General features: G+C 39.7%; 1 protein-coding gene across 1 annotated transcript; it reads right to left on the bottom strand.

Annotated features, from left to right (window-relative positions):
• Nucleotides 1-20,659: 20,659 nt before the first annotated feature.
• On the bottom strand, nt 20,660-62,726 carry LOC142095262 (uncharacterized). Its single transcript, XM_075178195.1, has 7 exons — nt 62,704-62,726; nt 46,798-47,078; nt 44,712-44,822; nt 30,877-30,933; nt 29,118-29,297; nt 24,255-24,377; nt 20,660-23,397 (listed from the first exon to the last, which is right to left on the bottom strand). The coding sequence occupies exons 2-7, from the start codon at nt 47,068-47,070 to the stop codon at nt 23,251-23,253; spliced, it is 891 nt and encodes a 296-aa protein (XP_075034296.1). The 5' UTR covers nt 47,071-47,078; nt 62,704-62,726; the 3' UTR covers nt 20,660-23,250.
• Nucleotides 62,727-72,089: the final 9,363 nt, after the last annotated feature.

Below are 72,089 nucleotides of genomic sequence, written 5' to 3'. Positions count from 1 at the left end.
TACTTACATTCTGGATTTTTTACCAAGAGACAATATTGTAGACTAATATCAGCCTATAACTAAATAGCTTAAAGAAAAAAAGTGAGCTACCATTAAAAAATATTGTGGTGCTCACCCTGAGTTGTGCACTTGGGGAAAATTTTTCCTCCATTTTCGCTTTAGTTCTGTTTGATACACAGCGTGTGGACATCCTGTTGCAGGTCCCTGTAAGGGGGGCATTGCTCTGAATACTGGTACCTTGCAACATCTAATAGCTGCTGGAGGATGCAGGCTCCTGTAAGGGGGGCATTGCTCTGAATACTGGTACCATGCAGCACCTTATAGCTGCTGGAGGATGCAGGTCCCTGTAAGGAGGGCATTGCTCCGTGAGGAGGTCTGTCTTACCACCAATGCTCTGTTATCACTCGGAGTGCAACTGCCAGACCTTCAGGGAGAGCAATGTCCTTTCCTCCTGCTCCTTCTGGCAAAAATAGGGACAGAAAATAATCCTGAACTGCCTGACTATACTATAAGGACAGCAATGAAGACACAGGAAGAGGGGATGCGCATCACTCTGTGTGTGTGTCTTTCTTCCTGTCTTGACTCATGTGCAAGGGGAGATTAACCCCATAGTGTATGCTGCCATGGAGGCAGAGGGGGAAATATGTTATTTCCTGTAAAACTGGCAGACAACCAGAAATGTACAAACTGGTGGTCTGCTGGTCTGATCATGAAACCCCCCCCCCCCCCCCCCCCCCCAGATATTATAGGGTTAGTGCATCATTTAAACATAAATATAATTTGTACACAATGTAATGTAATCCACAAATAACACTAAGTCAAGGAATTTCTTAGCTTGTATTAAAAAGACAATTGAAAGAAACTTACAAATTTTGTCTGGTATATTCTGTAGTTATAGTTTTTGTTCTTGTTGTGGCCATTATTAGTGTAATAGTTGTTGTACATGAAATGCATTGTCGCTAGCTCAAAGATGGTTAGGATGAAAGCAATAAAACTGAGAATTGAGTTAAAGATGTTCAAGGAGAGGGATCCTTTCACCTGTACAGAAAAGAGGGGAAATCAACAATTAAAATACATAGTATACAATATCTCCCAAATAGTCAGGATTCAGCAGGACTGCTCTGTTACCGTATGTGGGTATTGTCCCATAGTTTTGGATACTCTACAAATATTCACTGGTTATGCTGGGGTGACACAAAGGAACTTACTACAGTTTTTCTATGCCTGTGGTATACCTAAGGATAGGGGAAGTGCAGCCGTGTGGGCACAAGCAGCAGAATCACTGACAGGATATATATTTGTGAGGATACAGAATGGTTACAGTAACATGGGGCTACAAATGTTGAAGGCATATAAAGATGGTGGGCAGGATTGTTAGGGGGTTCCCTTAGTTAGGTTCACCCCCACCCAAAAAAAACACCGCACGAGAGAGCTGCTGCGCAAGCGTCCGCGCGTGCGCAGCAGCTCCGTTTCGGCAGCACTGTACTATACAGCAGCCGCGGCGCTGTCAAAGAAGTGCTTGCGGCGGTGCTGTATACAATACAGCACCGCCGCAAGCACTTTTTTGACAGCGCCACGGCTGCTGTATAGTGCAGTGCCGCTATGTGGGGCACTTCGTGAGGGGAGGGGTTTCTGGAGACCAAGAAACCCTCCCTGCTTGCGCCCCTGAAAAGGAGTGTGGAAGAGGTGTAGCATTGTGATTTGAAATACTATAGGAGAATGGGGAGAAGGAAGAGTAGTGAGCAGAAATGCTATATCAGATATGTTGCATATGTTGCTTTATAACTCTAAAAGGAAAATCAAAATGGGAAGTAAAGAAAGTTTTTTTTATCATTACATTAGAGTAGGAGATTAGTCATGTTTAACATCATACCATACATTGGATACCTGTAAAGTTTTAATATTATCATCCATGCCACACTCATTTCAATAAGAGAAGTGCCAACAATTATTTTATGTGGATTGGCAAAGCATCAATTACATTATTTCCAATTAACAAAATATTGGTTTTTTTTTATATATATTTGTATAAATATATAATTCAGGCCACATATCATTACAACCTGCGCTCCCTTGTGTTATTAAATTGGACAGAACCAGCCTTTTGGAACTCAAGCCGAGAGGTCAGATTGCATGAGGTCTATTAGAGCTGTTGGCAGATGGGTGCACAAGCAGTTTCATAGACATGCCCCAAAATAATCCAACAAAATTTGATCTGATGTTTTTGGGATAAAGATAGTTTAACATAACGATGCTGCAAGTGTGGCCAGCCTAAGGGGCTCCCTGAGCTGCTGGGAGTATTGCTACCACATGCCCCAAAACAGTAAAAAAATTCATGGAACTATCCACATTTCCAGGGCTCAATAAAGTTGACTTAACCGTTTGGAGAGCGGACACAATAAAATTGGACGTAGATTGGGTAGATCGGTTTTGATTTAACTGGATAGTTATGTCCAGATTGATTGTGTCAGAATTTTGGGAAGTACACTGCCCCACAGTTATTCATTGATTTGCAACTTTGTAATAGAGATACTTATAATAGTAGAGTGTAGATTGAGTATTGGTTTCTAAGTAGCTTTTTTTTTTGTCTGTCAGTATTTTTGAAAATATGTGGCGAGCAGCTAAGACAGTATTTCTTTCTAATAGACTATATATATATATATATATATATATATATATATATATATATATATATATATATATATATAATGAGGTTTGTTTGTTGGCGAATATCTTCCACAGCTCTCAAGGTAAAGTTGCCAGTAAAGCTGCCATATCTTACATAGTTATTTAGTTTCGAAAAGGGAAGCTCTTAAATCACATTTTTTCAAGGTAAGAACAACTTTAAAATAACATCTACAAATAAATTTTAAGTCACAGTTGCAGTTAAATTAATTTAATTTTACTGAAATAAAATTTTATTTAGTTTAAATTTGATTTAATTTCAGGAGCTTTTGTATATTTTCTAAGTAGCACTTTTGGTCTATTTACAATATAATTTGCTAGTATATAAAAACTGCTACACATTACAAATCGGACTGGCACAACGTGGGGTGACCCTGCTTGTGTGTGTGTGTGTGTGTGTATATGTGTGTGTGTGTGTGTGTGTGTGTGTGTGTGTGTGTGTATATATGTATATATATGTATATATATGTATATATATGTGTATATATATATATAAAAAAAATTTTTTTTTTTTCTAGAATTTATTAAATAAATGACAGCTAGAATCCCATTAGAGTACCATTAGTTGCTCTGGGCAACATCTCATCTTTTCCTTTTTAGGAGTTTTTGTAAATCTACCTCCAATTGGAAGGGGCGTGATGGTGTGAAATGCATCATGACATCCCTGCCACTCAATGTTTAATGTGGTGGGATGATGTGATTGTGGGATTACCCCACCCACTTGATGAAGCAAATAGTGCCATTGATCCCTGTTCACCTTTATTCCCTGATTCGCTTCTGCATCACATGGAAATGTGGTCGGAAATGTAGGCAGGTATGCTCTAATGCTATATGGTGAACACAACTGTTACACAACTGAAAATAGGGATCACGGGTCACTATGTGGAACAAAAGCTCTGTATAATTAGGCATTTTTAAAACTGATGACTTACCAATGACAGACCATAAACATTGTACCTCTGAGGTAATATTTTGTCATTAGTTTAACTCACCAAGCAGATGCTGGGTTTACGCTGAGCTGCCATTGTCAGAGCTCCTGCAATTATGTACTGCACAAATAAAATACATAAAAAAAAACTAATTAATATCAGGCATTTTAGACATACACATATTGCCTATTTCAAACAATCCTAGGTGCCTATAAACACTGTGCCCAATCTGCATTATGGGCCTAATTTAGAGTTTGCACATTTGCACAATGAACGTATTTAAGAAAAGAATAAAATCGTACATGTGTTCATAGGGTTAAACACATCTTTAGATGCTTTCAACTCAAAAACAGTAGTACTTATGCTAGGCATGCATCAGGTGTACAAGTGTTTACTTACACCTAATGATAATGTAGAGATAAAGGGCATTATTCATGTTGTTTTACCTATATTCCTTGAAGTACCTTACCTGGTAACAAGAATTTCCAAGTTTCAACCAGTAGGTAAATATTTTATTGTAGTCAATACCCCCCCCCCCCCCCTCCTGGCCCAATGTAAAAAAACATACTGAGGTTTGCATCTGCAGTCAATATTTAATTTGCTTGGATGTGCCTGAACTATTACCCTGGGATTCTTAAATCGAGAAATAATTCTGTACCCTTAAAGAAGTGCTGTTTTACACTAAACCTTTTACACTAAATCATTTTATCTGTTATGAAAGAGATACTGTATTTATGCATTAGGAATCTTAACACAGAGACATGTAGATAAACAATATCCTATCGCATATTATACACAATGTGGGTTTTGTAGTAAAAGCATTTACTCTTCGTATGAAGTCTATGGTGGCTGCTTAAAAAAAACAACTACAATGTTCAAGTGCTATAAAAATAAAATAAGATTTAAAAATGTAAAATATATCAATAAAATGAAAAATTTAAAAATTATAGAATTACAGCAACTGTTAGATGATTTTTATCTCCATCCAGCTCTGCCAACTTTGTGTTTTTGATACACCCAGATGGAGCTGCCAGGAACCGTATCTGAGATAAGATCCAGGGCTCAGCAAGTATCTTGCACATTGAAGTCAGGTAACTACTGAAATACAGGCTGAAATGGAGCAGTCCTATTAGAGGATCAAGAGGTAACACCTCCAGGAGTTATGCCAAATAATAGGTGTAAATTTTGTACCAGAAGACACCAGAGATAATCACAGAGTGGGACCTAGAGCCTCCCATTGAGATGGGATTTGGAGGGTCTGAATATGAGGAAGAGGTGCCTGTGCTCAGGCAAAAACTGTTGGATCAAGGATTCACTAGGAGCAAAGATTCCAATGAACTGATGGCCACCTTGCTGGAGCCATCAGCTGGACTGGGCCAAATGCCACGGAAAGTGAATGAGCATGTTGCTTGCTTCCCTCACCAGGAGTGAATTTGGTGACAGTCTGAGACCCCGGCTGGGATATTGGGTTGTGCCTATATTCAATGACGCAACAATGGACACTGACACCCATCTTCAGGTGTTTGAATCCGGAGGGAGGGTTCGCGTTCCGCTGCAACTGCATTCCTAACATACAAAAGATTTTTGTACATGCTCGCAAGTTGGTCGTGTTAGGGGTGTGTCTGTTGTCAAGCGGGCACATCTGCTACTCATTAAGACTTGGACACATCTTCAACTCTGAATACGGCCTACATAAGCATACACTTGCAACCTCTTCAATCGCAAGTCACGCTTTATGCTAGCGTTCCCCTCTGAATCAGACTCAATGTGACCACACCTATATGTGCCATGTACTTCTGACTGTGCTTGTCCATTCAGACTTCTATCTACTGACCACCATGAGAAAAGCTTTTCTGTTGTCAGTATACTTTACCCTAAAGACATAAAATAGAACAAGCTGTGTTCAGGGTTTGTCTGAAAACAATGCAGTGATCATAGACATATACACTTTGCTGAGAACAAAGAATTTGCACATAAATAAAACATTTTGCTTTGATTGCCTATATTATTAATATTTCAGGTAACGTAGACTAAAATGTCTACTACATCATGCACAGCTGCTGACAAAAGGCAATTAGTGGTTAAAATCAGTGACTGGGGAAGTGGGATGGATGTTTGCATAAGGCAGCATGTACTGAGTTTTAAGGCTGACAGCACTGACATGAACTCCCAGAACATATGGTAGAGGTATTCGTCTTTAGCAGCCACCTATCCGGTAGAGCTAGTTATGCTCACAGGTACTCAGATGCCCCCAGGTCTTCAATTCAGCACAGTTGGAGCTTATGTACGGATACAGGAGATGGGAGGAGAGAACCGGAATACGGGAGACAGAGTAATTCCAGGCTACTAACCGCGATCCCGAAAACAGGCACAGGTCAGGCCTACAAGCATCCAAGCAGAATCTAGTAAACATGCAAAGATCAGGGCACCAAGCAACTGAGCAGAATCCAGTAAACAGGCAAAGGTCAGGGCAACAAGCAAATGAGCAAGATCCAGTAAACAGGCCGAGGTTACAACAGATAGCAATCAGGTTTACAGGCAGAGTATAAAGTATACAAGGACTAGGACAGCAAATGAATTAACAGAAGCTATAACTGGCAGGGAGGCTAAGCCCTCCCTGCTTTATATACATAGAAGGGCCAATCAGTTACAGGGATCAGACACATGACAATCAGTCTCAGAGGCTGTTTAATTAATACAAGAGTGTTGCCTCTCTTGCTGGGACGCGGCATTTCGTTCAGGGAGTGTCCTGACCGTTGTCTGGACAATGGCCAGGGTGAGGAGGAAGTGACGTCCTGGTTGTCATGGAGATTGCCCGGGACGTAGAGCCGCACACAACAGTGAGTTGCAACGGCTTCGTGCACCGTTGCAGCTCATAACATAGAGAAGCCAGAAAAAACTGCCCTAACATTCAAGGAAGGGGAAAACTGTACAGTTCAATATGTTATCGGTATAGGAGGAGTACCTTAAAATGTGCCCAGCTGTGACAAGCAGAATACAAAAGTAAATAATTGAGTTACAGAGATTACACATGCCAACATAAAAACTTACAAACTTTACTTACAAACACTGAGCCCCAGAAATGGATACCACTTATGATAAAGTTAGAAAATGTGGTGAAAATGAGCCCAATAGCCAGACTAATCTGCAAGACTGCTGCAGCAATTAGCACAATCTAAGGAAAAAAACCAAACAAAATATTAGTCAGATTTAAAAAAATCAATTAACTGAGCACAGATTTCTTGAGGTCTTAAAACCTTTTTATAAAAGAAAAAAAAAATACCAGGTCTGTGTTATTGTCAATTGGTGCAGGCGGCCTTTATACTGGAGTTTTAGACAATTGACTTTTTAATAGAAAGTATTTAAAAAAGGAGTTAACACCACAATCCTACCTCTCCTTACGAAAATACACATGCTTACCATGGTAGTCATGTGTCTTTTCTTTTAAGAGCTGGATGGTGGAATCCCTCCTCCTGGTACCTGATTGGTCTCCACAAAGAAAGAATGGATGTGCAAAGCACAATGTTTGGCCCACACCACCACCTCCCTCACTCACTGTGTCATGGCCCCGCTTCAGTGGCTCTTTCAAATGTCATTACATGAATGGGCTGAATCAACAGCAGTCCAGCATCATTTCAGGTAAAAAAAAAAAAACTTAAATAAAAAAACACAAACCAAACTTTAGTAAACTCTGACTGGCTGCCAGAGTTCATTAAGCAAAAGTAGACAGCGCTGTGATTGGCTGCACTGGCTGCTTTTCCTCAATGAAGACCTGAGGCTGGACACCAATAGCACAAATGTAAAAAGGGAGTACCATACAACATCTGTAATATATTCAACAACTATAATATATTCAATAAAAAACCAAATATTTTCAAAATCCATATTAGTTAACTCTAACTTCACAAGCTGATGTGGCTTAAATACATAGGGGCTCTTTAAAATTGGACGCCTCTTTTTTTTTTTTTTTTTTTTGCTCACAGAAAAAGCTTACGCATATCAAGATATGCGTGTATTGTTGACATGCGTGTGCATAACACCTGGAGGGTCAGGCAAGTGCAATAAGGGCATGCTTCCAGATCTGCAACATTACTAGATGTGGACTCATCCCAAGAAACACCTTTTAGGATGTGTCACTCTTGTGGGTGCTGGAGGACTGGTGCGACATTATGCAATGATGATAATAACTATCTGGAGGCTTCTGATTGGCTGATTACATATTGATCCCTCCAGCTGATACCACTTCATTCAAAAGCCTTACGGTTATATTAGATCAACTTGAGACAATCTAGTAGCACTGCTCAATTGACATTTCCTTTTGGAATACTGTATGAAAGAAGATTCCTATCTGTCTTTTAAAGGGATAAACAACAGATGTGGTGGTGGTGTTTGTATTTATTGAAATTTTATATGGAAGAAGCAAATTTTGCATTTATTAATATTATTTATTAATTTGTTAATGTATTAATATTATTGATACAATGTATTAATAACACAATATTCTATTTTGTGATTATAACATTTCATTATATGTGTGCAAAAGGAGTAATGGGCCTTTTGTAAGTATACCTGACACATGTCTTGTACGTGAATATCTTGTATTCCTGACATACGCCTCAGGCAAATATTATTGTTTTTGGGCTTAATGCATCTTGAGATATGTAGAACACCACATACAGGCATGAGTACACATTTCTCCATATATCTTTCCTCTGTGTATATTCTGAGAGCAAATGTGCCCAACTCTAAATTAGCCCCATAATGCAAATTATGTTGTTTCAGAAGAACTCTGTGCTCTAATTTTACATTAATACAAAAATTGGATGAATTGATTACAAAAATACATGGTTAATTTGCCTTTGCAGACACTTACCCCCAGAGCTTTTGGCTTGGCTTTCAGAAATGTTTTGTAAAAAGGAGATGATGAATCTGTATTTTGCGGTGCGATAGTAGCAAGTACCCACTGTGGGACCACAGAAAGAACATTTGACGCTTTTGTTTCAGGAGAGACACTGTATGCAGGGGGTGGGGGGCTGGCATTCTGGACAGAGGTCATTACAGATACATTCATATTGGGAACATCAGAGGAAGCATCATGCAGCAAGGACGTGCCTTCACAGACAGCATTCATGATAGAAACTGAGATAGAAAACAAACAGTAAATACAATTTTGCAAAATAAACATCTGAGCAATCACAATAAAATAAAAAAATGTATTTATGAGAGTTAAGGATTTAAGTATGTTTTTACAAAAACATTGTAGTTTCTCATTTTCAGAACTTCCTTACAGGGGGAAAAAACATCATAACGTCTTATGATTTTAAATGGAGGATAGATATCCGGAATCAATGTTACAAAACTAAACTGTCCAATTAAAGGTTTTCTCTCTGAATTGATCGGAAATTATTGCGTGCAGGTCACTGTGTCTTCACAAGAGCCCTGTGCAGCAGTCACATGTCATCTGTTGATATCTCCTGCTATATTTAGTCAGACAGCACTAGCAGCTAATTAATGGCAGTACAGCTATCTATTGTTTTCAGTATGATGAAACATAAACATAAGTCATTGAAAAAGGGGCAGAACACTAGACATCTGAGCTACATAACAATTTATTTTTGAGGAGGGGTGATAATTCAGTCCATCCTCTCCAGGCCCCCTCTCTGCTCCACTAAACTAGCACAGGAGCCTGTACTTGCGCAGTTTCAGCTTCAATGTGCTCAAGAGGATAGTGAGTGCACCGCTGTTGCAGAGGGACCAGTGGCTACGAGCCCCCGTCACCTCCGGGCCCTGTAACAACTGCATCACCTGCAACGGCAGTAGTTCTACCACTGCACTAGAGTCTAAAATAATAGCAATTAAAGAATTACTTAGTCCAAAAGTAAAACAGTACAAACTGAAAGTTTTGTGTAAAATGTCAATAACTCAATTTGATAACAATTATAGCCAGGGAAAAGAGCAGCATTTTGACTATAGGGTTTCAACGTTTACCTTTCACCAAAATATTAATATTTCTTTGTATAAATAATCCTTAATACATTTTACATACCGTGTGCCCGATTCAGGTTGTGCATAGTTCATCAACATATGTTTCAATTTGAATCTGGGTGTAAGTACGCAACACCTAAAAGTTACTTGCTGTATGTAGATACACACAACATACTGCATTATACACACAAGCATCTGCAATAGGAAGTCACTTTAAAACACTTAAAAAATGTATATTATAAAATAAATGAACAACTTTTAGCAGTATAATCATAATTAATTTTTTTTTTAACATTGAAATCCAAACTTTTAACACTAAATACAGAAATTAAGATACGTTTAATGTATATTACACATACAATGCTTTTAATAGTCTATCTTAATGCATACATATGTTCTATCATAGACAGTGACACACATACGTGTAGTTTTAAAAACAAGGCTATGCCATGTCAATCATCACCATCAGTTGGCAATCACATCTGCCCGTTAGCTGGTGCAGGTGATATGGGTGAAACCAAGTGCACTTCCAAGAAATTCAGGGCTTGAAACTTGGGACTATGCAGTCCTCGTTTTTTACTGCTGACAAAGTTAATGTTGGGGTTTTCCCTACCCACGGCTTTAACAAGTTGACATGATAGACTTTCACTTTTCACTGTCTACCGAGTGGTCGCATTCGTTAATTTACTTGGCCTATGGGCTCTATTATCTCATAAGGTCCTTGCCAATGTGCATACAACTTGCTTTCTTGAGTTGATACTAGCACGAGCGTAGGGTGACTTGGGTATCATAACCCTTTTTTTGCCCTCCCTGCGCTTCCGTCAGTTGTTTTACCAAAGGGCCGATCTGTTGTAGTCGATCGTATAATTAGAACACAAATTGTACTATATTTGGTTCTTTGAGACCCTGCTGTTCCCACCCTTCTTTGAGAATATCTAGAACTCCGCAGGGTTGTCTTCCAAACAGGAGCTCAAAGGGACTAAACCCTGTTGATGCCTGAGGCATCTCCCTTATCGCAAACATGAGATAGGGTTACAGGGTGTCCCAATCTCTTTTATCCTGAGCCACAGCTCGTCTGATCATTAGCTTTAGGGTCCTATTAAACCGCTCAACCAACCTGTTGGTTTGCGGATGATAAACCGAGGTCTGCAGTCATTGTACCCCTTGCAATTTGCATAACTCCTTCATTAAACCTGACATGAAGGGGGTTACCTGATCCGTTAGGCTCTTTTTCGGGATTCCCAGTCGAGTGTACATTAACGGTAGCTCTTTGGCAACAGTGCTTGATTTAATATTCCCTAGCGGAATTGCCTCAGGCTATCGTGTAGCATAATTAAGGACTACTAATACATATTGATGCCCTTGGGCAGACTTCTCCAAGGGACCCACTAAGTCCATGGCAATTCGCTCCAATGGAACTGGAATTATAGGAAGAGGTACCAGGGGAGCTCGATAGCCTGGTTTAGGGGTTGTCCGCTGGCACACTGGGCAGGCTTGATAGTATTTCTTGACTGCCATACGGATTCCCGGCCAGTATAACCTCAGGAGCACTCGATTTAGAGTCTTCTCCTCTCTCAGATGCCCCCGCCAAAGGTGCGCATGGGCTGATGTTAGGATCAAAGGAATGTGCACCTATGGCACCAAGAGTTGATGAACTATTTTATCCTCTACCACTGCTACCCTATATAACAGATCCCCTTTTATTATAAACAAGGTTCTCCCCTGGCTGGTGTCTCAGCCTTCCACACTCAATTCGCTTCCACCACATATTTATAGGCATTTTCCAAAGCACTATCATTAAGTTGGTCTCTTGCAAAGTCCTTTACTAACACATACCCCCTCTGCCCCCATGCTTTACTAACACATACCCCCTCTGCCCCCATGCTTTACTCACACACGTCCCCTCTGTCAACATGCTTTACACACACATGCCCCCTCTGTCAACATGCTTTATGCTTTGCTCACAGATGCCCCTCTGCCCATATGCTCACACATGCCCCCTCTGCCCATATGCTTTGCTCACACATGCCCCCTCTGTCCACATGCTTTACTCACAGATGCCCCCTCTGCCACACACGTCTCCCTCCTTATCGCATTACCTTTTCTTCTTAACTTTTTTCTACCAGTAACTTCCAACTGCGCAACAGGAAGATTTACAGCAGCCTCCTGCACTGTGTACTATGTGTCTGCAGCAGCCACGTGACCTGGTGATTTCACAATGGTGTCTGAAGATATTTTAGCTAAAGGGGATCTAGCTACTAACATTACATTAGTGTTGCATTTCTGCAGGTTCACATTTCACATGTACAGTATATCTATATCTATTTATCTATTTATCTATATATATATATATATATATATATATATATATATATATATATATATATATTAGAGATGGGTGGGTCCGGTCCCCCGAGAACCGAACCCACCCGAACTTTGGGTATCCGAATACAGAGCTGAGCAGCTCGGTACTCTCCCACCCATTCCGAATCCAAATCGAGGCCGAACGTCATCGTGACGTCGTCGGATCTCGGGGCTCGGTTCTCGCGATGCTTCAACATTATAAATACACGGCTCCACAGCAATCCATCGCCATTTGACAGAGGGAGAGAGCAGGGTGTAGTCACAGGCTGATTAGAGCAGGGACAGAGAATCCAATATTCTTCTTGCAATTGCTCTAACAAAAATCGCTAGAGAAGAGAGGAGGATAGAGGTTTATTATTTTTTGTTAATATTTGGCACTCCCCAGTGCTTTTGGGGTGTCCCCCATAATTGTGCATCAATATTTCTGGCTGTCAAAAGTCATATCTGTCAGCAGTATCTACCAACTAATTTTTAGCACTCCTCTGTGCTTTTGGGGTGTCCCCCATAATTGTGCATAAATATTTCTGGCTGTCAAAAGTCATATCTGTCAGCAGTATCTACCAACTAATTTTTAGCACTCCCCAGTGCTTTGCGCTCAGAATGGGTTCAAAGCAGTCCACATATAATCAGAATGAGCAACCAGGTTCTGTCACCAGTTCTGATGTTAGTGTTCCCAGTACGTCATTTGGCCAAGGCGATGTCAAACAACAGAGTGTTTCCAAATTAGTGCAAAAAACAAAAACCCAAAATTTTTTTACTGTATTGAAGCGAAAAAGAAGTGTAACTGAGCAAAAGTTAAGTGCCGATAAAAAAAAAATTGCAAGCATGCCATTCTACACACGCAGTGGCAAAGATAGAATGAGGCCTTCACCTTTGGCTATTAATGGCAGATCCCAAAAAGTTACCCAGCCTACAATTGGTGCACAACTACTGTTACGCGTCAAAGCCGAGCTGCAAGATAACAGTAAGGCATTAGAGGATAATGTTTGCTCTGAATCAGAAATGACACCAATCTCTGTGGAGAGTCCATCCAACAGTTGGATGTCTAATCGTGACCATTCTGTTAGTGTACCCATAAATAAGTGCCCTTTCAGCAGTTCTGCTGATGTGTGCCTGAACAGCACGATTGTAGCCGGTGATGCACAAAGTGAGGATGACACTTTGAAAATAGAAGAGGATGAGGGGGAGATTTGTGGAGGTGACGAGGGCGCTAATGAGGATGTTGATGATTATGATGGACAGATACCAAATTGCCTTTCTCAATTTCTATTTATATTCTAGATTATATAACAGCTGAATAGTTTTCTATTTTACTCCTAGTGGAGAGGGGATCTGATGCAGACAGATACCAAACTGCCTGTGTCCATTTCTTTCTATATTCGAATTTCTAGTTCTACAGTCTATGCAGGCTGCTTTTTTTTCTATTTTACTACAAGTGGATGGGAGGGGGGGTCTGATGCAGACAGATGCCAAACTGCCTTTGTCCATTTGTTTGTATATTCGAATTTCTAGTTCCACAGTCTGTGCAGGCTGCTTTTTTTAATATTCAACTACAAGTGGAGGGTGTAATATACACCCAAAGACGATGGCTACATTGCCAATAATCAAAGATGGAGGAGGTAGACAACCATGTTTGTCTGTATAATTTGCAGACAAGTATTCGAATTAAGGACGGCCTACCAGGGATAAAACTGTTTTTTTTCATAATGTATTAGCTTTAGAATTACCTCACTTATCTAAGAAACTGGTGGAGCACTAAATTAGGCTATTTTAAAGATTTGTATTTTTTTCAAAAATAGCAAAACAAAACCAAACAAAACCAAAACCAAAACACGCAAGGGCGGTTTTGCAAAACCAAAACCAAAACACGAAGGTAATCTAGATCCAAAACCGAATCCAAAACCAAAACACGGGGGTCAGTGACCATCTCTAATATATGTATTTATATATATATATATATATATATATATATATATATATATATATATATATATATATATATATATATATATATATATATATATATATATATATATATATATATATATATATATAATGGAAAAATGACTGCACCGGGAAGAATAAGTGAACATGTGTACAGGGAGGCTGAGTGAGCAGACATGGCTGCTGTTGGAAGGGGGCTGAGTGAGGGGACATGGCTTTTGTGGGAAGGGGGGGCTGAGTGAGGGGACATGGCTGTTGTGGGGGGGGCTGAGTGAGTGGACAATGCTGCTGTGGGGGGGAGTGAGTGAACATGGTTGCTGGGGGGGTAGTGAAAGTGTATGTTAAAATAGTGTGTGCTTGCTATGCTAATATAGTGTGTGTGTGTGCGTACTATGGTAATATAATATTTTAAGCAGGCGTGTGTGTGTGGCTGCAGTATTTTAAGCTGGCGTGTGTGTTTTCTAAATCTCATGTACCCATTTATTTCTAAATAGGGCATCCAACATCCACATCCCAGGATCAAGACAAGATGGAGCTGATCTAAAGAAACCAGCTGCTACAAGTAATGAAAGTGACCAAGACAGGTAGGAGAGAGCAGGACAGTCGGCCAACTGTCCAGAATCTGATGGGACAGACCTGAATTTGGGTGGCTGTTTCGCTTAGTCAGGATTTGGGCTGACTACAAGGACAGTTGGGAGCTATGTCCTGCTTCACCACATACTGCTTGTGCAGGCAGAGTTGTGTGCATCTAACAGTAGTGCACACAGTATTGCCTGTGTATTTGTCTAAAATGATAACTATATTACGTAATAGGGGCCCTGCTGTCTTAAATACCCTTGGCCCCCCGAGCCTGAATCCAGCTCTGGTTAGGACAAGGGATACAGCCTGCAGAGCAAGCCGAGGAGCTCTAAGCATCACAAGATTTGGTAATCTCGTGAGACAAAGAGCTTCCCTGCTCATACAGGAAGTTCCCACCCTGATGGATGTCAGCATCACCAGAACCATAGATAACTACAGTGGGTAATTTTATTACAATATATGTATCAATGCCCCATGTTGACCACACCCCAGCACAATTTGGTCACGCCCTTTTTGGCACACTGTTTATTTGCTACTCGTCTATGGAAGGGGCCCCAAAAGTTCTCAAATTTCACCTGCTAGTCCTGTACATACCATTTGCTGATACTGGTAAGCCCTATGCTACAAATAGAGAGTCAAGCTGCACGTAATACATTTGTATCTCATGGGACACTGTATAACAATGACCTTTGCAAAAAGTACTGTAATATTATCTGGAATAGGGGTGGGCCTGTGTAGTTTAAATGCCAGGGCTGATTTTTAGTCCCAGTCCGGCCCTGGTGTGCAGGGAGGGGGGGGGAGACAAACGGAATATGTGTGCAGGGAGGGGGGGGGGACACACGGAAAATGTGTGCAGGGAGGGGGGGGAGACAAACGCAGTATGTGTGCAGAGAGGGAGGGGAGACAAACGGAATATGTGTGCAGGGAGGGGGGGAGACAAACGGAATATATGTGCAGGGAGGTGGGGAAGACAAACGGAATATGTGTGCAGGGAGGGGGGGAGACAAACGCAGTATGTGTGCAGGGAGGGGGGGGGACAAACGGAATATGTGTGCAGGGGGGGGAGAAAAACGGAATATGTGTGCAGGGGGGGAGAGAAACGGAATATGTGTGCAGGAGGAGGGAGAGGGGCAATAAATGTCTGTGGGGGGGGGGGAAGAGGGGCAATAAATGTCTGCGGGGGGGAGAGGGGGTGATTAAACATGTCTGCGGGGGGGGGCAATGGCTGTAGGAGGGGGGAAATAAAAATGGCCAATGTGTGTGGGGGACAGTATATGACTAATGTGTGTGGGGGACAGTTTATGACTATAATGTGTGCTATTAAGTGAATGTGGGGCTGTTTGGGGAAAATGAGGTCTAATTATTAAATGCGATTATGAATTATTTAATGCCTGGGATGTTTGTGGGAAATGGTTATTTTTATTAAACATAAATGCTATTTAATTTCTTGCTGAGGTTGTTTGGAGGGGTGGAAATAGATTTATTTATTAAATTGGAATACTTTTATTTTAATGTTGGGGGTGGAGTGAGGCCTAATTTTATAACGTGGGTGCTATATTGAGTTAACACCGGTGCTGTTTGGAGTTTTCTAACTTTCATGTACCCATTTTTTTCCAAATAGGGCCCCCAACATTCCAGGATCCAGACAAGCAGCAACTGATCTAAAGACACCAGCAGCCACAAGTGGTGACAATGACAAGACAGGTAAGAGAGAGCAGGACAGTCTGCCAACTGTCCTGAATTTGGTGGGTGACTGTCCCGCTTAGTCAGGAGAAGGCTCGAGGGTATGAAGTGGCTGCCTGAATTTTAGAGCGCAGGAGGGGAGCAGAGTTGCCTGATACCAAGCGTGATATTCTGTGGAAGGTAAGTAACCCACAGAGGACAGCTGCAGAATAGCTAGAGACAATAGCGATAGTCTGAGGCTGATAGAGACAATTATGGATAGCTGCAGAGTTGTTGGAGACAGGAGCAATAATCTGTGGCAGGTATGAAGCAGAACAGCAGTGGGAGCCAAGTTTGAACACTCAAAAAACAGGCTCCTTACCTGTGGAAAAGGTGCCTTAAATATTCTGTGTAATAATTAGTCTCCCAATGAATGGTAGGATGAGGTGATAAAAGCCAGGTCTGCACATGTGCAGACATGGAAAGCAGACTGACGGCATCAAGGGGAGCCGCTGTGCTACAGAGCCAGCAGGAGGCTCAGGGAACGTGGGCAGTTAAGTGTGCCGGCCCCCTGCGTTAGGTCCGCATGTCCGACGTGTGACAAATGTATCACTCTATACAAAAACATCTTGCATTTTACAAGTTTACAACTCCTATCAGTCCACTTCTCTTTGCCTAGTACAGCTTCCATCTCTTCTATTCCATGAAATAACCTCTAACTATAGCAAATCAGTGGCCAACTCCTGTAGCAAAGCCAATGGATTCAGATTGGTTTCTGTCAGTCTCACCAGACTTCCAGGATCTGCTACTTGGCAGCAAGAAAAAGTACACCAAAGGTATTATAAGGCTAGTACTACTCACAATACGAAAATAATAGTAAATGTCTATATATATATATATATATATATATATATATATATATATATATATATATATTGTCCAATACTCTAGTAAATGGTCCCTTTAAATCAATTAGTAGAACCTTCATTTCAGCTGCTGTGTCCCAAATAGAAACAAGGAGAACTGTTGAAAACATTATAGTATCAAAATGGAGGGATAGGCGCTAGGTGAAACCATGAAAGGAAGCTACAGCACTTACAATTGTGTTAAATAAAGCAGACTTTGGGCATGTTGGCAGTCCCATTGCATTTTTTTAAGTAACCTGTCCCGCTCTTCTGGATGCAGGATAGTTGGAAGGAATCACCAGAACCAACAATAGATCAAGGGGTATATTTACTAAACTGCTGGTTTGAAAAAGTGGGGATATTGCCTATAGCAACCAATCAGATTCTAGCTTTTATTTATTTAGTACATTCTACAAAGTGACAGCTAGAATCTGATTGGTTGCTATAGGCAACATCCCCACTTTTTCACTTAATTCAAACACCAACACCTTATACTGACAGAGCCCTGCTGGAACAGAGAAAGCTGTTTTTTTTCTTTTGCGCTATCAATTAATGATACTAGCCAATATCCTTTTGTCAGATCAAGTGTGGTGAGATATCTGGCTGTTTCTAGTCTTTCTATCGGCTCATCCATTTAAAGTTGATCTAGGACATACCCTGCTCCATCTATTAATCTGTCCCCACATTTAAAATTTACCTCCCCCTCCAATGGAACATGGTTTTACCAATGTGCAAAGTTACTCCTTTTTTTCCTTAATGACTCAAGCCCCCTTAATCTAACAATTATCCTCTATCCAAATGCCCTCCATAAAAATTATATATGTATATGTGTGTGTATATATATATATATATATATATATATATATATATATATATATATATATAATATATATTATACAAAAACAGCCGTAGATCCTCTGCACTTACCATGTACAGACTGGGGTGCAAAGGGGGGGTTGTCCACATTGTACAGACAAAAAACAGGGATACTATCCAAACACATAATTAATCCTGGCGTGAGTTGGTCAGCTTAACATATATTGCGATATGCCGAACTAACATTCCTTGTTTTTAATATAGAAAAGTATTTAATGCAGCATTAATAATGTGTTTGGAGAAAAAAAATCACAGCACCCCTTTGTATTTTTAACTCTACAGCAATAGCAATGCAAAAATACATTTTTAATATCTTCTAACTATATTCTAGCCGAACATTATTTCCCCATTTCTTTCTCGTGCGATGTAGCAAGAGGCCAATTTCTCAAATGGGGACTTTTAATACATTTATATTTGGTCTTGCATGAAAAAATCTCTTTTATTCCTCAACAAGATGTGTAAACGTTTCTCTAAAATTCTTTTAAAGGACTTTGCTGAACTATTATGATACACGTTGAAGTTTAACATTTTGCTTTAGTTTTTTTCATCCGGTTTCTTTTTATAGAATAGTTCCTATTAATTTCACCAGTGTGTCCTATAGCTTGTTCTACAACATCGGTCTCATATTTGTTTTTCCATATAGGTCATCAGTTCTTAATCATTTGAATTGCCCTCTTGCAATATAATTATACCATTTCTCACTGCGGTTACTAGTTGTTGGAATATAACAGCTGTATTTTTTATAATGGTTACTGGTTGCTGAAATATAACAGTTATATATAATATGATAGATTGATACTTAGCTGCCTTTCAAACGTTTATCAGTTTTATGATGTTCACTAGTATCCTGCTATTATACTATGTTAAGATCTGCTGCAAGGAGATTTCAGTCTCCAGTAAATATTAAGTGTGATTGTCATATGATTGTGTGTTTGTAGGTAGATCCACCTCCATGGTTCTCAGATGGGTCACCACCAGTTTCTCTAATCCAGCGCAGAACTTCCCAATGTGTCTGCGGCCTCGCGCTGACAGCCGTTGCATTTTTCAGTATTTATGACTTGGAAGTTGGTCAAGGTAAGATTGTTAGAAGAAATATTGTTTTTGTATGATATCTGTCATCTTACATAGTTGACTTCTTGCCATGCGTGTGAAATTCACTTTTAATGGCGTCTATGCAGGCCAAAGGTAGCATGGGTTTCGGCTAAGGTGCAGGTGTAATAGAAACGGATCTGCTATGTAAAATGTCCCAGAGAATAATCTTAGCAGTTTGTTAACCTGCAGATAAGGTAGTTGATGGGACACTTTCCTCTGATTAGAGGAGGATGTTTTCAGATTAAGTTTAGCATTTTAGGAGACAAAGTAAAAAGTGTCCATACTCAATGCTACGTCCACTGGAAGACTCTACGTTAAATTAATTAACATCAAAAGGACATCGTTCAATTGGTCTGAACTGGTGATTGATTATATTGATAATAGACTAGTATTTGATAGTAGACATAGAAGGAGAAACAGTGATGATAAATGTATACATCAGTGTAATATAACATTCTCCAAACAATATGCTGCTCACTCCCCTAGTGCTACTATATAAGACAACAGTTGGGCGTTGCAAATCCCTCTGCACTTTAAGGGTTTTAAAGAGCTAATTTCACAAAACCATTAAGCTCTGCTTTCAAACCCACTTAAATGTAAAAATTCTGTATGAGTGTGCTGCACACTCTTAGTGTTACCATATACACATTGGCAGCATGGTGGCTAAGTGGTTAGCACTTCTGCCTCACACCACTGGGGTCATGAGTTCAATTCCCAACCATGGCCTTATCTGTGTGGAGTTTGTATGATCTCCCCGTTTTTGCGTGGGTTTCCTCCGGGTGCTCTGGTTTCCTCCCCCACTCCAAAAACATACTGGTAGGTTAATTGGCTGCTATCAAATTGACCCTAGTCTCTGTCTCTCTCTGTCTGTGTGTGTGTGTGTGTGTGTGTGTGTGTATTTAGACTGTAAGCTCCAATGGGGCAGGGACTGATGTGAATGAGTTCTCTGCACAGCGCTGCGGAATTAGTGGTGCTATAAAAATAAATGATGATGATAAACAAAATGTTTCTTATCTTGTCCTGTCTGTGTCATTTTCTTAAGCTGCCATCTTACTATATATTTACCTATATCTGGCTGCTGTTTCTGTCTGTTTCATTAGTGTCCATTGCCATCTCCTAACACTAGGAAATGCTTTGCCCACCTGTACTGTTTCCGAAAAGCTGCCACCCTACTACCCATTTAGGAATGCTCTTCCTTCCTGTTTTTATTTGAATTTAGTATAATTTTTTAACAGCAGAGACATAACAATGCATTGAAGATGGATATTAGAGGCAAAAGAAAATAAAGAAAAATTAAACTCGAGGACAATGCATGTAATGGACAGAGCAAGCTTGTTTTCTATTGACAACACATTTAATATCAGGAGTAGGTAACACTCTCAGCCGTGAGTAGTAGCAAGATTTCCAAAACTGTGTTTTATTCATTTGGATTCTTGCCTGGGTGTGGATTATGTTCATACTGGGAAAGGGCAATGGGCTGAAGATAGTCCAGTAAGTGCTGATCTTGTGTGGGGGATGTTGCTTGTTATGACGGACACACTCCCAAATAGCCTGTAGGTACCCCGGTATTGTGTCATATGTAAACAGAACACAAAACATATACATACATTTAATTTCTGAAAATGATTTTCTAACACATTTGGGACTATTTAAGAGCTTTATTAGCAATAACTGATTTAATGATAATAATAATAATAAACACAATTAGTGACAATGAGCTACAAGTAGAGGTGAGAAAATCTGTCATGATTCAAGTTGTGGGATGATTCATGATATTAGTCAATTAATAGATGTTATATTCATAGGTGCATTTTGCTGTTAAATTTCACTTCAAGAGTATAGAAAGTATTTTATTAACAGGCAAACACACAGTGGGTGTTGCCAGTTGCCCAGAACCACCCCCCCCTTTCCCGCCAGGACTGTTGTCAGGTTGGTCCTCTTCCTTGGGACCAGCCACAGATCTAAAGATCTGTTCTGATTCGTTCTGATCTCCGTCTGTGGTATGTGTCCCTCCCCACTCTTTCACAGGGCAGCATGTGATACTGCAGGAAGTAGAAGACAAAAGATTCTGCTAAATGGAAGAAGGTAAGTGAGGGCTTATTGTAATAAGGGGCAGGCTGAGAATTAATTTATTGGTGATGCTGGGTAGTAATCATATAATAGTGGGTGGGAAATATTAATTTATTGGTGGGGCAAATTAATTCATTGTGAGAACTATTTAATTTAATAGTGGGGTCATAGTAATTACTATTTAAGGTGCTGTAATTGCATTTTTTAATTAATGCCAGGGTGTTTTGGGGCTATTTAATTTAACGTGGGACTGAGTTTTGGGATAAGGAGCGGTATTTATTCATTGTGAATACCAATTATTTAATATTGAAGCAATTTTGGAGGTAGATAGGTTTAATTATTAAATGGAAATACTAAGTATTTAATATTGGGGTTGTTTTTATTAAACGGGAATACCATTAATTTAATCTCAGGGCATAGTGGGGAGAATTAGGTCTGTCTATTAATTCTGAATGCTATTTATTTAATTCTATGGCTAACGGGGGAAATAGGTATATTTATTATTATAGATTTAAATGTTATTAATTTAATGTTGGGCTGGTTTAAATATAGGTGCTATTGATTTAACATCTGGGATGGCTGGGGGAGGGAGGTCTAAATGGGTTCACTCACTGCTAGACTTTCCATATTTTATGTATCTCCCTTTTACCAAACAGGACTCCAACATTCCAGGATCCAGACAAGCAGCAACTGAGCTTAAAACACCAGCAGCTGGAGGTAGTGAAACCTACAACAACAGGTTGGAGAGTGCAGCACCGTCTGCTAGCTGTCCTGATTCTGGTGGGACAGTCCTGATTTTATGTGACTATCCCGCTCAGTCAGGACTTTATCCTGACTGCAACGATAGTTGGGATGTATGTCCCACTTCACACTGTACTGCTCCTTAAGGGCAAGCAACATGCACTACAGTTAGATAAACACAGCCTGCCCTTAATAAGCAGTACAGTGTGAAGCAGAACATCCATCCCAACTATCCTTGCAGTCAAAACAAAGTCTTGACTGAGCGGTACAGTTACATTAAATTGGAACTGCAGCACCAGAATCAGGACAGTTGGCTGCCATTGACCGTGTATTTGAAGGGGATGGGAAGAGATGGAGTGCAGTCTAGCACTGTCTTAAATAATAGCCACCCCTCTTTCATACACTGGCAGTGTGGAATGGAAACCCCCCCTCTAGAAAACCCTGCGTTTGCCCCTGACTAAGTGCCTTTATACAAGTTGTTTTATTCAGCATTCCTCAGTATTCTGATTTTTGAATTGTGAGCTCCGTGAACTGATTCACCACCTGTAATGGATTGGTATTTGTCAAAGCATTTCAATCACCTCTAGCTCAAGGAAGAAATTGATTTGTTTTTTAAGACATAATAAATACAGGCAGAATCACTGCACAATACAATATTGATTTAAAGTCGGAGTTTGTTTGATTCACATTAAAACTTATTGCATTGTGTATGTGCACAACTTGCAGCCATATTTTGAATTAAACATATCTTATACTTACATCCACTTGCCCTTAGAGAGGCAGGTCAGGGGCATTCATGTGTAAGTACAGTACAATAGGGGCGAGGAGATTCAAGTCAACCATGCCCCTTACTGATGTGCCCAGTTTTCACTTACACATATCATTAATATACAGGGCGTATATCTTTAATAAAAGTGACATAAATTGCGTATCCTGAAGCAATCTTTAATGATAGTTGATGATAATGACTGACACATTCAGTATGAATGCACTAGATTTGACTTGTGTGTATCTTAAGATATTTGCAACTCAAAATATAGTCACAGTAATGTAGGTGTATGGACACATCTGTGCCTGTACGCAAAATTGCAATTTTACATATAACTTTAAAGCAGGTCATAGGTGAGCAATTTGTGTAAATAAAATCATACTATAAAGTGCTTGAAAAGTAATTAATTACAATATAAATATTTATGCAGATTTGACTGTTGTCTACACAGAGTGGAGGCAGACATTTTGAGGGATGAACCATTATGAGAATGCAGCCTACTAATTCACTAGGATCCAGCGGCATCATTGGGACATTACATGACAAATATTCGTGGTTCTTAGTGATTTTATAGGCAACATTCTCATAAACATTGTGTCAGGCCATGGACTCTACCTCTTCTGTGTGCAGTTTACAACAAACAATGAAATTATTCTACTGGTTTAGCTTGGACTGCTTGGACTGTATATAGCGGTGGTGGGGCTGGTTGAGCAATTGGTGGGAATGTTGCTGAGAATGTTGTTGGAATTGTGGAATGGACCATGGAAACCACAACATCGTTCTGTATCATAAACACCTGCAAGAAGAGATAACAATACGTAGGTGTGAAATGTTTTCAAGATGACACATCACATCTTAATATAAAATCTTAATAAAACATACTCTCCATGCCAACATTAACCTTGTTTACTGTTTTAAAGTGTATCTCACATGTGTGAAGCGGGTTTTTAGCTTCTGCTTACACTGCATTTTACCACTTTGCAGGTTTTAATGTGAGACCTGCTTGTTATCTGGTCAGCAGCAATATGGGGGGTATTCAATTGGCTGCGTTACTGTTAAAAGTAATGCGGCATGGGCACTATTACCGTTATTATGGTAATAGTGCTCATAATTACCGGTATTAAGGTAGCTTTAACGCCGTCTTTTTGCTCGCAGCTCCCTGAGCTGCGAGCAGTAAGACCCGTTGATATTACCGTATTAACAGTAATATCTTTAACACGGTGGTACTTTGGGGGGATTTGAACTCCCCCCTATGTGTTCCCTATCCCAGAATAACAGTGTGATGTGGTGTCTCACATATTGTATTTTGGGTACAGCATGACAGTGACGTGTAGCCACCCTCCCTCCTAGTATCTAAGGTAACTAGACCTTATGAATAAAGGGTTCTCAACTCCAAATATATATATCTAGTTTTGGAAGCTATGTTAGCAGTTGAGTTACTTTATAATATATTATACTTTATTAGGCTTCCTATTATTATAAATGATGTAATTGCTGCTTATTTCACAATAACATTACTATAGGTAACTTTTTTGAATCGGTTTTCTTTCCAGCATAGCACCGGATATATTAAGTCATGTATTAACCACAAACTCCACCGAGCATGCACTATGCTTAGTGTAACCTTAGTGCTAACACTCATCATTCTCTTACCTGGGGAGCATTTGGTTGTACACGCGATAGAGAACGACATCCAAAGATGGAGACAGAAAGGGATACACAGAACAGTAGCAGGTTTATCAGTAGGAGAAAAGACTGAATAGCATATGCACCAGCCTGTAAACACAAAATGCAAAAAAAAATATTGGAGTATGGTCATAATGGAGATGTTTTATTGGTTGAGTTACAATTATAAGGTGGAGTTTAGATTCACACATGTGCTCTCCTGAGCCACCATAGACAGTATACTATTTGCTCTCAAACCTGTCCGGAGTTATTACCAAGGTCACCTGGTTTACGTTCCCCTCATAAGAACACAGGGACAACAAGAATTATTGTTGAACCTGACCACAATTTTGTATTATTTACCTCCCCACTATCCTTATTCTCCTTCATCCACACTGCTTTTACATTATTCTTTTGAATGTTTGTAATATCTAACCTTGAGTACAATTGGTCAAGTTCATTTGTATATGATAAGAGATGAGGGATATTCCCAGCAGCTCGTTGTTATATTACCTCTTGTGCCAATACTTCTGTAGCTTTTGGTGCACAATGCACTCCTCTAAAATGTTGTATAGGGCTATATTGTACTGCTGAGTACACAGTAAGCTGAAGTTGGAAAAGATTATGGTTAATATTAAAATACATACATAGATTACACTTTCACAAAATAATAATGCATCCAAGTCTTCCAAAGGTCCATCCAACTCTATCAATTTGATATGGACGAAAAGCATTCATCTCTGCTCCTTTCACGCATCCTATCTGGTCCAGCTCTCTCACTAACATCACAAACGGATGAGGAAAGGTGGAAATCCCTGTCTGCTGCCAGCTTCTCTGAAATGTTTACACCAAGTATAACCATATAATAGGTGTGTGCTAGGTGAGAGCTCACCAGCTCCATACAGGACAGGAAAGATGAGCTGTCACCATTAACATATACATTACAACAATTTAAATATAAAAGTACCAATTGATAAAATTTCCTGGCACAATTCTTCAATCTTTGTTAGGTGCTTACAAAATGAAAAGTGTAAGACATTTAAATATAAACAGAAAACCAACCAATGGATGACCCCTGACTGATATGATCTTAAATAAAACCCATCAAGGTAATTAATTAAGCAATGAAGAGCCTCAAAGAAATTACTTCATCAAATACACATCGTGGAAAACATCTACATAGTAGTTACAATTACTTGTAGTTTCAATTACTAATCAAACTATATTATAAAGCATTTCTTACTGTGCTTATTGAGATCTTTAGGTTTTCAATCATTAAGTTTAGAAATCTAAAGCTTTTCTCTGTATTTTTTTATTTATGATTAGATCAAGCACTATTTTTCCTGGTTGGGGAGACGTCTGTTTGTGGGACATTCCATATGACTTATAGCGCCTACTTTTACTTTTGTGTTCATTACCTCTCATTCTGACCGGTCTTGATGTCTGGCCTTAATGAAGGGAGGCCACAATTGACAGAAGAGGTTTATACCCTTTTGTTCGTGTAAATAACAAAAATATTACAGTTTTGGCAGGATCTACATGGGAATGTGCCCACAAAAGGTGTGGAAAGGAATCTTGAGAGCCATTGAAGGTGTCGCAATGTGACATGTGCAGTGTGAAATCACGCACGGTATGCTACACAAATTGTTGTATGTCCACACTTGAATCAGGCCCCAGATGTCTAATGTACTTGTCTTAGTCTCGATACACTTGTGGCATAATTCCCCTTGTGCAAAATTACAAGGCAAGTCATGTACTGGTGGGGTGCCGACAGTCAAGCAATTCAGGTTACTAGTGGCCCAACAGGTCAATAGCTTGTCATGGTTTGTCACTGCCAGTAGATGTGATATCAGCCACCACCAAAAAGTGCAAAATTTGTCTTGGATGCCCTTTCTTTGTTGCAAGATGGGTGATGACCAATTACTGTCGTCTAAATATTTTTCTGTATTTATTTCATGTTTTGCCTTTTATTTGTCCAATGTAAATCCTCTCAAAATGCAATACCTTGAGGATATGGCCTAGTGGCAATGGGCATGCATTAAACCATTGGAGTAGCCTATGACATTGGGAGTGTCACGATTTTTGCCCTTTAAAGAGCTGGACAGAGGGCAGGTAAAGAGGTATCACACATACCCCCTTGAGTGTGTTAATAGTCTGACCTCAGTTTATGTCATAAATAGAGAGCAAAATACTATAATAAAGTCTTCTCCGCCTGAATCACTTTTTTGTAGAATGTGTCCACTTTCAAATAGATTCCATCCCTATTGCATGGCTTCCTGTGTAGCATTATTGTTTGTTTGTAATATTGTTGTTTAGTTGTGTTGTTTTGACTAACAGACATTGCTTTGCAGCCTTGGAACCTCCCATATCAAACAGTAGCTGATGCAAACATGCTATGGACAGCTTGGTCATGATGTCATAGGAGAGTGACAATGTTTAGTGCTGCTATTGGATGCATACATAGAATGTGAGTTGGATTTTTTAGTGTAGATTTACATTCATATTGCAGGCTGCCCTGCTCCTATTAGGACCCATTACATTTTAGAAATATATAAAGCCAGAAAATTGCTATTGGGAATCACAGAAGCACCAACAAAAGGTATATCTGGCAGCAGAGTAACAACACATTTCTTGCCAAATATTATTCTTATTACAGAATTTATTTGAAGATGAAATTGTCTTAATCCACAGTTATCAAAAGTAGCGTAACACTAGTGTATTCTTATCTTGTCATATTATGATGTCCTAAAGTAGACATTGTAATACATATTTCACACAGCTCTAAGGGCTAGATTTACTAAGCTGCAGGTTTGAAAAAGTGGGGATGTTGCCTATAGCAACCAATCAGATTCTAGCTGTCATTTTATAAAAGGTACTAAATAAATGAAAGCTAGAATCTGATTGGTTGCTATAGGGAACATCCCCACTTTTTCAAACCCGCAGCTTAGTAAATCTAGCCCTAAGTCTTTAAAGGGATTAAACTGTCCTCGTGTGATCTGCATCATTTAACACCAGAAGACACTGAAACAGAAGATGTTGCTAGCACAGCATTGGATTATTATTATTATTAGCCTTTAAGCATAAAGCAGTAGGTGTGTGGAACAATTAATACATAATGTAGTAGAATAACAATTGTAGCTGGTGGTGGGGAGACAATTGTTAGACAGAAGCATTACCAGCCTCCAATATTAAAGCAGACATTAGTCAGTGGCATTATTGGAATGAGGAGAGTCAGTGGAACTTGGAGACATGAAAGATGAATTGGTCATTGTAGACACCTTAAGACAGTCAACAGATGGCAGCCATGACTCATTTCTAGTCACATGACACACCCATCAGCCTGAAATGCTGATATTTCAGCCTTTCTCAGACGATGAAGTTAAATAATGTAATTGTCCAACTTATTTCAGGGAGTCACTCGTATTTTACAATATGTGATGTGTTTTTGTCTGAGGGAAAATTCTCAAGGATGCATTATTCTGAATGGATTTTTTATGTTTGCTGTGATGTGTGACAAGACCGGGTCTTACATTGAGAATATCAGGCCAACCCAGTCTGTCAATCAGTGAGCCAATTGAACAACAGTGGCACATTCTGCTATTAAATGCCTCCCAGTGGCCAGATCCAGTATTATTGTGGTGTCCAGAGAGGGAGGTGGGAGGCAGCTCACAAGAAGTGTGAAACAGATGTGCACCCTGTGACATCAAAAAAGAGTGGAAAAGATTAAAAACAGGATGTCACGATCTGCCTCCGGCTGCACTGCAGCATCTTCCATGGTGAAGCTGCTTGCCTCTTGCAGCTCCTGTCTGCTAAGAACTATGTTTGAACTTTGTCATTATGTGAATCTGGCCTGTAGTACCGCTCTACCACCAGAGATGCTGCTGTCCTACCATTGTACTTTTCATCTCACTAGCAGGGGTTAACCCTCTTACTTAATCAGCACCCACACCTGTTCCACTTACTTATAAGACTGCCTCTCCCAGTAATCTGTGACAATTCATTGTTATCTTGCCTGCCGTTCCTGATTCTCCAGAGTGTCCTGTTCCTGTCTGACTTCCTGGCATTGACCCCTGCTTGTTCCTTGGCTTTGCTATTTATCTTCTGATGCAAACTGAGGCTCAATTCTTATCCTATGCTCCAGTTCATTTCCTGGTACCTTCGTGGCTTTCCTGGCTTTTGACACTTTGGCTTGTTTGACCCCGCTTTATTCTGACTCCCACAGATCGATCAAGTACCTCGTGCCTCATGCCTGCTGAGTACAACAGGTATCCTGCCATCTGTTGTTCATCCAGTACCTTGTGCCTCTTGATTAAACCAGTTATCTTGCCATCTGTTGTTCATCCAGTACCTTGTGCCTCTTGATTAAACCAGGTATCCTGCCATCTGTGATTCATCCAGTGCCTCATGTCTCCTGAGTCTACCAGGTATCCTGACACCGTGTTACATCCTGTGTCTTCAGTCTTCTCTGCTTCTCCAGCCTCTGAGCTAGGTTTGGTATCTGGCTGCTCTGTACTGCCTCTACGAACTGTTTTACCATTTGAGACTTCCTGAGTCATTCAGTTATATTGAAAGTCCTGCTGCTGTATCTGTTGCCTTGAACTAGGCTGCTGTTTTACTTTACATTATCAATCTCTCTGGAGTTCATGCTAGGAATCCTGACATAGGAGGGTCAGGACTCTATCTACAATCCAGAGGTGGACTCTGGCAGATATCCACAAATGTACAAACTGGTCTGCTGGTATGATCATGAAAAACCCTCCAGATATTATACAGTTAGTGCTATGTTTAAATATAAATATAATTTAACACAATATAGTGTAATCCACAAATGGACGTTTGAAAGAAACTTACAAGTTTTTCCTGGTATATTTTTCTGTAGTAGTAGTAATAGCTGTTGCTGCTGTTGTAGTCATTATAATTGTAATAATTGTAGCCATAATACTTCATTGTCGCTAGATCAGCACAGTTTAGGATAAGAGCAATAAAGCTGAAAATTGAGCTAATGATGTTCAAGGAGAGGGATCCTTTCACCTGTACAGAGATAAGAGGAGAAGTAACCATTAAAATGCATAGTATAGAGTATCTCTGATTAGTCAGGATTCAGCAGGACTGCTCTGATACTATATATGGGTATTGTCCCATAGTTTTGGATACTCTACAAATAATTACTGGTTATGCTGGAGTGACACAGAGCAGCTTACTACACAGTTTTATTCTATGCATGTGATATAACTAGAGGCAGTGTAGCTCTATGGGCACACGCATTGGAGTCACTGGCAGGAAATGTATTTGTTAGGATGTCTTCTGAATGGCTTGTTAATAGAGCATGTAATGAACTTCATAAGGAGCAGTGGTGTCTGGAGGACCAACCCAGAAGAAGAATTGCCCATTATTAAGTGTGAGGGGGTGAGGATACAGCATGGTTGTAGTAAGCTGGGGTTACAAGTGTTGAAGGCAGATAAAGATGGGGGCTGGGATATGTGGGTGGTAAGGAATTTGGAAGAGGTGTTGTATTGTGATTTGAATACTGTAGGAGAATGGTGAGAAGATTGTAGATGTAGTGAGCAGAAATGTTGTAAGAGATTTGGTATACTGAGGTACATATATTTCTCTAAAAGGGAAATCAATAAGGGAATTTTTTTTTAAAATAGAAGTGTCTATCTTTAAGGTAGAGTGGGAAGTGCGTCATAGTTAACATCATCTGTTATATTTTTAATATTATCATCCATGACGCTGCCAACAGTAATTTTATGTGTAATTCTATAAAAGAAGAGGTAAACCCAGGAATGGGCGCTAATGTAGAGCCCAAAAAAGCAGCCTACGGTAAGCAGAGATATCCACAATACCCAGGTATCTATCTTTTTATGCTTCCAATTTTGATAAGGTATCTATCTATCTTTTTATGCTAGTAATTTTATGTGGATTGTCAAACAGCAATTACATTATTTCCAATTACCAAAATAATTTATTCTTTTTTTTTGGCATTTGTATAAATATATATTGCTGGCTACATATCATGACAACCTGTGCTCCCTTGGGTTATTAATTTTGAAAGAACCAACCTTTTGGAGCTCAGGCCGAGAGATGCATGAGGTCTATTAAAGCTGTTGGCATATCGGTGCATACACATTGCAGTTATCAGTTTCTAGACTTCACTAGATAAATGACAGCTTGAATCTCATTGGTTGCTCTGGGCAACACCTCCTCTTTTCCTTTTTAGAAGTTTTAGTAAATCTACCTCCAAGTGGAAGGGGTGAGATGATGTGAATTGCATCATGACATCCCTGCCACTCAATGTTTAATGTAGTGGGTTGGCTTGATTATGTGATTGTCCACTAACTTGATGAAGCAAATTGTGGCATCGAGCCCAGTTTACCTTTGTTCCCTAATTCACCTTCGCATCATATGAAAATGTGGTCGGAAAAGTAGGCAGGTATGCTCTAACGCTGTATGGTGCACATAACTTTTACACAGCTAAAAATAGTGATCACAGGCTACTACTATGTTGAACAAAACCTCTATATAAACAGGCATTTTTACAATGTATGACTTACAAATGACAGACCATAAACATTTTACCTCTGAGTTAATGTTTTGTCATCTAACTTACCAAGCAGATGTTGGGTTTACATTGAGCTCCAATTGTCAGACCTCCTGCAATTATATACTGCAAAAATAAAATACAGAATAAAAACATAATTAATATCAGGCATTATCATCGTTAAAGAAAGGAAAGCAAAAAAATGAGTAACTTTGCTCCTTGGCAAAACCATGTTTCATTGGAAGGGAGCTACATTTAAAATGTGGGGACAGATTTATAGTTGAAGTAGGGCTTGTCCTAGATCAACTTTATATTTCAGTGTAAAAATAAAAGCTATCAAGTATTTGTGTGCAACATAAAAAAAAACATCCAGTATTTATCTTATGTGCAAACTAATAAACTAATTTGCACCCCTTGCATTGTAACATAGCTTTGTCCAGGAAAAAACTTGAAATGAATCAGGACCATTGTCTATTTCAAACAGACCTAGGTGCCTGTAAACACTGTGACCATCCTGCACTATGGGACTTATAGAGATATTGCACATTTGCACAATAAATGTATCTAAGAAAGACTGCAAAATAAGTGTACATGTGTATGTATTGTTAAATGCATCCTAAGATGCAAACAACTAAAAAACAGTAGTACTTATGCTAGGCATACATCAGGTGTGCACGTGTGTTTAGTTACACCTAATGATAATGTAGAAATAAGGCTTGGCAGTGTTAGTAATATAAGCAAAAGTGATGTTAAAATATTTATACACAACATAAAAATGTACTGAAGTGTCATATACAAAGAAAGTGTACATTGTCTTGACAGTTATTAATAAAAAAAAGTCTAGTTTTCCTTACAACATGGAATTAAATACAAACAACTTCACATCTCTGTTTACGTCTTTAAAAATTAAATGGGAATATTCCATAGTAGTATTCCATATTTCCCTCAGTAATCCAAATGGAAAGGTCCAATAAGTAATGCAAATAGACACATGTGACTTGATATACTATAGCCAATATAATTATAATGAATTAAGCCATATCAGCTAGAGGTAAATATGCAAACAGCCAATAAAAAGTGGCTACATAATAATACTTATGGTCATTACCATCAGTGATATCTTTGCACCAGCCCTCCAATGGTATATCTCTCTACAAGAGATATACTATTGGGGATAATTGCACATCTAATTCTACTTAGCATGCACCTGCCCACACCTGCCTGCCCCAACTCCTTCACTCCAAGTGTAAGGGGATGTAATTTAATAATTATAAAAAAAACTAGAGTGTGGAGTTTGCACTGAATATCATATTCTTAATGCAGTTCAGGATGGAGCTATCATTGAATTGCACTTTGAACTGCTTCAGTTTAGAGGTAACAAGTGGTAATAAGGCAACAATTTCCTGTATACATTTTATGGCTAACAGTAGAAAAATGCTTATCCTAAAATAATCTGCAAGACAGAAACTTTGTTTACTGTAAAGGTTAATTACATAAATGTCTTGATTTGATAGATCGGGATCTATTTTAAATATTAGAAAGTCCTGGAATGTGATACATTGTAAATATCCAGGACATACACATATGATCTTGCTTCCTATATACTGAATAATGTTGTTAGTCTGAAAATATTCTTTATCATTATTTGTTTTGACTTGTGTACCTGTTTCCATTATGATGTTTATGTTCTCACCAAATTAAATGCAAAAGCTGTACTAAGTAGAATTTACTTGTAATACCAATGTAACCTAATATCAACACTATTTTCAGGCTACAAAAATGGTCTAAATTATTTATACTGGATTATTTAGTTGAAGGAGACAGCGTGTCAGTTTGTGTAGGATTTATCTCTAAGTTATATAACAAACACTTTGACATTTTCTTCTTAATATAAGCAGAGTTTTAAATGACCATAGATCTTTTTTTATGTTTTCTGACAATTGCCTGGTGTTAGAAGTGGGATGCAGAGAGAAGGGAGAACCAGTACATTGTATAGAGTCAAACTTGTGCACAAAAGTAATACTACAGATTTGCTGATGTGTTGATTGTGGTATGCAATGTATGAATTGAGGAGTCCCTGTATGATATGAGAAATGGTGACCAGCGGCCTGATTCATCAAGACATGTATCTGTCGATGTTGTGCATATCATCCGCAAAATCACTCTGCACATGCCCAGAGCCAAGAGATACGGCCATGAATGCAGCACTGTCAGCTACGTCTTCACACGCAAAGGACACTTACTACAGCCTACAATTTTGGGGAGTAAACTGGGTGAGGAAGGATTGTATTGGCGTAGTGAATTTACAGTAGGGGAGTGCCAAACTCAAGCGCACGCAGCCACGTCCGAATCAAGCACTGATAGTCTGAAAGTTACTTGTTTGTCTACCGTATCTTTTGCTCCAGCTAAAGTGCTAGTCTAATTCCTGATCAGTAGTGATGACAGTCTCGTATGCATGCTATAACATGTGTTTGCAATCACATGCAACTGATAAAATGTATTTTATGCTCAGTAGACATTATAATCATCCTAATAAATGTATTTAAAATATATCTATTTTTTAACTGTTTTATCATAAATGTCTATATTATTACCAAGTGTCATAAATACAATATTTTATTTTGTTTGCGTTCTTTTGTGAATTTATAATCCACATAGGTTTTGGACGTCTCCTGCAGGGTCTTCTGTAGTATAGCACAGCAGACCTGCCCCCTCCATTTCAAAAGCACTCGTATTTTGATATCCAAGCTTTGATGAATTTCCTGAATGTGATATTGTGATGTGCCTGTGTTCAATGAGGCAACAATGGACATTAATACCCATCTTAAGGTGTTTGCATCTAGAGGGAGGGTTTGAGTTCCACTGGAACTAGTCCAAGAAAGTTGGGTAGGGTCATTTAGGGTAGCAGAGGTATCCAGCCTGGAATATGTGGAGCACTTTCGAAATTAAATGTGTTGTCTGATGGAGCTCATCTGCTCAAGCCTCCAGGTGGCTCAAGACTGGCAGAGGCAGGGAACATAATAGGCACACCCAAGCTAGAGAGTTAGAAATGGAGCATTGGGTATTAGTAATGATTTATGCCCGCAAACAAAAATTGCAAGCCTCGTGGACTGAGTCCATCCACGTGGTACAGCACCATGGAGCTGCTGATAACACTGTGACTCTGGATAGCACTGGAAAGCAAATGTGAACATGGAGCAGAAGGTGGGGGTTATGACAGTTTGCTGCTCAACAATGGCCAATCCTGTGACAAAACTTTTACTAGACCTTTTAGCAGAGGCTAAGTGCTACATAGGAGTAGAAGCTGTACAGATAGGGGCCGTTACCCAGACCTGATAGATGGGAGGTGTTTTGGAACAGTGACCATCTTCAGTTAACCTAGGTGCACTCATCTAGTGGCCACCCATGTTGATACTGGGAAGGCTTGGCCAATTCTGCATTCTGGGTGAGCCCCAAAGTTTCAGTATGGTCAAAAAAGAGGTAAATTATATACCGGCATCATGAGTGTTTGCTCCTTCTCACAGCCCCTGGGCAGCAAGTGACGTGCTGGTTCCAAGAAGGACAGTACCTCACAGTTCTGTGTGGACTGCCACTGACTGAATGAGGTGACTGTGACTGATGCTCACCCTATAGATGATTTGCTCTACTGGCTAGTTTTCCACCATAGAGTTTATTAAGGAATTCTAGCACATACGAGGAGTGGTGCTGAGGCAGGTGTGTGGGGAGATCAGGAACATCCAGTGGCATACCTCTGACATAAAGATTGCCTATGCCAAAATCGAGAAGGAGTATGTTACTATACTATGGGTAATCCAGAAACTCCAACCATACCTGTCGGAGTGGTTACTGACCATGATCCACTCAGCTGAATACACAGAACTGCTGGAGACAATGGACATCTGCTAAGATGGAGTTTGGTTTTGCAATCTTAGTACTTTGTTATTTCCCCACAAAAGGGCACCATTATACTCAGTACCAAGTCCCCTAAAAGAGCTACCTTCAACTGGTCACAGTACAGTCCCAAGCATATTGGTGCCACACAGACTTTTAGTGCTGACCACTAGCACTTGTGGGACTTCATATACTAGCAGTCTGCCACACTTTACTGGAAGTACTACGTCTCTTTGGAGCATGATATTGCCCAAAAAGACTGTAAGTAGTTAAAATGTGAAGCGTCTTCAGAAACCCCATTATCAGGGTGATCAGGCTCAATTGTATGGACAAAATGAACCATATTATTTTATACTGAGCGCAACCAGACTTCCTCGAGACTAGCACTGCGGGGATGGCTGCTGCCTACATGTGGAAGAAGGGATGGTTGGTGCCAGTCCCTTCAATAAGTGGGTACCCATCCTGCCAGGACTAATTATCTAGCACCCTCCCCACTTCATGCTACACGACCATGAAAATCTAACCAGCCATAAAAGAAGGACTCTCCTCAGAATTGAGAGACTCTACTCGTACAGTACTGACTAGGAGTTATGGCTCCTGTTGGGTTGGTCAGAATGCAGTGAGGATACCTGGACGTGGCTGGATGACATCAGACTTGGTCACTGCCTTGTCAGCAGAAGAGTGAAGGACCCGAGACTCGACTCCTGGACTGATGATTATAGATGTCCACAAAATTAGTCTGCCTGATATAATGGAGTGTTGAACCACTTGGTACATTGTCTTAAAGTGCTATTGTCTCCTATCAGCATTGGTATATGGTTACAATACAAGTACATTTGTTTTTATCAAGATACTTGTCTAGGTGATTTTGTACCCTCTAGGGGCTCCTGAGATGCTTGAATGGTGTATGAGGCTGTCTTTGGGCACTTCTTACCAATCAGCATGGTAAAAGAGCTGGCAATAAAGTATTAAGTATTCTGACAGACTGCATCAATGCAATTTGCAGGATATTCCTTTTAAATGCAGGGAAAGACACCATCCATCCAGATAGTCAAATAAATGTTTTGGTTTTGGGGGCCTATCTGGGCTGGCTAATTTGGGCATGGGCTCTGCTAACTTCATTGAGCTCCATCTTCAATTGCAATGCCAGCTCATTTTCAATCCGAAAGCATATCAATGCTTGTGTGATATGAATTTAGTACATAAACTGCCTGGTATCTTGAGGAGAACACATCATATTGCGTCTGTAGGCAAAAATATGTAGTGTAGCGAGAGCACATTTGATCATACCCTTGGGCTACTACTTTTTAAAGTACTCATTAGAAGTTAATAGCATTTTTTCTATTTTCGCAGCATACAGGAGTGTGACATTTTGCTAGAATAGATGTAATGGGCCTGATTCTGAGTGAGATGGATGCCCGTGTACAAAATTCCTCTTTGCATTTTTTCGCATTGCACATGCTCAAAAAGTAAATTTTTGCTACTCCAGCTATTCAGACCTGCAACATTTTAGCATTTACAACTCCTTACTCCTGAAAAGGAGTGACCGGAAAGGGAGGGTTGTTGTAATATAGGCAATGTGCAGCAAGGATGTGTTCGAGCAATTGCATATGGATTCAGACTAGGACATAGTCAAAGGAATGGCTGAAAAAGGTTTTATTTGTGGAGGGGCAGGTGCAAGTAGAGGATGTTGATGATAATAAACACCGAAGGTAATCAGAGGCTGGCAAAAGTTTCGCAGATGCTTATTGAGGCTTTAGTGTTCCCTTAGCCATGAATTATAATTCACTGAGCATGTTGTAGCAAACATAAATAATTTTATTTTATTTAAATTTTTTTACACATTTTGGCAAGTTCTTCCTGCTATATTATCTTGATTATTTAAGTTTAAATGATTGCATTTCTAACATATAAAAGTTTTTTGTCAGGGGTGTGTCAAGAGGGCACATCTGCCAATCATTAAGACCTGGACACATCTTCAACTCTGAATACGCCCTACAAATGCATACACTTACAAATTCTGCAAGTCACGCTTTTGCTTGCATTCAACTCTGAATCAGACACAATGGGCCTGGTTCATCAATGCACGCATTCTGACCGCTACCTGCGTTTAGTATTATACGCACATATTTAGGCTTTGCGCAGTCAGGAATTCATCAAAGCACGGATCTCAAGATACGTGTGCCTTTGATATCGGGGGCAGGTTTGCTGTGCTCTACTACACAAGACACTGCAGGATACGTCCAATACCTATGTGGATAATACATTTGCAAAAGAATGCACAGGAAAAAAAAAATATTGCATTAAAGTCACCCGTTAATAATATAGGCATTAATGATAAAACAGTTAAAATAAAACGTTTTTTTTTATAATGGTGATATCTATCATGTGCTAGGCTTTAGAAAATAATATGTTATAACCTTAAAATAAATTAGCAGATATTTTACTCAGAATGAGAAAAGAAAAAGATTGAAGCCTTGAGAAATCTTACAACAAGATGTTCTCAGAGAACATGAACAACCCAAGGACGCACAGCTGAACGTTCTATGTAAAGTAACAACAAGACTGGTGGTAGAATGCCTGAGAAGATAAAAGCATAAATAAGAAAGATTTGTTTAAACTTACAAGTTGCAGAGTACGCATAATGTATAATTAGCTTGTTGTTTTCATGTTGTTTTCATAATCTACTGTCTTATAATTGGTTGTTAGGCTTCTATACCTCTAATATTCTACTATCTTATAATTGGTTGTTAAGCTTCTATACCTCTAATATTCTACTGTATAAATAAACACCCTGAAGTAAGCTCTGGTTGGAACAGAATCAGTATTACTCAGCATTCAATCATACAGGTGTTGAGTGTTTTTATTTTCATCAGTCGACTGAAAATCAATGAAGATCTGACTGACATTGAAGGTGATTGATAGAAGTATCTGTGAACCCCGATACCCCAACCTTTCTGGATGCTCATGTCCGGTATGCCCCAATATCTCCACACCTGACGCCAGACTCCACTGATGTCCAGAGAACTGCTGAACAATATTCCGTACGGTGAGTAAGAAAAAGTGTAGTGTATGCCTATCTACCTTCTTACTCTGTTCAGTATTTCTTTGTATGTCTAAGGAAAGTCAGTTGAGGTGATTAGAGGGTATTCCATGAACCCATTGTTCAGTCAGAGGAAATGATAATGAAATTACAAATGTATGGATACTGTAGATTATGATGGATGTAGACAATTTAAATTAGAAGATAATGAGGGATGTATGTAAAAATTGTACCTGCTGCATTATCGAAAGAAAATATTCAGGGTGTAAATGACCCAGTTTAGAGGGTGTTACAACTACAAATGTACATTATGGTTTTGTAAGTAATGAAAGAGAGCTATACTACACATTAGGCTGCCATTTAAATAGTTATTAGAGAAAAATTTAGGCCACGATTGGTCTCACATTATCACTTACTGACCCGAAATCATATGTCACCAGATTATAAACCTATATGCCCATACATTGACTTGAGAGAAAGGATTGGATCAGCCATAAGTGCCAGCCTTTTTATCTAAAGCCGATAAAACTCACATCTGGTGTTCCTAGGACAGACTAGGAGGTAAAGGATTAAAGACACTTGTAGTCTGTACAAAGGGGAAAATTGTATTACCTTATTCCGCTTACAGGATATTGTATCCTAGATACTGACAGTATTGTGACCAGTAACCCAGTAATGGAGGCACAAAACAGTAAGATGCCTATTATAGGCAAACCCATGGATATAATGAAGGAAAGAGAAGGTAGTAAAGCTCTTAAAGGGATTCAAAAAGTACTCAAGAGAGAAATATTTCCCCCAGAAGGGACATTAGACTTGGAGAAATGGTCTTGATTTTATTTGAAGAATAAAGAATGGATTAAAAGGCTTGGCTATGAAGATCAGGTCAATATGTGGATATGCTAAATGTATGAGAAGCTGAAAGATATAATGAATCAAGTAGGTTTTGTACTATAAATGTAAGTTTGATGCTGCGCAGCTGAAAGAGTGAAATGTACCCCCCCTTATTCTGTGTAAAATATTTTGGTGTGTTGAGATAAGAAGAAGGCTATGAGCAGTGGGGAAACTGCAAATCGCTCTCCCCTATCTGTCTAGTGGGAAGGAAATTTTGAAGAAGAATTCAGTTTTTGTTATATGACAATGTATGTAACATTGATAAAAAGGTTCTTCGAGTATGCTTCAATAATTCAAGAGAAAATGGGTCCAGAGGGGTGAGTGGCAATAATATATTGAAGCTGACTTGTATTTAGTTTAATGCTGGAACTTGTAGTTCCACAGCAGTAGGCTGGAAGATATCAATTAATTTTTCTTCCTGTATGTGAGTTTTGTGTCCGTCTTACTGTGAGGGAGATCCGTGTTTGTCAGTCTTGACCATTTTTAAAGATACATGTTTCAAGGTTGAAAAAGTTGTACATTTGTAAATGTAATGCCTGCATTGCTTAATTGTACGCTTTTGAAGAGATGAAAAATAAGATTTAAAATCTTTGGTCTATCCCTGTGTGTGTGTGTGTGTGTGTGTGTGTGTGTGTGTGTGTGTGTGTGTGTTACTGAATTTAGACTGTAAGCTCCAATGGGGCAGGGAGTGATGTGAGTGAGTTCTCTGTACAGTGCTGCAGAATTAGTGGCGCTATATAAATAAATGGTGATGATGATAATGATGATCCCTGCACGATTCAGTGGGCTGAAAACTGTAAATAATGTACAGATATTATCAGAAGAAAAAACTGACCTCCAGCTGGCTGGGATCCAACGAGCTGTTTCTGTAGTTGAACAAAATAATTTTGTCTGTGTATTTGAGGAAAAATAGCTTTCACTTTAAGTTAAAAGTGAAAGGTGGGAGTGAGCTTTTATATTCAGATATTACAAGCGGTTTTAATCTGTGTGAATATGGTGCTGATGAATGTTCTCAGAAAGCAGGGGGGTTTGTTATGCCCATAAAGAAATGTTACAAGATAAAATGCTGTCTGTGAGCAAGACTTGTTTAAGTGAATATATTTGTACTTTCGACACGGAAATCACAGAATCTGAAAATATGTGTAAATATTTGGTTGTGGGATATTTTGTTGAGAAAATGTTGAGTGATTTGCAGACACAATGCAAGGTTTTTAATGAGAATACTCTGATTTATGAAAGAAGCGGTGTTGCTTTCAAAATGGCTGAAAGCCTGGAACCTTTAAAGAGGGCTGTTTGTTACGGAATGTTTGTAAACCCGGAAAACACATCAGAGTCATTCAAGGGCGCTTTACTAGGTGTTGATGAGAAAGGAGTGGCTTTGAACACTTGTCCAGGTCACGTCACTTTGACATTCCCTGTTTGCGATATTAGGGACTGCCCCTTTGTGGAAATCATGTTTTGATAACATGGAACGCATAGTGTCACAGTAAAGCTACACAGATAAACACGTAAACAAGTGTATTATTAGCAGTTGTTCACTGCACAAAAATGTTTACTGGTTACCTGATATTGGTGTACTGATATTGACAAGCATGTTACATGCAACACACTGAGAGGGAAATGTGAAATAATGACAGTTAATGTAATCTCTAATGAATAAATGTTAATTACTATGCAAAAGATTTTTCTCTTTACAGAAGAAAGACCAGCTACAGAGAAAGACCCTTTCTGCTATCCATATTGAATTTATCCAACTTCCAATGAATAGAAGTTTGCAATATGTTTTGGTCCACAGCTTCAACAAACATAAGTAAAAACTAGTGAAGGATTTAAATAATGTAGACTCTGCTGAGTAATGACTACTGTGTTTTAGAAAAAAATATTCAACTTTATGGGCTATTCGCATAGTAAATGCATGAACTAGGTGATTTTTCTGTATGTCATAGAAGGTCAGAAGGTATGTGTTTAAAGAGAGAAGGAACAATGAACTAACATAGTTGAATATGAAATTATGTTTTGGTTTGTTTTTTGTTTTGTTTTTTAACCAAATTTTATATTAGATGGTTGGAAAGAAGGTAATGCAATGTAATGTCAAGTTATGGTAGATAACAAAAAGTTTTTATTTTTATCCTCATAATAGTTTTGAGTCAATCAATGTTGTAAACACATTCACTGCCCTTATTTACTGTACTGTAATTGTCATATACTGTAAATACTTCTTTGTATCTTAGGCATGGTAATGCATTGTTGGGAATTCAATGTTTGTACATAAATGAAAAAAGACTTAAGACTTCATGAGCTATTATCTGTGCTCCTGCATTAGCACTTCTGGATGATAGAAAGTCATTTACACTCTTCTCTGAGCAGAACCCAATGTTTAACCAATTTTGAGCTGAATTAACTTCAGCGCCTTCACTGGCTTTGCCAGATTATGACAAGCCTTTCACATTATTTTGTCATGAAGCCAGTACACATGCACAAGGGGTACTGACACATATACAGGGTAACAAACAGAGGTCACTTGCATATTACTCTACACAGTTAAGAGCAGTAGCTCCAACTGCTGTAGTGCTTGAAAAGAGTATAGATATTGTGCTAGTACAGCCAGTAACCCTAATGGTGCCACATGCAGTCACAGAAATTCTCAATCAAGCAAGGGCAAAACATTTGTCTGCCGCTAGACTAACTAAATATGAGGTAGCCTTTCTTAGTGCCTCACACGTAACAATTACCAGATGCACAGTTCTCAATCCAGCAACCCTGCAATATACAAACAAAAAACTTTTTTCTGATCATGATTGTATTGAACTCATGCAATTAGAGGCTTTGGGCCTAATAAACATACATAATACACCACTCCCTGATGCTAACATAGAACTATATGTAGATTGCTCACACTGCTACATAAACGGCACACCGTATACAGGTTGTGCTGTCACTATACAGACACACATATTGATTCAGCAATCACTCCCAAGCCATGTGTCAGCACAGGAAGCTGAGTTAAAAGCATTGACGTTGGCCTGTATATACACTAAAGGACAAAAAGTCAACATTTACACAGACTCAAGCTATGCCTGGTATAGCTTATGACTATGGCCCAATATGGAAAAGCAAAAACTTTATGGGGTCATCAAGAAGACCAATAAAACATGCAAACCACATAAGAGGATTGTTTACTGCCTTTTAGATGCCTGGCAAACTGTTAGTGATTAAGGTGAAAGCACTCACCAAGGAAACAACGCCTGAGGCAGAGTGAAATAGAGTGGTAGACCAAGCTGCTCGAGAAGCTGCTGTAACGCCAATCCCAGAAGAGAAAGTTGCTTACATGGTAGCCCCAGACCCCAAGCTTAACCACACCATACTCCAAGCTATGCAAAAGCAAGCAACAGAGAATGAGAAAAGAGCTTGGGCTAGACTAGGTACACTAGAAGTGCAAGGAAAATGGTGTAAAAATCAGCCAAAAGCACTTTACCCGATTATGGCCAATATAGTACATGGGAAAGTGTAACTGGGAAATGAGGCTATGGTAGCACTAACAAATAAATACAGGATAGCACTAGGGTTTCGTCCAAGCATCGAAGGCATTAGTGGCTGGTTACCTAATCTGTGCACAGAACAACCCGGGTAAGTCTGTCCCAACTTCACATAAAAGCACCCATCAGACACTGTATCCTTTTCAAGGGATTCAGATAGATTTTATTCAGCTTCCCAAATGCCCAGGGCATGAAAATGTACGTGTGTGTGTGTGTGTGTGTGTGTGTGTGTGTGTGTGTGTGTGTACCTTTTCAGTCGCTGGGTGGAGACGTGAGCATGCAGAAAAGCAAATGCAGAAAATAATGACTGAAACAGGCCTGCCATAAATCTCATGTTTACCTATGGCCCTGCACTCAGTAAGAAACACTCCTAGGGAAGACAAAGGTTTAGCACCATATGAGATTCTGTTTGGCACAGAACACAGAACAGGCTGTTATTTTCCACAGCAACTACGGCATGTACATGGTGATTTGTTAAACTATGTTGCTTAATTACAGAAACAACTAACTGAAATACTTTGTCAAGTGTTTTCTACCATTCCAAACCCTAATTTTGATACAGGTACCGACAGACTGCAACCTGGGGACTGGGTGGTCGTGAGAAAGTACGTCAGGAGAAGTCTTGAACCCAGATACAAGGGTCCTTATCAAGTCCTGTTGACGACTCCCATGGCAGTGAAAGTACAGGGAAAAAGACAACCTGTATTCACGCATCACACTGCAAAGTCTTCAAATCAGGGGAGTCTTGTTCTGATAAATAGATTCAGATACTAAGTCCGTTAAAAAAAACTTATGAGCAGAATGGGCAGACAATTGTGGGATGAAATTGAAAAATGGATTGTCACATCATTAGTGGGACATATTTGTTAATGGATCTTATTACATGAAGAAAGTAATGGATATCTTGATTCTTCCATTGTTACTAACCCTTCTTGCGTTAACTATAATGATTATGCGGAACTGTTACCTAACATGTAATGCAAGTAAAATTCTAAATAGATATCACTAAAGTATTCCCCTCTATACACCTGGATAAAACATAGGTAGAATAATATTTAATTCAGCACGTATCTCCTCGTATCTTTATCAGCATAACTCTTCTTTCCATATGTGGGGTCCTTAAGATACCATTTAGTGTAAAGGTAAGTGCTAAGTGTCTTCTGCTGATTATCACCATGACTGATAGGTAGAAATTAGAAGTAGATATTTAATCAAAAGAGGGGAGTGTAAGGGTAAATTTGTATGATTATTGATTTAATATCTATCATGTGCTAGGCTTTAGAAAATAATATGTTATAACCTTAAAACAAATTAGCAGATATTTCACTCAGAATGAGAAGAGAAAAAGATTGAAGCCTTGAGAATTTAACAACAAGATGTTCTCAGAGAACATGAACAACCCAAGGACGCACAGCTGAACGTTCTATGTAAAGTAACAACAAGACTGGTGGCAGAATGCTTGAGAAGATAAAAGCATAAATAAGAAAGATTTGATTAAACTTACAAGTTGCAGAGTATGCATAATGTATAATTAGCTTAATGTTTTCATAATCTACTGTCTTATAATTGGTCGTTAAGCTTCTATACCTCTAATATTCTATTGTATAAAGACCCTGAAGTAAGCTCTTCAACTGTAAATCAATGAAGATCTGACTGACATTGAAGGTGATTGATAGAAGTATCGGTGGACTCCGATACCCCAACAAAATACATTTTTGAGAATGTTGTTAATGTCTGCTAAGAATAAAATACATATTTACAGCTGCTCGTGATTGCAAACACATGTTGTAGCATGCATACAGGACTGTCAACACTACTGATCAGGACTTAGACTAGCTCTTTAGCTGGAGCAAGAGATACGGGAGAGACTTTGAGATGGCCATAGCTGAACTCGAATGTGGCTGCGTGTGTTTCAGTTTGGCATGTCCCTACTGTAAATTCACTACAGCAAAAAGCCCCTTCCCTGCCCAGTTCACTCCCTGAAATCGTAGGCTGTAGTAAGTGTCCTTTGCAGCAGACAGGGCTGCGTTAATGGCCATAATTCTGACTGTGCTTGTCCATTCAGGCTTTTATATACTGACCACCATGAAAAAAGCATATCTGTGGTTAGTATACTTTACCCAAAGGACCTTAACTAGAACAAGCTGTGTTCAGGGTTTGTCTGCAACAGTGCAGTGATCACAGACATATACACTTTGCTGAGAGCACAGAAATAGCCCATTAATAAAAACAATTATCTTTGATTGCTTATATTATTAATATGTCAGGTAACGTAGACTAAAATGTCTACTACATTATAAAGGCAATTAGTGATTAAAATCAGTGACTGGGAAGTGGGATGGATGTTTACATGAAGCAGCATGTACTGAGGGAGAACTGGCCTAACGTTCAAGGAAGGGGATAAACTGTAGAGTTCAATATGTTATTGGTATAGAAAGAGCTTCCTTAAAATGCGCCCAGCTGTGACAAGCAGAATACAAAAGTAAATAATTGATTCACAGATACATTACACATTCCAACATAACAATAATTTCTTTACTTACAAACACCGAGCCCCAGAAAGGGATACCACTTGAGATAGAAACAGTAAATAAGGTGAAAATCAGCCCAATAGCCAGACAAATCTGCAAGACTGCTGCAACAATTAGCACAATCTAAGGAAACAACAAAACAAAATATTAGTCAGATATAAAAATCAATTGCCTGAGCACAGACTTTTTGAGGTCCTAATACCTTTGGGGTAAAAAATTACCAGGTCTGTGTAATTATCAACTGGATCATTTTTAGTGGCATTTAAGACACTTAAGCTTTCACTAAAGTATTTTTTGTTTGCTCACAGAAAAGGTGTAAAGATCAAGATATTTGTGTATTGTTGACTTGCACCCCTCAGATCTAGAGAGTCCGCAAATGCAATAAGGGCACGCTGCGATATAACTAGTATGGATGCATCTCAGGAAACAAATTTAGGAGGCGTATCTCTTGTGGGTGCTGGAGGACTAGTGCGACTCTATGCAATGATGATGACCATCTAGCTGTGTTAGGGCCTAATGCCTTTCTGCACAAAGTCCCTACAGGTGCAGTTCTGAGTTTTACCCACTAGTGGCCGCTATATGGATTGTGTGTCCTCACTCAGCTGTTAAGTGTTTTGCTGATCACCAGACCATAAAGACTGACCTGTGGCAATCATTCCCTGCTGGTTCATTGTATGTGTTACAGCTCTGGAACTCTGTTTATGTTACAGCTCTGGATTTATTTATAATTACCTGGATTTTGGACTCTGACTTAACTCTGCATCTCTGGAGCCTGGCAAGTTTAAAAGACTTTTGTTTTCAATATTATTTCTGGACATTTAGTTTCTTGCCTTGCCATTCAGCCACTGAGATCCACCCCTGTCTGCATTCACAATAAATATTTAAGTTTACCATCATCACTGTTTCTGTGCAATTATATTGTGGAATTCACCTGAGAGCCATGACAAGCTGCTTCTGATTGGCTGATTACATACTGACCTCTCCAGCTGATACTACTTAATAGCATTGCTGCTATACTATATCAATTTATGCCATCTAATAGCAATGCTTAATTTACATTTACATTTTAAATACTGTAAGCAAAACAATTCCTGTCTGGATTTTAAAGGGATAAATAACAGATGTGGTGGTGTTTGTATGTATTTACATTTTATATGGAATAAGCACATTTTGCATTTATTAATATGTATTAATATCATATAGTAATTTATCAACCATCATCATCATCTATTTATATAGCACCACTGATTCTGCAGTGCTGTACAGAGAACCGATTCACATCAGTCCCTGCCCCATTGGAGCTTACAGTCTAAATCCCCTAACATACACACACAGACAGACAGAGAGATTAGGGTCAATTTTGATAGCAGCCAATTAGCCTACTAGTATAACATTTATTAATAACACAGTAAAACAATATTCTGTCTTGTGCTCTTAACATTTCATTATATTATGTACAAATAGGGTAATTGTAAGTATACTTGATACATGGCTTGTACTTGAATATGCTTGACATACGCCTCAGGTAAATATTACTGTTTTTGGGCTTGAGTCATCTTCAGATATGTAGAACACCACATACAGGCATAAGTACACATTTCTCCATACTTTTTTTTCTGTGTGCATTCTGGGCCTGATTCATTAAAGAAAGTAAGTAAAAAAATGAGTACGTTTTCTCCTGGACAAAACCATTGTACAATGCAAGGGGTGCAAATTAGTTTATTATTTTGCACATAAGTTAAATACTATCAGTTTCTTCATGTAGCACACACAAATTTGATAGCTTATTTGCACACTGAAATTTAAAGTTGATCTAGGACATGCCCTACCCCAACTACAAATCTGCTATCACATTTTAAATTTACCTCCCTCTCCAATACAGCATGGTTTTGCCAAGTTTCAAATTTACTTTTTTATTTTTTACTTTACTTTCCTTAATGGATCAGGCCCTCTGAGTGCAAATGTGCCCAACTCTAGATGAGCTCCATAATGCACATGCTGTTTCAGAAAAACTGTGTGCTCCATTTTCACATGAATACAAAAATTGGATGACTTGATTATAAAAATACATGTTTAATTTGCCTTTGCAGACACTTACCCCCAGAGCTTTAGGCTTGGCTTTCAGAAATGTTGTGTAAAAAGGGGATGATGAATCCACATTTTGTGGCGGGGCAGTTGCAAGTACCCATTGTGGTGTCACAGAAAGAACATTTGATGCTTTTGTTTCAGGAGAGATACTGTATGCAGGGGGTGGTTGGATGACATTCTGGACAGAGGTCATTAAGGGTGCATTCATATTGGGTACACCGGAGGAAGCATCATGCAGCAAAATCTCATAGTTAGGTGGTGCGTCTTCTCTAACAGCATTCATGATAGAAACTGAGACAGAAAACAAACAATAAATACAACTTTGTACATTAAACATCTGAGCAAACACAAATAAATTTGAATCTGGGTGTAAGTATGCTACACCTAAAAGTTACTTGTTGTATGTAGATTCACACAACAGACTGCATTATACACACAAACATCTGCAATATAAGGTCACATCAGAACACATTAAAAATATATATTATAAAATAAATGAACAATTCTTAGCAGTATATTCATTATAAAAATTTGGATTTCATTTAATAAAAACAAAAACATTAAGTACAGGAATAGAGATGCTTTTAATGTGTACTGTACATACAATGTTTTATTATAATCTGTCTTATTTGCATATACATGTTCTGTTGTAGATAATGACACGCATAGGTTTAGTTTTTAAAACAAAGTTATGCCATGTCAAGTCATCACCATCAGTCAGCACTTACACCTGCACTGTAGCTGGTGCAAGTTATACAGGTGAAACCAAGCGTACTTGCGAAAAAAATGAAGTAGTTAAATTGGCCGAATTTGTGTCAGAACGCCTTTTACATGCCTTTACTGTACCTACGATATTCTGACCTACGATGATCTACATTATTCTGCCCCTTCCTTCCCCATTCCGCCACTCAAGACATAGTCAGTCAGAAGTGTCATTTGCGTATTGACATGAATTGCATGCAATTGCGTTCAGTGGTGTAAGGTCTATTTCGGACCATGTGCAGAGCAATCTCATGCAAGATTTGGCATGCAAACAGACTTGCTTCTGAACATGAATCAGGTCCAGTATATATAGCAAACATCATGTTTCTTTGGAAATGCCTTCATATTGCACTTGTTCAACTTCTTGGTACAGACATGGGCACCAGTTTGGCCCCAAGTTATGCCAACCTTTATATGGGCCATTTTGATGATCAATTTATCTCGAATGATCCATTTGGGATGAAACTGGTACTCTAGGGGTGGTACATTGATGATTTTTACTTCATCTGGAATGGGAACTCTACTTCTATTTCTTCCTTTGTCACTTATATGATTTGCTACACTTAAAGTTTAAAATTCACCTGTATGCACAGTACTGCATTCATTATTTGATATTGCCAGATACATTAAAACTGGTATTAGAGGATTCAATTAAGGTGGTTTTACGTAAAGCGCAAAATCTAAAAGATAAACTCTCTCCAAGTTTTTTTTAACAGATATAAGATGAAGATGAAAAGTGTAAGTGACGATACACTTCTTTGGTGTGAATGTGCTACCTGTACATTTTGTTGAAATAAGAATAATTCTTTTTCATCATTTATGACAAAAGAGATCTTTTTGATTAAAGATTTCATTAGCTGCAATTCCACATATGTTGTATATGTTACTTATTGCAACTGTGGAGTACAGTATATTGGCTGGTCAACTAGAAGACAAAATACAAGGTTTCTTGAACATCACAGAAACATCCTAAATGCTAATTAAACCCATTTCTTATCCAACTTAAACTGTCATAAGGGAGATATTAATAGTATATCGGTCCAGTGTCTTAAATTAGTGGAAAGTACACAGAAGAGCTGATCGCTTTGTGTTACTATGCAGACACAAAGCTTACTGGATCTTTAGGATGGGTTCATTGGCACCAAAGGGCATCAACAATATAATTGAATTAAAAATATATCATATTCTTTTCTTTATGGCACTGTACCATTAAAATTAAAAGAAAAAGGATAGGAAAATGAAAGCGAGAAGACAGTCCTCATGGGTGACAGTTCATTTACATAGATATATAATGTTTATAGGACCCTTTTGATGTGATCTCTAATAAACATTTTTTATTTGAGTCTTTCTGATGACCTTTTGCTATGCTAGGAATCCTGAGGGTCATTCTTATGATACAATGTAGATATAATAAATATAAAAATAAAAGTACATCCACTAATTTAGTAATTCTATGGTTAAGTTTAAATGTGAAAATACATAAATATTTTCTTTAATTGAAACAACAGCTTTTTATAAGCTGGCACTTTATCTCTGCAAGATTTTTTTTTACTATATTGTACTTAAGATTTACTTAATAAGTAATTAATTATTTCTATGTATTCTTTATGTGTGTATTTTTATGCTGCATTTCGATTGGCAGAATGTGCACATAAATTAAGGAATGGAACACCTGTCTATTACTTCCTCTCTGATGAAATCACTCACGTGACGATTTGGTGCACACATGACTACACTTCAACTGACTCATCTACACATAGCTGATTTTAATGCATTTGTATTTTTATTCTTATGTTATTATGTTCTTATGTTATTCTTATGTTATAAGTATCCTTCATTTTTCTTCAGTCTCTGAATGCCATCTGTTTCTGCCTTCTAGCAATTGTTTGACCCAGACACCAGATTTTTTACTCATATAGTACCCTTATACTTGTATATTCTTATATTCTTCTTCTTTTGGGATATAAAGAGTTTTACTAACCTAGTGCAGGGTTAATGATGTATAATGTCTTTTTATTTTTTCTGAAAAGGTAGTCTATACTGCCTATTAAAGTGGATTTTGGTATTCAAGAAGACAGAGGTTAAGTATCACATGTCCTCTCCATTCTGCAGCCAATCTATATTATGCAAGAGTTATACCCATGTAATGTAAGCCACTGGATTTACTGCACCCTGCCCTCACCAATAGCAGTCCCTATTTCCCATAGAGTGCTATGCGTCCCCAGGTCTAGTGTGCAATAGTATAAGGTTATATTCAGGGCTGTGCATGCAAACAGCATAGTAGAGACTAGGTACCGATGCAGAGACAGTGAAACTATTAGATAAAAATAAACAAAGAATCCAGTAGTATAAACAGCAAGAATAGTCATAAACAAACCAAAAATCACGGCAGATCGCCAGCAGAATTGTCAGCTTCATAAGCCGTGGTCAGGGCAGGCTGCAGACAAAGTATAGTAAGAGCAAGCAGGATCAAACTACGATCAGACTTCAAATTTATATTCAAACTGATACTGAGCACACTACCTATGTGAACAAACACTATAACAGGCAATGAGTCAATAAAGTTGATGTCCTTATAAACCAGCAGAGACCGATCCTAGCGGTGGATCAATCATCCCTTTCAGCACTGATGTAATTCTACGCATCTGAGAAACACTGAAATCAGAGATATGTGGGCTGGGAATTTTACCCTGTAAAATTATCTATCATTATTATCATCATCATCATCATTTATTTATATAGCGCCAGAAATTCCGTAGCACTTTACAATTGGGAACAAACATTAATAAGACAATACTGGGTTATACATACAGACAGAGAGGTAAGAGAACCCTGCTCACAAGCTTACAATCTATAGGACAATGGGAGTTTGAAACACAAGGGCATGTGCTACATCATATTGCACAATGGACCAGCTAGAATGCAAAGGTAAAAGTATTGAGTGGGCTGTGTGTGTTGCAATGTTGGTCAGAGGGTTGTTGTCTTGTGTTAGCTGTGTAGAGGGTGGTAATAGGGTAATCTAGGGAAATTAAGATGGTGGTTGAGGAATATCATAACCTTGTCTGAAGAGGTGGGTTTTCAGTGAACGCTTGTAGGTTTGAAGACTAGGGGAAAGTCTTACTGTGCATGGGAGGGAATTCCACAAAGTCGGTGCAGCCTGGAAAAAATCCTGTAACCGAGAATGGGAGGATGTGATGAGAGTGGAGGAGAGACGTAGATCTTGTGCAGAACGGAGGTGTCGAGTTGGGAGATATTTTGAGACAAGTGAGGAAATGTATGTCGGTGCAATTTTGTTGATGGCCTTATATGTTATGAATTTTATATTGGATTCGTTAAAATACAGGCAGCCAATGTAGAGACTGACTGAAAGAAAATAATATATTAATGTGGTCATGTCCACTCCTAACAAATTAAGTTGCAGTGGCGGATCCAGGGGGGGGGCATCGGAGCAATCGCCACCCCTAGCAGGGGCTTGCTGCTGACGGCTGCACACTGTGCAGGTCCGTTCAGCATTGACAGTGTGCTGCCCGGCTGCTCTCATTGTGTTTAAAACACAATCAGAGCAGCGGGACAGGACACAGTCACTGCCGGGCGGACCTGCACATACTGTGCAGCCGCCGGCAGCCTTAGAAATTAGAAAGGGGGTGGGGCCTAAATCACCCCGGGTAGAACAGTTGCCTAGATCCGCCCCTGTTAAGTTGCTTTCCATAATCCGGTTTCCAACAAATCAATGAGTGTAAGCAAATAAGAGGTTAATGTATTTTGATGTATGCTTCAGAGGCATGTTCTCTGTCACATAGTCATAGTGTTTAGCATTCTGTCTTTGTGTTGTTAAGTAATTCACATGTCTGATGGACCTGGTTTGTAGCACGTCACCATTAGCATGCCTAGCAATCACGTGTGGCTGGCCTCGCACCAGCCATCAAGCCTGAAACACAGCAAGTGATTAGCAGCGCCTTTCATTGGTGCTTAGTTGTTAGCACTTCTGCCTCACAGCACTGGGGTCATGAGTTTAATTCTTGACCATGGCAAGGGATAAAAATGTTCAAACACTATGCAAACAATAAATTTGGAACAAAATTGAGTTTGAATTCTAACTATGCCTTATCTGTGTGGAGTTTATATGTTCTCCCCGTGTTTGCTTGGGTTTCCTCCGGGTGCACCTGTTTCCTCCCACACTCCAAAAACATACTAGGGTTAGGGATAGGGTTGCTGCAATTAAAATTGACCTTAGTCTATCTCGGTCTGTGCATGTGTGTATGTTAGGGAATTTAGACTATAAGCTCCAATGGGGAAGGGAGGGAAGTGAATGAGTTCTCTGTACAGCGCTGCGGAATTATAGCTGATCATGATGAAATACATGAATATTGTTTATTACTATTTCATTAATGAGTAGTCTCCATAAACAGCATTAAGATATGGAAAGTAAAAAAAATGCCCAAATTTCAGACTTATGTTTCCAAACAAACAAACATTCAGTGTCTGCCACATAGCATCATACCTGTCAGTGTGAAAGGAAAGTACATTATTTCACCATACATACATAATGGAAAAAATGTACAAGTGCTGTGTACTTTCCAGGGTTAGCTGTGCTATGTACTTAGTAGATTATCAAACATTACACCAGAGATTGGATTGGAGTTTGACATAAGGCCCAGTGATTTTCTATTTACTCACAGGGATGTGGCTGCATAAAATGAAATCGTGGATAATGAAAAATCATTTTGGCAACTAACAACAGTAACCAACCTTTTTAATTGGTTTACTATGTGCTTTTGTATGAAAGGAATAACATAAATGTAGGGGTAAAGTCATTTTCCCCTCTTTGTGCTTACAGTCATAGCCTGCCTCTTGTCACTATACCCCAACTACCCTGCAGCCCTCAATGCAAACTAGAGATGAGCGATTCAGATTCATATAAAATCCTACAGATCTGAATTTTGGGGTTCGGAATTTACTTGTGCCAGTTTAGATCTGAAATCGAAGCAAAACGTAATTCCCGGTAAAATGTCGAATCCTGCGAGTTTTGGATCAATATTTTCAATATATAGCCGTCCCCCAGTTCTCAGTTACCATTTTAGAAGTGATAGCATGACTGTGCTCAGAAAATCTCTTGTAGAGGGTTAGACAGGGTGGCAGAGGCGATGTCTATTACAATAACTGTGATTTTACTACAGTTTACTTAGAAATCAGCCTGCTTGAATTGTCTGCTAATCAATTGGGTGTCAGAGAGTGAAGAGTAGACAAACAGTGGCTATTGGCTATGGTAATAGTCTATTATAGTATATATAGTATAGACATCAGAACTATTTAGTCAAGAAAAAGAAGGGTGCTGTATGGCTGTGAGCAGCACCCCCCTAAAAAACGAATATATTTTTTGCGTTTAAAATCCCAAGTGTTTAAATCTGAAAACAATTGAGTGAGGGGACAGTATCAGTGACATCTGAACTATTTAGTGGACAAAAAACAGGGTGCTGTTTAACTGTTAGTGCACCCCCCAGCCTGATGCACTGAGGCATAAATTGGGCGCACATCCAATGCTTACATATATGTATGGGTTTAGTGATCCGCTGTGCAACTGGCTGTAATACTTGCAAACACTTGATTCACAGACAGATTACTGTGTTTGTTACCAACTGTGAAGCTCTACAGAATTTGCTGGCGCTATATGAATAGATGATGATGAAGGTAGAATGTGTCTATCTCTATTTATTGTGGCGTCACAAAGGCTACAGATACCATGGCAAATGTTGTCTGGGTTGGGATAAAAATATTTCAACATACAAGAGGTGGATTTTTTGGTCTTTTGCCCAGGTATGACAATGCATTCATAGTCACTCTTAGAGTCTGCTCAGGATTCTGTGAACGCCCAATTTGTTCTCCAGCCTCAGTGTTCTTTTCATGCACTGATGTGGCTGTTTTGGAGGTAACAGACCTGCACTTAGAGCGAAAAGGTGGTACATGGGATGTTACAGAAGATGCATGATCATGTTGGGCACTCTATTTTTCACTGGACATTCTAGTACATGTAACAGGGCCATTACTTGCAAAAAGTGTGCATGGGCTGATCCTTGTCTTGCCTCTGTATGTGATGTATGGAATGTTAGCTATCTTTATTTTTCTACATAAATCACAACATTCATCAATGACTTTCACTTAATAATTACTTACTTAATACATCAAGAGCTTATGTTTTCTTTGAGACTGATAAACGTTTGGATTTGGAGTGCCCTTTCTTACACTTTCTTCCCAGATGACCTGTTTTACTGACCATTTGAAAAAGTATTTCTACTGACAGTACTAATACTGGGATACTCCTGATCTATAGACTGATCGATGACTGACAGCAGGCGTAAAGGAACCTGAAGTTGGAGGTACTTGTAGCTACCACTACACCAGGTGTCCAATGAGATAGGGTAAAGAGGGTGAGTTACCCTGCAATGTAGACACTGCAGCACATTATCATTCCAATTAATACCATTGATTTGTTAAAGCAAATGTTTTGTTTTATTTGGGTTGTGCTGTCAAACACAGCGCCCTGTCTTCTGGCTGCTTAGTAGTGCAGCCGTGATTTGGCAGGGGGGGGGGGGGCTGTTCAAAGTCAATCACAATCAAGCTACTCTTTGTTTCGCTGGCTTCACTAATTCACATTCAAATTGTCGACCAAATAATACTGTCTACATTTCAATTTTCAAACTAATAATACTGTAAAAGTCATTATTGTCAACTCTCCAACTTTGTCTATATTTTGGTGTCGACCATATAAATGTCGACCATCAATCTGTCGAACATATGTAGCAGCGTACCAGCAAGAGGTAGTAACAAGGTGAAGTTAAACACTTTATATAGACTGTAAATGAATGTTAATTCTATAAATAGTAATGTAGGAACAAACACAGGTCATAATCACATGATTTATCTATTTTTCACAATTTTTAATTAAATCCAGATCCAAAACCAAAACACAAAGAGAGTTTTAGACTGGAAACCAAAACCAAAACAAGTGGGTCTCCGACCATCTCGAATACAAACTGAATTGTTTTGGTTTGAGTGGGGGTTTATATTTCCTTTAGTAGATGGGAGGAGGGAGATAAATTAAAGTTGGAGTAAATAACAAGTTTTAACCATAGCAGTATTATTAATGTCAAGAGGATTGTGTCATTATTATAAAGAGACGAACATGATCTTCATCCTCTTTCTTAACAATTAAGTTTTTAACCATTACTCATTTGTCCCCAGGACTTACGCATGAGTTATACGTGTTTATCGACAAATGATTTAGGGTAGCCGAACTAGCAAACCACCAAGATAACAGTCTGTAAGTTACGAGATACAAAAGGCTAAGGTCTGTGTAATGCCTTTTTTTAGCAACAGTTATGCAGCAGCAACCCAAGATTATTATCCAAAAACAAGGTTATGGTCAAGCCAGGGTCATCAACAGGCGGGAACATTACCAAAAATGGTGTCCAAGAGAATTTCCAAATCTAAAGCTATTATTAGAGCAGGTAGATAACAGACAAAACAGAAAGAAAGTTGTCAGCGCTTATCCTTTAAACTGCATATCTGTATGTGTCTAGCAAAATGAAAACATGAGGTATTAGTTCATATTTTGATCAAAAGACTTAAGCCTGCATCCCACGTCAAGGGTACCTCATTATATGCAGGTCCTACACTGACCTATATGCTTTAAACACTATTAAAATGCAGTTAAATGCAGATGCACTCACCTCCCAGGTATAGGGGTTTACATCTAGCAAAGGTTGGCTTGTGAGCCACACCCAAATGTGCCTTAAATAGGCTTGATGGACAGCTGCTATGACAAAAAGGCAATATTTTGAAACAAAACCAGAGAAAAATAAGCCAGCGCTCGGTATATCCCACATTATATATGGTACCAGCTGCTTGACAACAAGCCCGCGCTCGGTATATCCCATATTGTATGTGGTACCAGCTAACAGACAAGATCAGGAGTTGGGCAATGTCTATGCACCAGAAGTACAACAAATAACACACTCAGGGATCTAGTAAAATGCCTTATACAGCCATCGCAAAGTGCGTCTCCTGGACTTGTATAGGTGCATAACCATCGTCAGCACTCACAAGTGCGTCCATGTTGGCATGTCCCAGCATGGTAGGGCATGTCACCGGGAGCGCAGCTGGCAACCACGCATGTTTTTTTTTTGTATGCAATAGAAACACATGGATATTGTTCATTATTATTCCATCAACGAGAGGTCTCCATTAACAGCATTAAACTATGGAAAGTAAAAATACTAAAACATCAGACTTACGTTTGCAAAATAAACAAACACTCAGTATCTCTCACACCCTAGACACACATCCTGCAAGGAGGCACTCAATTCAGATGAGGGAATGATTTGCCTCATCAAACTTAGGTAGATTGCAAATTTTCTACTCCAATGCTAGATTTGGCCAGGGTTGAAACAACTAGTAAAAAGCTTCATCAAATGGGTGTGATCATACCAAGTATGCATAAATAAGGGTGCAACAAGGATTACACAAACAGCATTCAAGAAAAAATAGTAACTGGTTTCTGTTGAACAGTAGTTCATTGTACAGATGACAACAATAAAATAAGAGGAACTATATACAGAAGTATGGGTAATCCCCACCGAAAACCCTTGTATCTGTGATGGATATCTACAACCTTAACAATACTATGATCCTTTGTCAAAAAATATTGACAACATGACTGAAAACAAGTTTTTATGACATTGTTTTCCTTGTAACTGATTAACTCATCTGAATAGCGCATTAATCAAGTCACACCTGTTATAAATAATGAAAAAAATGTACCATTGGTTTGTACTTTCCAAACAGAGACTGAACTGGATTTTCATGTTTCTGCATATTAAGTGTCACTGCACTGTAACGCACTGACAAAGTATAAAAATGTGCCGCGTTCCCTTTTCAGCTATTAAGAGGAAGCAAAACAGAAGATTTAACTACTGACATTAATTGAGAACAACGTGCAATCACAACATCAAGGAAAAACAAGTGTAAGGAGGCGCTGAAAGCTGAGTGACCTTTTGATCTTGATGAGCCGGAGAACTGTGGGCTACACTAGAGATTTATATTGTGAATGGTACTTAATATACTAATGAAAGATATTACTGAATATTAAAGAACCATCTTGAACACAATGGTCTATTAATAAGTGTGGGTCTGTCAACAATGACCGGGTGGATAATCTATGTATTGGCTTAGCTGCACAATGTCAGCACATGGGTGTTATGGTGCCACAAGTTCTCTCTGAAAAGGTTATTTGCAAAACATGTGAATGCCGCAGTCTGGTACTTTGCAAAATACATGCATTTAGACATCACTGTACATAATTCAGGCACATTTAAAACATAACTGAATATATGAAATACATTTGACAGACAGAGACACACACATAGACTGACTGACACACAGACTGACTATTATTATTATTATTATTATTAATTTTTATTTACAGGGTGCCACTCAGTGTCCGTAGCGCCGTACAGGGACAAACGATTACAATAGGAGATGGCACGGTACAGTAAACAATAAGCACAGTAACTCAGTAAGCTCAAAGAACAGCTAGCGAGAGGGGCGGGCGGAGGGGGAGAGGGTAGATCCGCTTACACCGGAGCCCAAGAGGGAGGGCGCGGATGACAGGAATATCCCCAGAGGGGTGAGGAGAGAAGTGAGAGGGGTCGGAGGGCAGAGGGAACTCGAGGAGGAGGGCTGGGTAGCTGGAGAGCAGAGTTAGAAGTGGTGGAAACAGGAGGAGAGGTGGACCTGCTCAAGGGAGCGTACAATCTAAGGGGAGGGGTAGACAGACAGACAGAGAGACACGGGGTGAGAGGGAAAGAAGGGGGAACGGAGGCAGAATTAGGGAAGGGGGAAGAAGGGGGGGAGGCAGAAGATAAGGTAGGAAGTTAAGTGGGGGACTGGAAGGCTTTTAGAAAAAGGTGGGTTTTTAAAGCCCGTTTGACTAACACAAAGAGACACACACAGACTGACTGACACAAAGACTGACTAACACACAGACAGAGACACACACTTACTTTGCTACCTCCCTGCCCGCTGCTCGGCAGACAGAGTTCCAGTTATGTTTGGCCGATACTAGTAATCACATAGGACGCGCACCACGTGACAGATGCCGTCCCATGTGATTAAAATCACATGGCCGCACATCACTGAAACTCCATCCACCGGGCATGGTGCCCCGCTGGATCTGCCCAACTAGCCATCAGCCCTTCTGGTATTTGCCAGAAGTGCCAGATGGCCAGTCCGACCCTGATATAGACATCACTGTACATAATGCAGGTACATTTGAAACATAACTGAATATATGAAATACATTTTACCGGGCATTCTCTACAACACATTTTCTATCATAATGAAGTCTGTGATTAAGGGACCAGGGATAAAAGTATAATAACTAAGCCCCTATTAGTGTGAGAAAGGAGGTTCAGTTGGTCTGGGTGAAAAGGGTTTTGTATCCTCACTCTCCTGTTTATATCAAGTTGCATGTCCCAATCAAAATGTGTGGTCTTAATTTTATAGAACCTAGGACAGTGTCAAGCTCTTGAAAATGATTCTCTGCTGTCAATTACTAGCAACAAACCTAATATTATCCCATACAATATACAGAATAAAAGCATATACAGATAATCACATTGATCAGGGACATAAAAAATTCCCGCCTTGAAAAATTAGGGACAGACAGCAAATTATATAATTACATTCCAACTTACATTTCTGTATGCTAAACTGTATATGTTTGTCTGTAGGAATGTATTTGAACACACATACAGCAAATCACTTGACTAAAGTATTTACAAAACAAAAAAAATAGTTTTGCATTTATATATAGCTGTCTCCATTACTATTATTCAGCCCGCATACTTTTAAACCCTAACAATTCTAGGAAAGTCAATAGGCAAAATAAACACAATGATCGGCATCTACTCACATTTGCTGCACCTGTTCTATTGTCAACTTCTTCGACTAAAGTTATATCTGCAGATATCTATTGTCTCATATTTACCAGCCTCTCAGGTTACATTCTGTAGGTGTAGCAAATAGCTGTATTGTTTATTGTAGAAAAAGTATGTGACCTATGTAATGGAAAAGTTATTTTATGGAAGGTGGAAAAGTAAAATAAAGGTGTTGTCCATACCAAATGCAGAAGTTGTAAGAAAAAAGAGGTTAACTGATTATATTTGTAGTAATAGCAAAATGTTTACAATTCATTGTCACATTATATTACCTGCAACCCAAGATTCCAAAGTGGACGGAGACACAGAGATCTTGTTCTAGTCCAGTAAATAAACTTTTACAATGGAGGTGTGTTTTACAATTGATGTCATCATATAGTGGTTTCAATACACGATACAAAGAGGTCACAGCAAGGCCATTATAAATATAAAGCAATGACTAATCACTTGTGTTTCATGGATCTACATTTTTGTGCATGTGCAGCACGGCTTTTAGTTTAACATCTAATAGTATTTTATAGTCTGTTCCCAAAATAAACAATATGTATAATGATATATATATATATATATATATATATATATATATAGATATATAGATATAGATATATAGATATATATATATATACTATATATATTTATAAGAATTCTTTTGTTTGTTTGTAGGCGAATATCTTCGACACTCTTGCACCGATTCAGATAAAACCAATGTGAGCTGGTCCAGTTTAATCCCAGCCAGATTTTAAGAGGTTTAGTGACCCAGTCGGACCTTCCGTTGGTGTACACTGGCCAGAACTTTGACCAGTGGCGCCTGTTCTGGGACTTCCACTGGATGGATTTGGACGAAATATTCAAAAGACTTTTAACATGGATCACAGAAGACATACTAGGGGGTTGAGGTCCAGTCAGACCTCCAGTTGGTGTACGCTGGCCAGACATTTGATCCGGGGAGCCTGTTCTGGGAGTTCCACTGGATGGATTTGGATTGTTTGTCCATTTATACATTCAGACACCCCTGCACCGATCGGGATGAAGCCAACACGAGGTGGTCCAGTTGGATCCTGGACAGGTTTTAAGGGGGTTAGGGTCCCTGTCAGACTTCCAATTAGTATAAGCTGGGCAGAACTTTGACCTGGGGAACCTGTTCTGAGACCTCTACTGGATGGATTTGGGATAATGGGAGAATCGCTGTGCTGCCATATACTGTGTGGGGATAATGGGAGAATGGCTATGCTGCCATATACTGTGTGGGGATAATGGGAGAATAGCTGTGCTGCCATATACTGTGGGAGTATAATGTATTTGCTGTCGTATACTGTGTGATTATAATGGCTGTGCTGCTATATACTGTGTGATTATAATGGCTGTGGCTGCCATATACTGTGTGGGGAAAGGAAACAATTGTCACACACACAATCTAAACCTCCTTCCTCATACTAATAGAGAATGAGTTACTATACTTTTATCCCTGGTCCCCTCATCTTAGCCTTAAGATGAGGGGACCGCTGCGGAATTAGTGGCGCTATATAAATATATGATGATGATGATGAACAAAGGCTTACTTGAAAATAATGATGTGATTGAAAATAGTACCTAATAGGCAGGTGTCACCATGTGGCCTTCAACCTACTTCCCACTGTTGCAATCTGCTCCACATGCCTTGCAGATTTTGTACTCTCCTTGTACATTATACAGTATTATAGATGATCAATATTTCTTGGAAGTTGGATAAAGTAATGCTCAATAGGATGATAAAGAGTTAACAAAATACAGCTTACAAAACAGCAAACTCAGACTAAACTGCTGATAACTGCATTATTTTACTATTCTGCTTAATACGTGCAATATATGCAAAATGTATCTTGTGATTCCTAAAGATAAAATTACGGCATATTTGCCTACTCTCCCGGAATGTCCCGGAGACTCCCGAATTTTTAGGAGTTCTCCCGGACTCCCGAGAGAGCAGGCAAAAATCCCGGATCCAGATTTCGGCGTTGTTGAAGGAGGAGGGGGGCGGGGCTAAACGCTTCATCCTAACGGTGCCCCGCGCATGGCCACGCCCCCCTCGATGGAGGACCCCCTCCCGGAAAGCTGCCTGCAAAAGTAGGCAAGTATGAATTACGGTCAGGCCTAAAAGATGAGATTTTCTGTTTTGTTTGATAGTCACGAGATTATGACTCATTGTCTTGTGATCAGCCGACCTTGACACATATACGCAGGATTGATTTGTGATCATTGCATCTTTTTGATCTGCATGATCTGTACTGTACATGTAGAAAATAAACTGAGCGTATTCTGAAGAGACTTTGGGGTAGATTTAGTAAAGCTTCTAAAAGCTTCCACTTTAATTAATGATTATGCTATTAAGAGTTGTTCATTTATTTTATAATAGAAATGAGTTTTATGCGTTCTTATGTGACCTAATATTGCACATACGTCTGTTCTACAGTTAATGGCAAGTCCAGTCATTTCATTTCATTGCTAAATTGTGAATTACTCACATTTTAGGCAGCACAGTACAGAGGAGATACAGATTATACACTTCACAATCGGACATGAACAGTGTTGTGGACTGGAGTTTGAACAGATTAGGGGGTATATTTACTAAACTGCGGGTTTGAAAAAATGGAGATGTTGCCTATAGCAACGATCAGATTCTAGTTATCATTTATTTAGTACATTCAACAAAATGACAGCTAGGGTTTTGATTGATTGCTATAAGCAACATCTCCACATTTTCAAACCCGCAGTTTTGTAATTATACCCCTAATCTTAACCTGTACAATATACAGAATAAAAGCATATACAGATAATCACATAGAGCATAGAGCAATATAGTAATGTTATTGTATAGGTGTTCATATATAGAGTATACTGGGAATTATATACATGAAGATTATGCATTATCAATGTTGCTAGGTTGCCAAAAGACCTAGGTCTCAGCAGGGCCAGATTAAGGGAATGAGACCCTTCCCCCCTGTGAGCCGAGCCGCCCCCAGCCCCCAAGGCACTTACCTCCTTCTCCTAGCATTGCAGTCCTTCCCTGGCGCTCTGTACGTTCCTTACTGAGGAGATTCCGTGAGAGTGAGACTCACGAGATCTCCTCAGTAAGGAGACTACAGCGCGCCGGGGAATGACCGCAGTGAAAGTGCTCAGCAGCATTGATCGAGCCGGGGGCGCCCAACCCCCCCCCCCCCCCACGATCAATAATGCTGCTGATCACTTTCAAGGGCCCCCTGGATGCCGAGGCCCCTGGGCTGCAGCCCAGTTAGACCTCGGGTTAGTCCGGCCCTGGGTCTCAGCCCCAGATCCAAGCTCACATTCATATTTGCTTCTACTATGCACAAGAAGTAACGGTATAAACAAAAGAGTAACCATTTTAATAAATAAAATGAATTACTTTAGATCAATACAAAACGAGATTTACAAAAAATCAATATAAAAATGTCCTATAACTCTTTGCTTGAGGCACGGAACTTCAGCCCCTGGTGCCAGTGTGTAGTGAAGCCCGTTTTGGTCATATAGAGATTAACAACAGAGACGCAAACTTACATCCAGCACACTGAGCACAAGAAATTGTACTGTGCTTTAGTCCAGTGTTTCTTAAAACCCAGTCCTCAGGACCCCTAACAGTGCATGTCTTCCATGTCTCCTTGCTTTAGCTCAGGTGTATTCATTACTGACTGACACATTGTAACAGATCCACAGGTGGTTCTAATTATTTTCATTGTCACCCGGAAATCCTGCACTGTTAGGGGTCCTGAGGACTGGGTTTGAGAAACACTAATTGAGTCCACATATATCAGGAATAAAGGACCAAAAGAATGACAATTACTATGTTGCTATCCATACATACATAAAAGACTAGAGAGTAAAAAAAAGGAAAATATTGTCAAGATTGACCAAATAGAACTGTTAGTGCAGTGGACAAAACCAATTAGATAGCCAGTTAGAGATTTGCATGTCAAATAAGATTTTTGTGTGTTAAACTGTATATATTTTTCTGTACTTTAACTCACATACAGCAAACTATATGTTTAAAGCATATACAAATAGTTTTTTATAGCAGTTTCATTGCTAATTTTACAGCCTATTTATTAAACCATAACAATTACTAAGAAAGTAAATTGACAAAATAAACACATTGAACGACATATACTCACATTTGGCTGTACCTGTGCGTTGTCTACTGTGCTGATCTCAACTTCTTCTACTTAAGTAGTATCTGCAGATATATATTGTCTCAGATTTACCAGCCTCTCAGATTACATTCTGTAGGTGTTACAAATAGATGTTTACTGGACTGTTGGAAAAGTATGTGATCTATGAAGTGGAAAAGTTAGTGTTCTACCGGTTCTCCCACATATTTAACCATTTTCACCCGGTGATCTCGTGGAACTGCAGGCAGGGCCGTCTTTCTCATTGGGCACAATGGGCAGGTGCCCAGGGGCCCTGCAGCCCAGGGGGGCCCGACGGAGTCAGCAAAAAAAAAAAAAAACTGGAAAAAAAAAAAAAGACAATACTTACCTTGCGGTCAGCTGGCGATCCGGCTCCCTCCCTGGTCTCCTCCTCCGACGCGCTGGCAGTGCATGTCAGGCGTGACGTTATCACGCTCGCCCGACATCCATTGCGGAGCGCGACGGAGGAGGAGACCATGGAGGGAGTCGGATAGCCAGCTGACCGCAAAGTAAGTATTGTCTTCTTTTTTTTTTCCAGGTTTTTTTTTTATTTATTTTTTTGCTGCCTCCGACGGGCCCCCCTGGGCTGCAGGGCCCATATATATAATCTTTTTCTTTTTTTTTGTATATATAGGGGCCCCGGAGCACTGCTGTGCCCCGGGGTCCAAGATGTTCTTAAGAGGGCTCTGACTGCAGGCTGCCTGTACTTCTTCCCTTCCATCCTGTCCCCATTCGGTTTGACTCTTTAAGGTATGTGTGTCTTTGAATAATAAATTATAATACCCATAAAATACAAATAGATGGTAAGAATTACTTCTAATGGGCAGAAAGTTAGGAAATATATTGTGAAATCATTAGTGAAATACAGGAACATTTCAAGGGACAATCATTTCCATGGATTTAAAATCTGTCCCTGGAAATTAGGGACATTTGACCACTATGGTGTATACAGTAATCTGTTCATATTAATTTGTGAAAAAAAAGGAATATAACCTCTGGCGATGCTCTACATCTGATAAAACAGAACAATGCCTCTTTCCGCCAGCAATAGAAAACACCTAAAGAAACCTAGTAATGCATCGTTATTAACATAAAATCACAATAATAGTATATACACCATATAAAAATAAATATAAAAATATATGCATCCATACTCTAAATTTGCAAATTTTGAATATTCTCCTGTAATATTATCAAATGTAATTCAACAAACAGGGGATAAATAGACTCACTCTATGTTATACTGACTGACCAGCAGTATAAACTACACTGAAGTGTAATAAGGGACAGAGTTCCTATGGGGCTTTGTAGGCCAGATAACAATTAATTAGCTATTTGGCCAGAACCATCCATCTCTTTCTCTTCCTTTGAAGTCCCCACTATCATCATCATCATCATTTCCTTAGATAGCACCAGCAGATTCTGCAGTACTTTACAATTGTGAACAAACAGTAATAAAACAATACTGGGTAATGCATACAGAGAAGTAAGAGGGCCCTGCTCCCAAGATCACAATCTATGGGACAATGATTTGATACACAAGGGTAAGTGCTGCATCATATTGCCAGGCCCGGCGCTCCCATTAGGCAACCTTAGGCAGTTGCCTAGGGCGCCGGGACCTGCAGGGCGCCGCTGCCGCTGACTAGTTTTGAAAATCTAGTCAGCGGAGAGAAGTGGAAGATAGGTGCAGCGGCGGCGGGGTGCCGTCGCTGTTTTTTCAATGTCTGCGGCCACTGTCAATAATTCATTCTGATGCGCCCGGGCTGCCCGGCGCATCGCACACCTGATCACTGACGTCAGTGATCAGGTGACAGGTCTTTACCCAGCGGCGCCTGCTGTATTATCACACTGTCTGTCAGTGACAGACAGTGTGAATAAAGTTCTTTCCAGACGCCCCCTCCTCTCCCAGCATGCATCGCTCCGCCTCCTGTGTGAAGAAGGCGAGGAGCAGCAATAGGAGTGAAAGAAAAGAAGTGAAGAGAAAAAAAGAAAAGAAAAGAGAAGAGAAGAGGTTTCAAGAGCCCCCCCCCCCCCCCCCTGCATCTACAGACCAGGTAAATAAAATCTAATCATTTATTTAATTATTTATTTATTTATTGTGTTCGGCGGGGGGGGGGCAACGGGGCAGGAAGGGGGGGGTGTTTTGCCTAGGGCGCCGAAAACCCTAGCACCGGCCCTGCATATTGCATATTAGTTCAGCTAGAATGCAAAGGTTAAAAGTATTTAATGGGCTGTATGTACACACTATGGGCCCGATTCTTTAAGGAACTTAGGCAAGAAATTTCTTAAGTCTCCTGGACAAAACCAGGTTAAAATGAAAGGGGTGAAAATTAGTTTTCTATTTTGCACAAAAGTTAAATACTGGCTGTTTTTTCATGTAGCACACAAATATCAACTTTAAATTTCAGTATACAAATAAGCCATCAAGTATTTGTGTGCTACATGACAAAACAGTCATGTGCAAAATAGAAAACTCATTTTCACCCCTTTCATTTTAACATGGTTTTGTCCAGGAGACTTTAGTACAAAATTTCTTGCCTAAGTTCCATAATGAATCAGGCCCTATGTGTTTTTTCTCTCCTCTCCACGTTCATATTGCTGTCATTTATCACACCACAGATCTAGTTTTCCAATTCCTTGTCAACTTTGCTGGCTGACTCAATACCTTCCTACCCATTGTCCTGCCTACTAGATGATTAACCATTCCTATTGTCAACCCCAACTTCTCTGCTGCCACAAAACTTCTTTCACTTACTTCCTCCTGTGGTCTCTCTTAGTGGACTTCATCTCTAACCCACTGTGATGGACATTTCCCTGATCTTGTATTCTCCCGCTTCTGCTTCATCTCTAGTTTCTTTTAAGTTGGTCTTCTCACTCTCCAACTACAACCTCCTTTCCTTCAGCCTCACCTTACCCCATGCTCCCCCCTGCACCCAAATCCATATGCATACAACAGCATCTACATACTCTCAAACCCATTCAATTCTCAATTCTACTAAAACTACTCTCTCCTATGATAACCCTGTCCTGCCCTGATCAGGCTTCCTCTTTCTACAACAAAACACTGACTTCAGCCCTAGACAATGCAACTCCAGTTACCACAGTCTCTGATTATATAAACCTCACACATGGCACACCAAACAGACCCACTACCTGTAAAATGCTCCCACACTACAAGTGCCACTGGAGAAAGTATCTGTTATATGCCTACTTCCACCACTATAATTTCATCTTTTCATCTTGCATCACTGCTTTTTAACTTACCAAGCAAATATACTTCACTTTTTTAATATCCATCCAGTCTTCGATAACCCCTGACTCCTCTTTGCCCCCTTCAACTCGCTTCTCTGCAACCTGCATCTTATCTCTCTTCCTCCCTCACTACCCCCATGAATTTGCCACCTACTTCAAAGGCAAAATTTACACCATTAGATAACACCCCACCCACCTTCTCCTACACTGTCCAATGCACCCTTGGTTCATTATCTGTAGTAAACGAAGACAAAGACTCTACACTCATCTCATCATCTTAGCCTACAACCTGAGCCCTGGACCCTATTCCCTCCTAATTTATCTACTACCTCTCCCTCACTGCATGCCCACATCTACGTCACCTATTCATCCTGTCTCTTTCCACTGGCATATTTCTATCCTATTTAAACCACAAACTCATCTCACCAAAAAAAAATTCTCAAGACAGTCTTTGTCTTCAATTACCACCCTATTTCTTTTCTCCTTTGTACTTCTAAGTAGGGATGTGCACCGGCGACTTTTGAGTTCTCGTGTTTTGTGTTTTGGATCCGGATTTTCGTTATTTTTGAGGTTCGGATTTGTCTCGCAAAACACTTGACGAAAGGTCTCGGTTCGGATTTAAGGTATTGGATTCGGATTTTTTTTGAAAAAAACATAAAAAGTTTAAAAATCAAGTTTTTGGGCTTATTTTCACTCCTAGGCTATTATTAACCTCAATAACATTCAATAACAAGCATTTCCACTAATTTACAGTGTATTCTGAACACCTCACAATATAGTTATTAGTCCAAAACGTTGCAACAAGGTATCTTTCTGGACTGCGTAGAGGAGTGGGTCACCACAATATATTAAAAACCCTGAACTTTTATGATTCGCACCAATAATTGTACCTGGACTGTGTAGAGGAGTGGGTCACCACAATATCTTAAAAACCCTGAACTTTTATGATTCGCACCAATAAGTGTACCTGGACTGCGTAGAGGAGTGGGTCACCACAATATCTTAAAAACCCTGAACTTTTATGATTCGCACCAATAATTGTACCTGGACTGCGTAGAGGAGTGGGTCACCACAATATATTAAAAACCCTGAACTTTTATGATTCGCACCAATAATTGTACCTGGACTGCGTAGAGGAGTGGGTCACCACAATATCTTAAAAACCCTGAACTTTTATGATTCGCACCAATAATTGTACCTGGACTGCGTAGAGGAGTGGGTCACCACAATATATTAAAAACCCTGAACTTTTATGATTCGCACCAATAATTGTACCTGGACTGCGTAGAGGAGTGGGTCACCACAATATCTTAAAAACCCTGAACTTTTATGATTCGCACCAATAATTGTACCTGGACTGCGTAGAGGAGTGGGTCACCACAATATATTAAAACCCTGAACTTTTATGATTCGCACCAATAATTGTACCTGGACTGCGTAGAGGAGTGGGTCACCACAATATATATTAAAAACCCTGAACTTTTATGAATCGCACCAATAAATGTACCTGGACTGCGTAGAGGAGTGGGTCACCACAATATATATTAAAAACCCTGAACTTTTTTGAATCGCACCAATAAATGTACCTGGACTGCGTAGAGGAGTGGGTCACCACAATATATTAAAAACCCTGAACTTTTATGATTCGCACCAATAATTGTACCTGGACTGCGTAGAGGAGTGGGTCACCACAATATCTTAAAAACCCTGAACTTTTATGATTCGCACCAATAATTGTACCTGGACTGCGTAGAGGAGTGGGTCACCACAATATCTTAAAAACCCTGAACTTTTATGATTCGCACCAATAATTGTACCTGGACTGCGTAGAGGAGTGGGTCACCACAATATCTTAAAAACCCTGAACTTTTATGATTCGCACCAATAATTGTACCTGGACTGCGTAGAGGAGTGGGTCACCACAATATATTAAAAACCCTGAACTTTTATGATTCGCACCAATAATTGTACCTGGACTGCGTAGAGGAGTGGGTCACCACAATATATATTAAAAACCCTGAACTTTTATGAATCGCACCAATAAATGTACCTGGACTGCGTAGAGGAGTGGGTCACCACAATATATATTAAAAACCCTGAACTTTTATGAATCGCACCAATAAATGTACCTGGACTGCGTAAAGGAGTGGGTCACCACAATATATTAAAAACCCTGAACTTTTATGATTCGCACCAATAATTGTACCTGGACTGCGTAGAGGAGTGGGTCACCACAATATATTAAAAACCCTGAACTTTTATGATTCGCACCAATAATTGTACCTGGACTGCGTAGAGGAGTGGGCACTGGGCACCACAATAAAATATATAAAAAACCTTCAACAGATCTGCATTACACTACACATACGGCTGCTCCTCCATCCTCTCCATCATATACATGTTGGAGTTTTAGCGTGTGACAACCTCTTGTTTTTGATAATGTCAGTGCATTTTGAATATTTTTCAATTTGCTCCACACCACTGAATGTACTTTATCTATGATACGCAATACGCATCTATCTATCTTGACTGCGTAGTGTGGTGGCCCCGGTACACAATTTGGTACCGAGGCCACAATATAATTAAAAAACCCTCCACGTGTCTGAATTCCACCAAACAAGTATCTGGACTGCATAGTGGGGTGGCCCCGGTACCCAATTTGATACCGGGGCCACAATACCTCCTCCAAACATGGTACAGACAATTCGTCATTGAGATCCCAGACAGACAGGGTCAAAGTGTTATTGTTTGACTTTGTAAACCCAAAAAACTGTCCCTGTTGCACATAGTTGTGCAATGAAGACTGACTTTTTCATTTAAAGGCACGATCTTTCAAGTGTAGTGTTTGTAAGTCTAAGTCATATTATACTTTTGGTAAAATTGGTTTATTTTGTTCCTCTTTATGGTAATTAATTAGTAATAGAATTAAAGTAGGAAATAGAATTAAAGTATGAAATAGAATTAAAGTATGAAATAGAGTGGTATAGAGTTGTAGTGTGGTATAGATAGAGTGGTCCACACAATATAATAATAAAACCCTCAACTGGTCTGAATTCCACCAAACAAGTATCTGGACTGCGTAGTGGGGTGGCCCCGGTACACAATTTGGTACCGAGGCCACAATATATTTAAAAAATTGGGCATCAACTGTCACCGTTGTTTAATATCTGATACACCTAAATATGGACTGCACAGTGGAGTGGCCACGGTAGTAAATTTGGTGCCGGGGCCACAATACCTCCTCCAACTTCCAAGTGTAGTGTTTATAAAGACAGACAGCGTCGAAGTGTTATTAGTTGACTTTCTTAACCCTAAAATTGTCCCTGTTGCAAATATTCGTGCAATGGACAGTTACTTTTCTATTGAAAGACTCAAGCTTTCAAGTGTAGTGTTTATAAAATATAAACAACAATACAGTAGTTTTAGAGCACGTCAATACCTCTTGTTTTAAATTATGACACGGCATTTTACTTTTGGTTTAATTTCTTGAATTTTTTTACATTTGGTTTTACTTTTTGAACATGGCAAACGACTGTTGCTTGGTCATATAATGCAAAAAAAAAAGTTCCAAGATGGAATTGTCCTTGGGCCCTCACACCCACCCTTATGTTGTTGAAATAGGACATGCACACTTTAACAAACCAATCATTTCAGCGACAGGGCCTACCAAACAACTTTGGCTGAAATGATTGGTTTGTTTGGGCCCCCACACCAAAAAAGCTATTCATCTCTCCCTGTACAGACTAAACAGGCTCTACTGAGGCAAGATGTCGTCCTCATCCTCAACCTCTGATTCCTCTCCCCCTACAGTGTGTACTTCCTCCTCATCACACATTATCAATTCGTCCCCGCTGGACTCCACAACCACAGGTCCCTCTGTAGTATCTGGAGGGCAGTGCTGTACTTCATTGAGGAATTGATTATTCATTTTTATAAACATCATTTTTTCAACGTTGTGAGGAAGCAACCTCCTTCGCCGCTCACTGACCAGGTTCCCCGCTGCACTAAAAACTCTTTCCGAGTACACACTGGAGGGGGGACAACTCAGGTAAAATAGAGCCAGTTTGTACAGGGGCTTCCAAACTGCCTTTTTTTCCTGCCAGTAACAATATGGACTGTCTGACATGTCTACTTGGATGGTGTCAGCAAAGTAATCATCCACAATTTTTTCTATTGTGACAGCATCCAATGCAGCGAGAGTAGACATGTCTGCAATGGTTGGCAGGTCCTTCAGTCCGGACCAGATGTTATCAGCATCCCCGCCAGTGCCTCTTTTGGGAAAACTGAGCTTTTTCCTCGCAGCCATAGATGTGGAAGAAAATGAGGGTGGAGCTGTTGGCATGTCACGGTCCTCTTCAGAGGACAATCTCCTGACCAGCAGGTCTTTGCACCGCTGTAGACTTGTGTCCGCCGGAAACAGAGACACAACATACGCTTTAAACCGAGGATCGAGCACGGTGGCCAGAATGTATTCCTCTGACTTTAAAAGAGTGACCACCCTCGGATCCTGGCAAAGCGTACGAAGGGCTACATCCACAAGAGCTACATGCTTGGTGTAATCGCAATGGCTTACCAGCTCCTCCCTCACTTTCTCCAGCTGCTTCTGCAACAGCCTGATCAGGGGAATGACCTGACTCAAGCTGGCAGTGTCGGAACTGACTTCTCGTGTGGCAAGTTCAAATGGCTGCAGAACCTTGCACAACACGGAAATCAGTCTCCACTGCGCTTGACTGAGGCGCATCCCCACTCCTTTGCCTATGTCGTAGGTGGCTGTGTAGGCCTGAATGGCCTTTTGCTGCTCCTCCATCCTCTGCAGCATATAGAGGGTGGAGTTCCAGCGCGTCACAACCTCTTGTTTGAGGTGATGGCAGGGCAGGTTCAAGCTTTTTTGATGTGCCTCTAGTCTGCGGTAGGCACTGGCTGAATGCCGAAAGTGTCCAGCAATTTTGCGGGCCACCGCAAGCATCTCCTGCACACCCCTGTCACTCTTGAGGTAATGCTGCACCACCAAATTAATGGTGTGGGCAAAACATGGGACGTGCTGGAAATTGCCCATATTTAATGCCCGCACAATGTTACTGGCATTGTCTGACACCACAAATCCCCATGAGAGTCTAAGTGGGGTAAGCCACTGGGAGATAATTTCCCTCATTTTCTCTAATATGTTGTCAGCGTTGTGCCTCTTATTAAAGCCTGTAATGCACAATGTTGCCTGCCTTTGCATGAGCAGCCATTTTGTAGATGCTGCTACTGATGCAGCTGTTGCTGTTGCTGCGGAAGGGGATGCATCTACCCAGTGGGCTGTCACAGTCATATAGTCCTTCGTTTGCCCAGAACCACTTGTCCACATGTCCGTGGTTAAGTGGACAGTGGGTACAACCGCATTTTTAAGAGCACTGAGGACACTTGATCGTACTTCTCTGTACATTTTTGGTATCGCCTGCCTAGTGAAGTGGAATCTCGAGGGGATTTGGTACCGGGGACACAATACCTCCATCAACCCTCTAAATCCCACTCCACTGATGGCGGACACCGGGCGCACGTCTAACACCAACATTGCAGTTACAGCCGCAGTTATACGCTTTGCAATAGGGTGACTACTATCGTATTTGGTGGTCATGGCAAACGACTGTTGGACGGTCAATTGTTTTGTGAAAGACTTAGCGGTCTTACGACTTCCCCTCTGGGAAGATGACCGACTAACAGCAGCAACAGCAGCAGTGGCAGTAGTAGGCGTACCGCTGCAGGATTCCTCGGATGAATCCCGTATTGAGGAGGACTCAGTCTGGCTGCTGACTTGGGCTGCAGGACTGAATCTGATGGAGATTGTGGAGGAAGTTGACGAGGAGGGTGTTGCTGGTGTTTATCCAACTGGACCACGGGATTTAGGTGTCCCTGTACCGATGAGGGTCCTAGCCCCAGTTCCTGAACTAACCACTGAACTATGAAGGTTATTCAGGTGACGTATAAGGGAGGATGTTCCTAGGTGGGCAAGATCCTTACCCCTGCTTATTTGAGCTTTACATAAGCTACATATTGCCATACATTGGTTGTCTGGATTTGGATAAAAATAACTCCAGACCGAAGAGGTGCATTTTTTGGTCTTCTGACCAGGCATG

Source organism: Mixophyes fleayi, chromosome 6 (assembly GCF_038048845.1).
Source record: "Mixophyes fleayi isolate aMixFle1 chromosome 6, aMixFle1.hap1, whole genome shotgun sequence".
Taxonomy (NCBI): Eukaryota; Metazoa; Chordata; class Amphibia; order Anura; family Limnodynastidae; genus Mixophyes; species Mixophyes fleayi.
This window is presented reverse-complemented; position numbering and strand designations above follow the sequence as displayed.

Excerpts from the sequence above, each read along its gene's own strand:
- LOC142095262 (XM_075178195.1), bottom strand. The coding sequence starts at position 47,070 with ATGAATGCTGTTAGAGAAGACGCACCACCTAACTATGAGATTTTGCTG. Across the intron at positions 44,823-46,797 it reads CCAAGCCTAAAGCTCTGGGG|ATTGTGCTAATTGTTGCAGC; the intron begins GTAAGTGTCTGC and ends TTGTTTCCTTAG. Across the intron at positions 30,934-44,711 it reads CTTTCTGGGGCTCGGTGTTT|TATATAATTGCAGGAGGTCT; the intron begins GTAAGTAAAGAA and ends TTATTTTTGCAG.